Genomic DNA, 72,089 nt, shown 5'->3' with positions numbered 1-72,089 from the left:
AGGGGCTAACTCTAAACAGCTGGCCAGTATTGCTTGTGCCTGTACAGGGTCCATATTGTTCTGAGAAAACAGTGGGAGGCTGGAGTTCTGTGAAGCTCTGAGACAGAAATAAAAGAGCTGCTTTTAAAGCTCCAGTATCAAACTATTAGTGTCAGTTAAGGTAGTAAGTATATCTCATGCACGTGTGCCCCTGCTAAGAGGCTAAGAGGTAAATCCCTGCTATAAGGGGCTTGTGACGTGGCATAGCTTTGCTGCTATAAGCTATAAGGCCTAGTGTTTCCCAAAGTGTTCTGTGCTGGGCTTATGTGCACCTTTTGGCAAGCAACCCAGTTTGGATCAGCAGCAAAGACAAGAATGCTCAACTAGTTTGCTGTCACAGGTTGGGCCATCTTTACTTTATACACCAAGGTGCTGCAGTTAACAGGGGTGTTCACCTTTGAGTTAACTTTTAGTATGATGTAGAGAGTGATATTTTGAGACAATTGGCTTTATTTTTTCTTATATGTGGTTTTTGAATTATTTAGCTTTTTATTCAGCAGCTCTTCAGATTGCAGTTTTAGCAGCCAGGTTGCTGGGGTCCAAATTACCCTAGCAACCATGCACCAATCTGGACAAGAAACTGGAATATGAATTGGAGAGGGCCTTAATAGAAAGGAGCAATAAATAATAAAGAGCATTTGTTTTTGTAGATGGGGTCAGTGACCCCCATTTCAAATGGAAAGGGTCAGAAGAAGAAGGCAAATAAAACAATAATTAAAAAAAGTAAATTAAATTAAAAAACTATAAATAATGAAGACCAATTGGAATGTTGCTTAGAATTGGCCACTCTATAACTTACTATCATTTACTTGTAGTATAGTGAATATGTAGTGAATAAGTGTGCTTCTATAAAGAAAAAATTAAACAGGTACTAATTGCATAGAGCTAACACTAGTAGCCAAAGCGGAAGCTCTGTCATATCTAAATTAACTTTTATTATAATGTAGAGAGTAATATTCTAAGACAATATGCAATTGGTTTTAATTTTTTAATTATTTGTGGTTTTTAAGTTATTTTAATCAAATGACCCTAGCAACCAGGCATTGCTTTGAATAAGAGACTGGAATATGAAGAGGAGAGGCCTGAATAGAAAGATGAGTAATAAAAAGAGCAATAACAATAATTTATTTATTTATGCCAAAAACTAGAAAAATTTGAATATAAAATACAAATTTTTAGTGGAAAAAAACTTGATTTTTTTGGAATTTATTAAACCCCGAGGATGTCAAAAGTCCAAATAAAAAAGCACTCCAACTCAGACCTGCAGAGTAGTGATGTGTGGGACGACCCGATACCCGTGGGTTTACTCGGCGGGTCGACCTCGCAGTGCTCCTCGCCACTTTCAAATACCTGCATCCGACTTCCGGTTATATAGTCTCGAGTCTGCTCGCCCCTCCCCTTTTGTGACGTCATTGTGACGCCATCGGCAGGGTGGGTCGACTCGGGTCTATAAAAGGACCTCGGAAGTGCGGGTGCGGGCGCGGGTTGTAGCAGGGCGGGTTAGGGTCGGGTGATGTGCAGGTTGGGAAACCTTGACCCGCACATCACTACTGCAGAGTTCATGTAGAAGTCAATGGGAGAAGTTCCGAAGATATCCTGATCTGTGCTGGGTTTCGTGAAATAATCCAAAGATTTCGTGGTTTTCAGACGAAAGTCTGAAAAATTCATAAGATTCGATTTTTCACATTTTTTTCCAGTTTTTTCCCCCACACAGAAAATATTTGGAAAAATATATTGATAAATAAGGGTAAAAAACCTGTGCAGATTTGGTCGGAGTGGTTTTCCGAAAATACTCAGATATTTTCAGATTTTGGTAAATAACCCCCTAAATGTCTTACGGAGCATCTGTTTTTAGATGAGGTCAGCGACTTCCATTTCAAAGCTGGAAAGAGTCAGAACAAGAAGTCAAATGACTAAATTGAAAACTATACAAAAGAAAACAAGAAGACCAATTGAAAAGTTGCTTAGAATTAGCCATTGTATAACATACTAAAAATTGTATAACATATTAAACATCTGTGATTTTTAAAGCTATAAAGCTGTCATCTCCTCTTCCTTTGATATGAAGAATTCTTGCTTTCAATCAACAGGATAGGATTACAGAGAGAAAATGTTTATTCCTGAAACTGAAATTTGGTTCCAAAGACTATACCTTGATCAATAATTCCCTGGGGAAATTACAGGAAGGACAGGACATTTTGAACTATTTAATAAAAGTCATCAGATCCTCAGCTCTTGCTTTATTCTGATAACAAATATATACATATATATATATATATATATTTATCTATACGCTAGTATGTCTATGCTGCAAAATAGGGATGCACTGATTCCAGGATTCGGTTCGGGATTAGGCCAGGATTTGGCCTTTTTCAGCAGGATCGGATTCGGCCCAATCTTTCTGCCCGGCCGAACCGAATCCGAATTCTAATTTGCATATGCAAATTAAGGGCAGGGAGGGAAATCACGTGACTTTTTGCAACAAAACAAGGAAGTAAAAAATGTTTTGGTATTCGGCCGAATCTTTCAAGAAGGATTCGGGGGTTCGGCCAAATCCAAAATAGTGGATTCGGTGCATCTCTACTGCAAAACACCTCGTCTGTTTTTATTAAAGAAAACAGTTTTTATTAAAGAAAATAGTTTTCATGGGGGATTTATTTCCATGGATTAAGCCCTTGATGTGTATCTGGTTTGCAGCCAAGGGACGCTGAGACATATCCAGTGGTACTGGCAGAAACAAATTAAGCACAGGAATCAATGCCCGGCATTTTACCAGCAGCCATAGCACCACTTGTCAATGCATTTATGTTTAACCCACTTTTTGTGATTTTTAAAGCCATAAAGCTGTCATCTCCTCAGGATACAATAATGCCCTTGCCTTTATATAAATTGCATGGACAATACAGTGATATACATGATAAATAACGAAGGTCCTCTATGTAGGACTGAAACCTCAATTTACACTGTTAACATTTGGAGGACCTAGCGACACGGGGGCCATGAAGTGGCTGCCCAAGTGGGCCGAGCATAACCCAGTCTGACACTGGCTGCTTATTAATATAATAGGAACAATATACTTTTCATAAATATTTCTAATATTTCCTTTTAATCTAGGGGTTTCTCAAAACATGAATTTCGCCCAATCTGAGCCATATCCTCACTTTCCTTATAGCCCTAAGAAAATAAGAGCAGTAGAGGGGAAGAGTTGGGAAAAGTCCAGATTGCCTCTAAGCAGACCCCATTCCTGTCACAGGATCATTATTACAGGGCTTTGTTTATACACTGATCTGGAGCCGGGTCAGTTGCCAAATAGCTAGGGTTGCCATCTGTTCCAGGAAAAAAAACGGCCTTTCTATATATTTATCATTTTTCCCTATTATTAACATTGGGATCAAACATTATTTTTACCAGCCAGGCCGGTAAAATACAGGCCAGGTGGCAACCCTACAAGTAGCAGATATATCTATTATCAGATTCTTGTTTAGGGCAGAGACACACGCTCAGATTCGGGCAGATTAGTCGCCCGGCGACAAATCTCTTTTTTGGGGCGACTAATCTCCCGAACTGCCTTCCCCTGCCTTCCCACCAGCTAGAATGTAAATCACCGGCGGGATGGCACTCGGAGTGCTTCGTTTTCTGAAGTTGCCTCATGAGGAAACTTCAAACGACTTTGGAAAACGAAGAGCTCCGAGTGCCATCCCTCTGGCGATATACATTCTGCGTGTCTCTGCCCTTAAAGCAATGGGACTCGAGCCTCACTATTTATTCACTAGAGGTCTCGCATATCGGAGGCAACAACTGGGGCTCAACCATATCTAATTTCACTGCTGAAATTCCAGTTTAACTTGCAGTCATCTGCAAGTCTGTTATATACATTTTCACATGGCCCTGCCACAAAAAATATCATGATGAGAACCAAACGAATGGAATATTTTGCTCTTTGTTGCTGCTGCTGGTGAAAATACTTACAGTATGAAGTTAGTGAGCAGAGAAGAGTCATCTGACATTTATCTGGTCACTTCTAATCACAAAATGTTCATTTTCTCACAAATGTATTTTGCAGCCGACTAAAATGAACAACAGATTTCCTTATAATTTCCTTATCATTATCGATTTCATTCTACTGGCTGTAGAAAAACGTAAAACTAGAAAACAAAAATATGAATGTCAATTGCAAAAGTGCTTAGAAGCACGCTCAGAGCAATTTTTACAGTATTTTATTTTGAAGGTTTATGTTTACTTTGAACTACAATTCCCAGCATGAACTGGAGGTCTTCTGGCTGAATATTCATAATATACGTAGATACAAATCAAATTTGAAGGGGTGTTTCACCTTTAAGTTAACTTGTAGTATGTTACAGAATGTCCAATCCTAAGCAAGTTTTTAATTGGCCTTAATTTTTTTTTTTTTTTAATAATTTTTAAACTATTTGCATTGACACCATCTTAAAAACAAATACATGTATTGTTTTTGCTACTTTTTATTACTCATCTTTCTATGCAGGCCTCTCCTGTTCATATTCCAGTCTCTTGTTAAAAACAATATGTGGTTGCTAGGGTAATTTGGACCCTGGCAACCAGATTGCTGAAATTGCAAACTGAAGAGCTGCTGAGTAAAAAGTGAAATAACTCAAAACCCACAAATGATATAAAATTAAAACCAATTGCAAATTGTCACAGAATATCACTCGCTACATTATACTTATAGATTACACTTAATAATTTAAAGGTGAACAACCTCTTTAACCTGTGTTATTCAATGCAATATAAAATATCATACTGTATATACATTTTCTATGCTCCTACAAGGGTCTCTCTCGTTTTTTTTTTTTTTAAGGATCCCCAGGGCCTATTTCCTCCATTCTCTACCACAAGCTTGCCCTGGAACTTGCTTGAATGGTTAATAAAACTCATTGTGTTTGGGTTTTGCAACACGTGTAAGGGCAGAGACACACGCTGCTATTAGCCAGCGACAAATCTCCTCTTCTTCGGGCAAATAATCTCCCTGAACTGCCTTCCTGCCAGATAGAATGTAAAGTGCCGGCGGATGGCAGTCAGATAGCTTTGGCTTTCCGAAGTCGCCCAAAGTTTCCTTGTGAGGCAACTTTGGGCGACTTTGGAAAACAAAGGTTCCGAGTGCCATCCCGCCGGCATTTACATTCTAGTCGGCGGGAGGGCAGCTCAGGGAGATTAGTCGCCCGAAGAAGAGGAGATTTGTCGCTGCTCTAGACACTGGGCTGAATGATTAAATACATCTCTGGCACACACAGATATATCTCTTTTCTTTAAGGGCAGAGACACACGCTGCTATTTCGGGAGATTAGTCGCCCAGCGAAAAATCTCCTCTTCTTCGGGCGTCTAATCTCCCTGAACTGCCCTCCCGCCGACTGGAATGTAAATTGCCAGCGGGATGGCACTTGGATAGCTTCGGCTTTCCGAAGTCACCCTGAAGTTTCCTTGTGAGGCAACTTCGGGCGACTTTGGAAAACGAAGGTTGCTAGTGCAACCCCGCTGGCGATTTACATTCTAGTCGGTGGGAGGGCAGTTCAGGGAGATTAGACGCCCAAAGAAGAATCTCCCGAAATAGCAGCATGTGTCTCTGCCCTTAAAGAAAAGAGATATATCTGTGTGTGCCAGAGATGTATTTAATCATTCAGCCCAGTGTCTGGAGCAGCTTATTGGAGATAAACAGGATTCTGAGCCAGCACAGATAATTGTCCAGTAGCCGGGAGTCTATTTTGTCTTAGAATAGACCAACTGTCCCCCCCCACTGCTTAAATATAGTTTGTTTTGTTTTATCTATCCCCATGGGGTGGAGAAATAGCTACAGAAGTGTTGCAAGGTCTGTACTGTCAAAAAAGATACAAAGTTTACACAACAAGGATGTATAATTTGATCTGAACGGTCACCCTATTTGGGAAATAGGCTTTATAGTCCAGCTGTGGTCTATGGCATTGGAGGACTATAAACCCCAGAATGCTCAACCAGCAAGTCATGTTGAAGAACACGGATGGGGGGAAATGGGGCATTTCCTGTGGACATCAGAGGGGGCCCCTTGAAGTCGAAAAATAGAGAAACGTTCATAGAATATATATTGTATTAATTTTTAGATAATTAATAATGCTATGCAAATGTATTCAGACACAGGTATTAACTGGATTGATATCTGGGCTTTGACCTTGCTGGACAGTTACGTGTAGGCATGGCCCTGATCCACTAGATACCAAATGCCAGTGGTGTAACTACATGTTACAGGGACCCCACAGCAAATTCATTTTAGGGGCCACAAAATGTCCAGAGGTGACCTGTTTTACCAATATATATTGCATTTGCAAATTAAAAGTGTTCTTCACCTTTGAAAGTATAACGGAGGGAATAATATTGATTGAAACTATTGAGTGCTGTTCTTAGATCTGCCAGGGAGCTGTTATCTTGTGTTAAGCTGAAGCGGTAATGTCCGTCACTTGAGCAATAAAGGCATTTTAACTTCTATAAGAATTGTGGTGCTGTTCATATCGTACTTTGACTGTATTTGCTGGTGGAAAGTGGCCACTGGAGAACCTGCACCCATCTAAAGAAAGTAAGAAGATTTAACAAGGTTGTGCCGACTATTTTTGACTGTATCTTGTGTTAAGCTGGCCATAGATGTAAAGATCTTTAAAATATCTTTTTATTATCGCGAGATCAAGATTATCTCAAAACGATCATTTAAATGTACGATTTGTCCATCAACTAAAAAGACCATTTCAGGCGATATTGCCAGGAAAACTGAGGGGAGCTGCCCTGCAAACATAGATAGATTGCACTGGGACCAATACATTTTTTTTTAACCTGGCCGATCAATATTCTGACAGATGTCAGACGAAAAACGATCATTCGAATCCCACGATAATTTTAAGGATTGGTCGGATTTTGCTAAAATCGGTCATTCGCCAAAGAAAAATCTTTGCGTCTGTGGGGACCTTAATATTCTGAGACACTTTATTATTTGTGTGTTTGTTTTTGTTTAAGTGTTTCACTTTTTTCAGCAGCTATGCAGTTTGGAATTTCAGCAGCTATCTGGTTGCTAGGGTGCAAATTACCATAGCAACCAGGAAGTCATTTGAGACTGGAATATGAATAGGAGATGGTACGATATGTAATAAAAAGTAACCATAACAATACAATTGTAGCCTCACAGAGCAATTGTATTTTTGGGGGCTGGGATCAGTGACCTCCATTTGAGAGCTGGAAAGAGTCCGAAGAAGGCATGTAATTAAAAAAATATAAAAAAAAAGAAAAAAAGAAGAAAAAAAAAGAAATAATGAAGACCAATTGAAAAGTAGCTCAGAATTGGCCCTTCTACAACATAATAAAAGTTAACTTAAAGGTGACCCTCTCCTCCTTTATGTAGTGGCTCATGGGGCTCCCTATTCCTCCTGGGCCCTTGTGCAGCTGCAGGGTCTGCTTCCTCTGTAGTTACGCCCCTGCCCCATGCCATCAGCAAAATCTCAGGGATCACACTCAGCCTATATAGCACTAACTATATACTTCCCAATTGTCCCATTTTTAGCAGGACAGTCCAGATTTTGACAGCTCAGTCCCGGATTGTTACTGAAATGTCCCAAGTATTTTTTTCATCTCCTGCACTGAACAGCCAGAAAAAGGTATAATGCTTTTAAAACGTAATTGGCGATTGCCAAAGAGCCAAGAATATGTGGCAGGTGCACTTAGATACTTTTGTAACAATTTAAGATAAGCAAAAAACAATAGTAACTATTTAAGATAAGCAGGTCTCTTGGGGAAACTGACTTGCAGCTTAAAGTGCAATTCACCTTCATTAGCAACACTGTAATAACACATAAAACCTGACCCTAAAACCAGCAGAAATGTGTTCAAACATTCCATAACCTGCCAAATTTTGTAAAATGGACGTGGTATTTAGGGGGTGTGGCTATAAATGGGCGTAGTCAAACATTTTTGCCACAATGTGAGTGGCAAAACATTTTGTCCCCCTATCTATTTTCAAAATGTTGGAAGGTATGTAACTAGGAGACAGTTTTATTACTGTAATTAAAATAGCAACTCAATAGTAAATAAGAATATATATAAAGTATCCCTTAAAGGGCATGTAAAGGCAAAAAAATTAAATCCCATTTTTACTTTCTCCAATAAAAAAGAAACCTATCTCCAATATACTTTAATTAAAAAATGTGTACCGTTTTTATAAGATACCTGACTGTATGCAGTGAAATTCTCCCTTCATTTACTGCTGTGGATATGAATTGTCAGATGTTCCTTAACTGCTGAGCAGGGAAACAATCATACTTATGAACAGCAGGGGGAGCCCCCGCCTTACTTCCCAGCCATGCAGAACTCAAGCAGCTTTGTTTATGACGATCCCTAAGCAGCCCAGACCACACTGAGCATGTGCACAGTCTTAGTCTTGCAAAGATGTATAACAAAGTTACAAGATGGTGACCCCCTATAGCCAACTTTGAAAGCATAAATTATTTGTTTGATTAGGTTTGTGTTGCAGTGAGTTCATGTTTATATTTAGTATACAAAATACAGCATTTCTAGCCTTATTCTATTTTAGACGTTACATGCCCTTTAACTTATGTCTGTGCTGAAAGTGGCTCTGAACATGTCAACTCTCTCAACCCTATGTGATGGGGCTGCATTTAGTCCTTCTGCAGTTTGTCTTAACCAAAACTGTTGATATAGACTGACCTCTAGTGGCTGTATGATGTTATTACATGCTTTACCTGCAGAACTACTATTTATTTATATGGCACACAAACAGTGGTATATTTATTATAAATCAGACTCTGAAATTAAATACAAGAAGTGCAAGAAGTATGAATACACAGATGGAACGAGGTCCCTTGCCTGAAAAGCTTACAATCAAAGTTGCTTACAATATACAATATGTGGATAGCACCAGCCTGTATCTATTCCAATACATGCTTGCAAAACATGGCACTGGCTCCAGTCGGCAGAAAATTAATTTTAGTCAATGGGATGTTGCACCGCTTAGAACTGACCTGACTCTTTACTGCTCACTACCTTTATTTTCTGAGCAGAATAACAGAGCAAGACTTTACTTAGCTAATCAAATACATTTTCAACCAACTATAGCCAGTCAGTTGAAATGAACAATCGAGTGGCCCTGTTGATTCCCCCAGTTGTTTCTTTTAAAGCTTTGCTTTAAAAAAAAAAAAAAAAAAATGGTTTGATTGTATAATACAGCACTAATGGATAATATTACATTATGTAACACCATATAATTACTTTAACTGTTGGTAATCCTCTCTGATCTACCTCATAAAGCATCTGTTTGTCTTCCTTCGCCTCAGCTATTAGTGTGCCCTGCCTACCCCGCCCTCAGACTGGAAACCTGGCAATTCCCTGTGCTCTTGCTTTATAAATAAGTAGATAATCACAGTGTTTCCCTAATGGCAGTTTCCCTGCTAATAAACAAACCCAGCTCAGTTAAATGGGGAAAGGCCTTTTAGTTTTAGCCTTAGCAGTGCAACTTACAAGAGCAGAAACTCAATCTTTTGAGATTTATTATGCTCCAAAACTGCTAAAAATCTGAAAATACTCCAGCCAAAACCTATCGAAGTCATGTAGAAGTCAATGGCAGATGTCCATTATACAATTTGAAGATGTTTCTTGCCTTCATGATCTTCGAGGGTTCCAGGCTGGTTTTCAATCGACAGTCCGAAAAAGTTGTTTTTTTCGGGGCGTCAAATCGGAAAAATCGCACGATTCACACTATTTTGTTGCAACTTTTCCGATCTGATTTTTGATAAATTAGTTGAATTCATAGATGGCTGTTAGGTTAACTTTGTTTTAATAAAAAATGGGACAAACGTGAGTTTTAGTAAATAGTCCGTTAAAGTAATACCGTTAAAGGAGAAACAAACCCTTAATAAAAAAAACCCTACCCACCTAACCTACATAGACCCCCCTCCCTCCTCCCCTCCAGCCTAGCTGCTACTCCGGGCAAATGCCCCTAACTCTTTACTTACCCCTCTGTGCAGATTCTGTCCAGCAGAGTTCACGGGTGTCATCTTCTTCTCTTCGGTAATCTTCAGAATGAGACCAACAAAGTGGCGCATGCGCAGTTGAAGAAATTTTCAACTGCACATGTGCCGAAACTCACAAAAATTGCTGAAGCGCCGGTCTCATTCCGAAAATTACTGAAGAGAAGATGACGCCCATGAACTCCACTGGACAGAATCTGCACGGAGGGGTAAGTAAATACTTAGGGGCATTTGCCCGGGGAAGCAGCTAGGCTGGGGGAGGGGGTCTATGTAGGGTAGGTTTTTTTTATTAAGGGTTTGTTTCTCCTTTAAAGTTTGCATTCATTGTCCTAAGGATCCTAGTACAAATAATGGAGAACAACTCATGATTCCTCCTGTACGGTCTATATTACGCATTCAGGTAAGTGAAAAGCAGAAAGTAGTGTTCTGGATATTATGTTAGACATCCACTCACTCCAGCCTTTATACATTACATTTTTGGCTAACCAACTATATTAGAAACATTTTGCACTAGTTTTTACTTTTACACTGAACTGTTCCTATGGGCGAGTAGAGGCAAACAAGTGCAGTTCCTACCCTACGTGCAATGCCAAGAAGTGGTGTAAAGGTCACCACCAATGGACTCCTTTCCTCAGGGGTGCAAGATGGCATTTCACGGTCTGATAGAAACATCTGGGTTTGGCAGATGCCAGGAGAGAATTTCTGCCAATACCTACATGGTGCCACCAAGGTGTTACCAACAAACCTGAAGCAGATAGAGCTGCACTACAACAATGTGGAATATTTGAAATATGCCTCGGGTTAAGCCACATTAGGGCCATGAATTAGCAATAATGGAGCAGCTTAGTCAAAAGCTTTCCTATGGTTAGGCAACACTTCAACAGAAGCAACAGAATGACCGTACCATAGTAAGCCCAGTTTAAGTATCTGCTACTCAGGATTCCCCATTTTCTTGGAAAGTACATTCATTAAAGTCCTAATAGGGTGGGGTTTTTGGGATCTCACTTTATTGCCCCATACTAAGGCTATTTTCCCAGTGGAAATTTGTGCAACTCATTCAACATCTTTGCATAATGCAGTGACATAACTAGTTACTGGGCCCCCTAGCAAAATAACATGAGGGGCCCCATAACTCTCCAGAGCTTGTCCAGTTATACCTATATATTAAAATTACTCATTAATTAGGCCTCATGGGGCTCCTATAACTCCTGCAGCCACAGAGTCTGCTTCCTCTGTAGTTACACCCCTGGCACAATGGTCCCACCCGACCCCATAGAGCCAGAGGATCCCAAAATATCGGCATTGCACAGTGTAGTGAGCACAAGGAAACATTTTGAGACAAAAGAATATTTTATTATGAAATACAACTATACAAAGAAAAAAAAAAAAAAAAAACATCATGAGCATCAAACAAAAAGCATTACACGTTCAGTAGTGACACATTTTGACAGTTATTATGAAGGCCTTACATTTTATTTTCAAGCAACATGCACATTCATAGTATCAGTAATTAGTCTGTTCCTGCGGCACAGAAAGTTACAAAGCTTAGGCAATAAACCATTTGGCTTCTGCTGGGCCCAAGGCAAAAATAACAGTAATAAAAATAAGGGGGTGTTTATACCGGGCACATACCCCAAAAAGTTATGAAAAGTGAATTTTGTCTCCACCATATTATTCCTTTTCCTTGGAGTTAAGGTCAATACAGTCTCTGGCATGCCAGCCCTTGGCTATTTAGCTGAAATAAGACAATTTAGGAATTACTCAAAGATTTTATTTTCAAGGATAAAAACACTATTTGCCTGCGAGCCATTTGGTTTGCATGGTTAAACTGTGCTCATACGACATTCCTCATTAATGTGAATGATGAAAGTCCTACAGATCTCATCTTGGAAGACAAAACAAATAGAAGTCCTACCCAACCTGTAGGAAGTCTTTTAGACCAGGAACATGGGAACCAACACAGAAATACAGACTGGTTTGTCTTTTAGGGAAGAGTATGTTGTATAATGGACTTGGGAAATCCTTAATCAAAAAGATGCCCTCGCACTGCATGTAGCAAATACATTTAAGGGAGGCTGTAGATGTCCAGCTCTCCAGACTCCTCATGGAGTTCAAGTCCCTATTCACAACCAAGGGATTCTGGGATCTGTAGCATGAAGAAAAAAGGCTGCCACTGGCAAGGTTTAAAAGGAATATTGCCTGGCATGAGACTAATGCAAAAAGTATTGTTCTTGTTCCCTTTAGCTGTGAGGCCTTCAACAATGGGAGTCTACAGACTGGGCATAGGATAGTTGTCCATGTAAAGGGTTTCAATTCTGAAAGAGAGACTTCAAGTGAATTATTAAAATAAAAATGGGAATGAAAAGAAAGTTCCAGGTATAAAGAGTGACTTTGGGGTCCTGCTAATAATTGATGAGGGTAGTAGGACAAATAGCAAATTCTGTATTCAGGATTTAGTTTTACATTATATAAATGGCATTGTCACGTGCACAGCAGGACAGAAGGGAAGGTTGCCCTATGGCTACAACAAACAATCAATCAATGTGGCTTATATTGCAATTGGGAATGTTCCACAAATGTCTGGTTCATTTCTCAGCAGTTTAATTTTCTATTTCATCAGTCTTAAGTCATATACAGCACAATATACAGGCACATATAGGACACACAGGATATTTTGGGCTGTGCCAGAGGCTCTATATGTAACTGTTCATTGAGTCAAGCCACCAAAGAGCAAACCTGTACCCCTCACACCATTGAACTACACTTCCCAGCATCCTCCAGCAACAAGGCTTGGGTTAAGACAAGGTTGACTGGCCATTGCCGATATAAGGGAACACAGAAAAGGTCTATGCAGTGACACATAAAACATTGAGAAAATACAAGTTATGTAATATGGGAGTCTGAAAGGCAATATAAACCCACAAACAAAGCACTCTTCTTCCATTACGTTTTTTTCCCCCAGTAAACTGCTGCTAATATATAATACATTTGAAACAGTGACACCTGCTGGTCATTGCGAACTGCCGCCTATAGTTGGCTGAAAATGAGTTGTGAGAAAGAGAACGTCATGTGATGTTGCTCTTATTACACCAGACTAGAGATGTGGAATGATTTTTTTTTCAATGCATCATCAGGTTTCCTTTTCTTGCTAAAGCAATTACCAGTTGACCAGCAGGTGGCGCGGTTTGAAATTCATTATATTAACAGTTAAACTGCTGATATCTGGAAAACTAGAAACAAAATGCTTAGGAAAAAAAGGGCAATTTTAAGTTTGATTTGAGGGTTTACCCCACACATACATGTCCTAATAAAGATTTTTTACTTTAATAATTATTTTGGCTACTGCATTACTATTACTGGGTGTCTTCTAATCTATATTGTAATGTTTTGAATTTTGGTTACCCCACCCAGACAGCATTATTTCGTGGGAAATTACACAACTGGAAGAGGCTATATTGTTTCCACGTGGTTATACCTACACTGTGGTTTTGGCATGGAGCCCAAAGAAAATTAGGAGCAAGATATCTCAGAAATCAAGCAATATGGCAGCTTCCTTTCACAAGGGCAAGTATACAGAGCAAGAAGACCTGTGTGTACGGTTAGTTGTGCTTATGCAGAGAAAGTGGAAAATAATAAAGGCTACTTATACGGAGGATTATCCATACAAGCGTAACAATTCGAGAACATTATCTTGTCAGTTACAGCGCCAATGAGCAGACGGGTTAAACGCGGATTCCTGATTACAACAGAAGTCTCAATGTAAAAGAGCTCAGCAGTCTGTTAAACGGAAGGATCAGTGAATCAGTTCCAAACATTTCTTTCTAATAAGGCACAGAAATAAAGGCGCATTTTCAGAACACAAACATTTACAACCTTATATCAAAATGTATATACACTTTCTCGCTTTTTTTTTTTTTTTAAATCTCATTTTATTGCAAGATTTTGCAGGATTTTCATTCCTACAATAGAGGCACATCATGTCATCAGTAAAGCACAAATATCAAGTACTGTTCCCTTTTCAAAATCAAGTGCTTTAAACAAAGACCATGAAATACCTGGTTACTTAAAGCCAAAACTGTAGGTTCTTTAACCTTTGCGTTAGAAAGTAACAAAACAAACATTATTACACAGTTAACATCAACTACAATAGGGTTGCTAAGCCTTTGACCTGCCAACTGCTGTACTACAATTCCCAGAATCCTCCCCAGAAAATGAATGCTGGTAGACGTAGCTCGACAACAGGTGGAGAGTGGCAACTTTGATATTTCTATGGTAGATTGCAACAAAAATCAGCGGAATCTCTTGCTTGCAATAGATATCCTTAGTCGTACCAGGCAAGTACCAAAGATCTAAACTCATCAGGAGGTGGCATTTAGTAAATACATCTCTTAGCACATGAGGATAATGTAACAAGCGGATGTGCAGCACAAAAGCAGATGTTAAGAGTACATAAGCAGTTCAGCCGAACCTGCTACAAGGGGTGTAACCAGCAAATTAAAAAAAAAAAAAACAGAGAAATAGGAAGGATCAGTTTTATTTTGAGCAACTTCTTGAGTAAAAAAAAAAAATCTTACAAAAAAAATACAGACCCAGGAAGGGTCCAAAAAATTTAATGTTTAAGCAGAAAATAAATTGGCATCTAAAAATTTTTTTTATTTTTGCTCCAGCAGAAAAATGTTTAAACAGTAGTTCTAAAATAAATGCTATATTTTTTAAATATTTATATATTTTATTTCATATTTAGTTTTTTTTTTTTTTTTTTTTTTTTTTTTCTGTTACTGCTGCTGCTAAGCTTTCTCCAGCAAATGGAAAGTGTACCTCTCCAACGGAAGGCACATTTGCCGCAAGTCTATTGTTTAAATAGAAAGTCTCTTGGATTCCCTTAGAAGGCTTTAGGCTAGGATGGATGTTCTTTGACTTGGTTTTGGCAAGGGAGATACCAGAGTAAGGTGTGCGACTAGCTTGCTAGCATCCGGTCAAGCCCATTCCAAGGGCTGTTGGACCAATCAAAGTTCACCTGTAGTTTCAGGCAGAGAGCGATATTGAAGGTGCCGATCAGGTGAGGAGTTTGCAGTGCTCGTTTGGCTGATTGAATAATCATGGATGGGACCAAAGCATCCCGGTTTGGCAAGCAATACATATGTATCCAGAATTCATAAGCCTGTTATATTGAAAGAAAAAAACAAAACAGACTTACTATTTGCTATGACACAACCCTGCTACATTGCATTTAGAAATATGACAAAGAAGGGAAAGTTGTGCTCGCCACTTATTATTAAACAGGGGTGCGCTTAATGGTTTTGTGAACACAAAATTCATACAGACAAATACAAAAGATCCTCAGCACTCAAAATATTGATAATGGGTTAAGTGCAGAGGACCCCTTGTAAAATACACGTATTTACACACTCACCCGAACTTAATTTCTTATAAATCTTTACACATAGGGTATGTTGACTGTATATGGCTGCCATCTAACTGCATTAAGTAAACATATGAAATAAATAGTGATTAAAGTACCCCCTCTAAAATAAGGATATAAGTTACCGAGGAGTTCCATGACTATATAAAAACATGAGGCCGAAGGCATGGGCTATATTTGTGCAAGTTTAATAAATGAGTGTGTTTATACAGGTCATGGAACTCAGAGGAGACTTCCAGTATCCTCATATTTTGCAACAGGGGGTACTTTATTATAATACTCAAGTTTCAGGGAGTCATGTGACAGAAATGACATCAGTAAGCTGCAGCTATAATCGATGACATCACTAAGCACCGTTTATAAGGATATAATTTACAGGATATTCATGGCTCTTGTGTAGCCTGACAATTATCTGCATAAGGTACTATTAAAAAAACACTAAAATTTACACTCCGTTGATACCCAGACCAACCAATTTTTTTCTAAAGAGACAAATGTAAACCTGTGGATTCTGGGTAACAAAAAGCCACACAGACAGATTTTTTTTGTGTTAATTATGATAAAATTATCAAATTTTTATTTAGACACCCTTATAGTATTAGCTCCAAGGTCCCTAAAAAAAGCCTATTTGTACCTTACCTTCTCTTCAAACACTGGCACGCTGGGCTCCTCTAAATACAAACCCATTCTTTGGGGTGAGTAAGCAACGCCCGTGCCTGATCATTCACTGGCAGAAGTCCATCTTCTGGAGAGTACTAGAAAGTAAGAGAAGAACGTATAAGTAGGGCGTCCCACCAGCTCCAGAACACATACTGTATTGGTTCTCAGGGATAAACAATAACATGGCAGACTCTGGAAGCCAGCAGGTTAAATGGCACAATGCGGAGAGGCTAGAGGCAAGAACTAATGATAAACTTGACTGTCTAGGGACAGTTGCTCATTGAAGAGCACTCTTAGGATTCTGGAATTTAGATCACTTTTGCCGTTTAATTTCCTACTCTGTCTTCTATAGACCTTGCAGGGAGAGGTACAGTCCTTTTCATATCTACATAATACAGTGCCGGAGACACCCCCGTGGGACATTACATTACTATTACAAACTGCAGCCATTCTATAGCCTAGTAAACAATTAATAATATTAATACTGCCAAGCATTTTGTTAAGTGATGCACCGAATCCACTATTTTGCATTCGGCCGAACCCCCGAATCCTTTGCGAAAGATTCAGCCGAATGCCGAACCAAATCCAAATCTGAATATGCAAATGAGGGATGGGAAGGGGAAACATTTTTCACTTCCTTGTTTTGACAAAAAGTAACGCAATTTCCCTCCCCATCCCTAATTTGCATATTTGATTCGGTTCGGCCAAGCAGAAGGATTTGGCTAAATCCGAATCCTGCTGAAAAAGGCTGAATCCCGAACCGAAAACTGGATTCGGTGCATCGGTTCATAAAATACATTATGCTTATTAGACAACACAATGTGAGGCCAGGAAGCCAGATGTACAGAGAAAGTATGCCCTAAATGAAAACAGAACAATCATTAGGATGGACATATTGCTGTCAAATGCATAGACTAAGATAAAAGCAGGAAAGCTCCAGCCACACTGATTCTGGGTCTAATGCATGGACCCCTCAGCTTGCTCTGCTTTTGGTCCACCAAGCAATATAATGAACAGTACACAAAGTAACTTACCTGATAGCCTTGGAAGAAATTGAGAATATCCTTTACACCAGAATTGTATGCCAGCCCCTGCATGCGTACCATTGCACCTGTATTATGAGGGGGCATTGTGCTGACACCGGCAGATGCTGGGAAGAACCCAAGACTGCTTGGAGATCCTGGAGGGCTAAATAGGAAACAGTATGAAGAATAATAAGAGGAAGGGAACAAAAATTATGGCAGTTTTTCTTAGCAAGATGCACATTATGTAGGCACATTGCCTATAAGCAAAAAACATTGTTACAATATCCTCATATGTATTCATTTCATTAGCCTTTCAGTTCTTTCAGGGTAAAGGGAATGTCAACAACGCCAGGACAATTATAAAAACACATTACCAGGAAGCAGTTTACCATTCCCACCCCATTAATTATTTCTTTCTTAGGAAGACACAGAACTAGCAAACATGTAGATACGTGATCACACAGCCAAGGGGTCCTGTGTGTACAAAACTAATTTGGAGTGGAGAACTTATGCCCTAGAGCGATGTAGCCAGCTGCAAACATAGAAAGCTCCTATGTGCATTAAAGAATGCAGAGGGTCACATACAGTCTTAACAGCTAGAAAAATACACAGTGGAGTGTAGTGGCACCAGTGTGCTCAGTTTATGGGAATGGGATATATACTGTAGCATACAAAGAGTATTAGAACTAAAGAAACATTCTTTACAGCTGCCACTACTAGAATTTGTTTTTAAAGCAGAATTGAACCACTCCACCTTTCAAGGGGTGGCTCTCCTTTAAGTTAACTTTTAGTATGTTATAGAATGGCTATTTCTAAGCAACTTTTCAATTGACCTTCATTATTTAATTTTTTTTAGTTTTTTTAATTATTTGCCTTCTTCTGACTCTTTCCAGCTTTCAAATGGGGGTCACTGACCCCCATCTAAAAACAAATGCTCTGAAGGCTATACATATATTGTTATTGCTTTTATTACTGATCTTTATATCCAGGCCTTTTCCTATTCATAATCCAGTCTCTTATTCAAATCAATGTGTGGTTGGACCCTAGCAACCAGATTTCTGAAATTGCCAACTAGAGAGCTGCTGAATAAAAAGCTAAATAACTCAAAAACCACAAATGATATAAAACAATTGCAAATCATCTCAGAATATCACTCTCGTCATAATAAAAGTTAAGTTAAATCTTAATAGCGGTCGACTTATTCGATTTTCTAGATTTTTTTCAAGTATAAACATCAAATTCGCTTGCTTTCCATAAGTCTAAATGGAAACTGGGTGATATGGTAACCAACACAGAACACAGGGGCTGCACAGTGTAGCCTCTAGTAAGCCTATTTGTCTCCTAAATGTGGGTAAATATTTCGATTTTGCGGGTATATGCTCCTGGCACTAAAATAAACTATAATATGTATTGCTTGGGGGCAAACTACAGCGCCATTGGGCAATGCCTGGCACAAACAATCCAAACTGAACGGTGGATTATTTTAAGGTTGTTGGGTGGCTACAATTCTGAGGAAGAAACTTGACCTTGCACACAGTTATTTTAACTGGAGGGCAACTATTTGGCAGGTCGGAGCATTTCTGCTCATTTAATGGGAAGATTTACTGTTAATCACTCAGCCTAAACAGCTTATTGCCATTCCATGATTTTGAATTTAAATCTACTCTTTAAAACGAAATAACATGCCTGTGTTTTCCATGGAACCGTGGCTCCCTCATTTACTTCTTGTACAGCTGCTCCCTGCTATGGTTTACCTGTTAGTGCTCATTAAAACAGAGTTTCCAGTTGTAAGGATTCCCAGAAGGCCAGATATGTGGGCTAGCCCAGCCTAAATACAAGAAAGTTAACCAGTCATCGAAACTGTGTCGACCAATGTATCATGGCTGGCATAGTCTTAAAGGAGAAGGAAAGCTACCGAAGCAATTTATTGCCAATAGATTAACTACAATAGTGCAAGCTATAAGACTATTTATTCTGCAGAATGCTTTACCATACCTGAGTAAACAGCTCTAGAAGATCTCTCTGTTTGTTTAGGATAGCAACTGCCATATTAGCTTGGTGTGACATCACTTCCTGCCTGAGTCTCTCCTTGCTCACTCATAGTTCTGGGCTTCGATTAAATCAGGGAGGGGAAGAGAGGGTCAAACCGAGCATGCTCAAGCCCTAGGCCCTGGAGTTTTATGCGGAAAACAGGAAGTCTGATACAGAAGCCCATGAGTACACAATAGAAGAAATGCTGTGTTTCTTTTGAGGTCTCAGATCAGGATTACTTTGAGGGTTTACTGGTGTATTCATATAGACCTTTCTGATAAAGCTTACTTAATTTAAGCCTTTCCTTCTCCTTTAAATATATTGTCACTAAATCAAAGTGTGAATTCTATTGACCAAATACATTCTCTTTAAGGAAATGGGTGGATAAATGAGATTAACTTTTCCAGTCTCTTTTCATACTCGACTGTCCCAAACGGAACCAGGCACAGGATTACAGAAAATGTTAATGAGATGGCCATTATCCTTTTTCCCTTTCTGTGTTGTTACTGAACTTTCATAGATATGTAAAAGTGTGCATGTGTAAAACTCCAGAATGACTAGAACACACTTCCATACACCTGCACTTTAAACTGGGTCTGTGGGGTACAGTTGTGTACCGGAAAAATCTGAGCTGGGCCCTACAGGGCCTCCAGAGCTTTCCAGCACTAAAAGGTCCCTGACACACAATTATAAGGTTGACATACAAAGTCTTCTTTTGATTAGCAAGCAAAACTGTACACAGCAAGGTAATTTTAGTTCCTTGTCTTTTTTTCCTGGTCCCTGCACATTTGAGGATATATGCCCAGGCCCAAACTTACCTGGGATAATATGCTGTGTAGTTCATGAAGAGTTGAGCACCTGCGGGATAGTAGGCGGCAGCAGATGGTTGCAAACTGCGAGGGTTCAGGAGCAGCGAGGGCTGATAGAGAGCTGCAGCTTCTGTAGGAATAACGGCTGCCTGGGCTGGGAATGTGTAAGATGGTGGAGAAAGACCTAAGAGAGAGAGAGAAAGAAATCCATGATACAACCCTTAGGCACACAATACAATGCACTATAGCTAAGCTGGGGAGAGGTGGGGAGGTTTTTTGTAGTGGTGCCTTCCATAAGTTGTTGTCCTTTAAATCTAGTTGGTGGAACACTGGAGTTGTAGTCCAGTGATTGAGCATGCCTGCTGTAATGTTCCAAGAACAACTTTAGCTCCAGTTGTTTCAGAACATACCACTAGTTCTGCAACTTGTAGAACAGCGATCTCCAACCTGTGGCTCGTGAGCATCATGTTGCTCACCAAACCCTGGGGATGTTGCGCTCAATGGCCTCAGAGCAGGTGCTTATTTTTGGATTTTTGGTTTGGAGGCAAGTTTTTGTTGCAGAACAACAAGATGTACTGTATAACAAAGCCTCCCGTAGGCTACTTGGGGCTTCCAAGTAGACAATCACAGCTCTTATTTGGCACCCCAGGATCTTTTTTCATGCTTGTGTTGCTCCCCAACTCTTTTTACATTTGAATGTGGCTCACTGGTATAAAAGGTTGGGGACCCCTGCTCTAGAGCCAACCATAGTTTTATAATGGACACCTAATCCCACCATTCTTGATTTGCAGATACTGATGGAGCAAACAAGACTGCTCCATCTGACTGCTTGTTTTACTATGCCTCACTAAACAGAAATGGAAACATTCTTTATTCATTCTTCAGTTTAGGTATCACTATGATTTATAATGTAATTTAATACAGCACATTTCCACTAAATGGTTCCTAGTAAACCCCCCAGGTGCTGGAGGTTTGGCTCCCTCAGGCCATGTTCATTGTCCAGTGTTACTAAGGACTCGGCAAATCCTAGATAACGGCAGCCAAACCTCTTATTGTTTCCTTTACATACAATACAGGGTGAAGCTCAAGAGAACAACTCACAAAACAGCACATGTGCTGCCTTCTTGTTGGCCGACACCAAGGGACGTTTTGCTCATGTTTTTTATTTTTTTATTTAAGAGGCACCTTCAGATTTTTATTGGGGCTTTTGAGGGTTCTGGAATGAAGTAAAAGCTAGTAATGAATGCAAAGATGCAAATGTGCAAACTGCTCTTTTACCAAGGACAGCACTGAACCCAAACTGCTCTGCAATTGACTTTATTGGGACTTAAAATCTGGGTGCTAAATGAACGTTAAACTGGCAGCCCACGCAGGTTTCAGCTAATGCAATAGCAAAACACAACACGCTATAATCCATATGAAACTCTGCTTGCATTGGATAGCTACTCAGGAACTCTGAATATACAGCAGATCTTTTCCAGAGCAGAGCTAGAGACAGCTAAAATGTATATTGTAAAAAACAACATTATGGTTATGACAAGATATAACTTCTATGAAAGAAGCTTATTCCCTGCTGTTTATTTCCCATCAGAACTTACAATCAAGTTCCTACCATGCGTGCACACACAAGAACAATGTGATCAACGCATAAGGCAAACACAGGGAATAATGCAAACACAGGGAGTACATAAAACTCCATATACACAGACATAGTGCCTTGTTTGAATCAAACTCAAGACAATGGTTTGTTTTGGTTTTCTATATCTACTGCTGCTCCTACTAAGATCGTATGGTACGTTACTTCCAAAAGGATAAAAGGGAAAATGAAATATGTTCAATACAATCCTTTTATTTGGCTTATATAAGTTACGTATCTGGCAAAGCAACACAGCTCCCAGTGCAGGCCAAGCTGCCAATGAATGGTCACCTTTAAAATACACTGCAGTCACAAGCAAATATCAAGGTTGAGTCTATGATTAAGTGTCAGACAGACACGAAATGAGTACGGTTTGAGAGGCTTGTTCAATAAAGTATCTTCCATTTTTTTACTTTTTGGTCTGACTTGGCGTTGTTTCCAGTGGGTCCTACGTCCTTCATTTGTTGTTGCTATACAGTTTATGTCCGTTCCCTTGAGCGGAGAGTCTGGGGCTGGAGCACCTGGGTCATCCCTTTACTTGTGAGTTTTCATTAGCTTGTGTATTTATACAAACAATTTATTTTTTTGTTTGTTTGATCCCTGACTTCAAGCACATGCTCTCCTTTCTAAACAGACAGACACTTCTTATAGTGCTAAGCTGCACCCAAAATGTGCTTTTGGCGAGTTAATGAGACCCCATAATCTTGGGTGGCACACCATAGATTAAACATTTGACATGTTTGTGGCCTTTAAGGCATAGAGCCATACACCTTCTCTGAAACGACAACAGAGAGCTTGATGATAATGATGAGGAGTCCTGCTAAGAGTATATAAGCAATGGCTATGAAGCTAGTGCAGACCCACAGATCACAGAAGAGCAGTCTTCACATTCCAAAGGAAAAGCTTCTATAAAACAAAGCTACAGCAGCCTTCTGTATTTTGCATGATCCCTAAATGCTTTTATGCGCTCTTTCATTCAAGTGTCAGGGGCGCGCTGTCAATGAGGCGGCAACGCCGGAGAGGTTTCCAGGGGTGGCAAAAAGCCGCTCCCGCACCTTTAAAAGCCGAACCAGAAATTCTGCTTTACTAATGCGAGAGAGTGCAATTTCGCTCTCCGCATTAGTATTCCTGCCTCCCCTCCCGACAGGTAAGTCGGCGAGGGGGGGCGGCATTGCAGGAGGTTCCTCAGGCGGCCCTTAGGTAAGGATCAGCACTGTCAAGTGTCAATATATAGTGAATAAAGTTCCCCCTCTTGTAAAATAGAAGGATATTATAAGTTACCGAGGAGTTTCATGACAATATAAAAAGCACAAGGCCGAGGGCACAGAGTTTTTATACAGGTCATGAAACTCAGAGCTGACTTCCAATATCCTCATATTTTGTGACAGGATGTACTTTATTAGAATACACACCTTTCAGTGAGTCATGTGACAGAAATTACATCACCAAGCTGCGATTATTACTGGACATCACTAAGAACCTCAGGTGTCTGCACTCTAATTGGTTTTACTTATTAGTGAATGCAGGATTAAATTTTCAATTTACACTTGATCAGAAGAACCTGCACAGTAAGCCATGCAGTCTCTATTTTGTACAATTTGTTACACTACAACTCAACACCATCCTGTATTATCCTACCGTATATTATATTATTTCTACTACTGCTTTTTAAAACTGATGTAATGGATGTTTATTCCTTTCATACATGTAATGAATTGCTTGATAACGCATTTTACACTCATTGAAGGGTAAGGCTTTCAATTTTATTGCATTAAAGGGTACTCTTGTCTCTACACATCTGCTTTTATTCAAGTGGAAGCGGCTATTTGTCTACTCCACTAATACAGCAACATATTAAGCAAGAGCTGATACACAGATCATTTGTGACATCCTATTCTATGCTTGGCCTGAACAGGCTTTGCCACAACACATAAAGCACAAAACAAGAGGCAGGTAAAGCCACTTCCAAAAGATAAATCACCAGTAAATGCAAATACAAACATGTATCTCCATATCAATATAACAAGAACCTCGAGTCTTGGCTTATAATGAATGTACACATTTGTTCAATTTTCCAAACTATATCACTTGTACTTTTCACTCTCTCTTTAAATGGCCCATTCCACATCGAAAGAAGAATTAAAGTAGAAATGATATTCACTGCCGTTAAAAATTGAGAGAGGCAAAAAACTGCTTCCCTCCAGGGTCTCACCTTGATTAAGCCTCTGCCGGATATTCCTCAAAAATCTCAAACTTTGGGCGACTTTTCATGGATTTTAACATAGCCTCAGATTGCAAGCTTTTGTGTGCCACTTCCTCCATTGATTACTAAATCTCTGTGGGATAGTCGCAATATCCATTTAAAACGGATTACGAGATGTGCTATGTTCCCAACATACCACAGGCCAGATACTACCAGTGCCCCCCACACAGTATGTATGCCAAAGTTTGAGTGTCTCCTCATTAGTGTGAGTGATTGCATGCACCTCATCTACATTTCAGCCAGCCCAAAGCTCAAGAACCTTTGTCTTCCGTACTCAACCACCATGACAGTGCTGTTTACACCCTAATGTAATGAAATTACTAGGACATTGGTTGGCATGTAAGACTCTACATATTAAAATAAGTGTGGATACAACATGGAATACGCTGCATACGAACACAGGATTGCTGCGCAAAAACAGTAATCATGTGCAAGCTGTAAGGTGCAGTCCCAAATATCCATAAAGAACTGGATGAGCCAGCCATTTCTAAGCTGCAACTCCCAATTGCCTAGGTATTTGCAGTTCAGCAACAGCTGGTGTTTCAGCACTTAGAAATCCCTGCTCTAGAACTAAAATGGCTTCTTAGTTTTCTGTGGGGGGCCTACCAGCTAAGCCACACTTGTAATGGCTTGTGCTTCAAAGATATCCAAAATGGCCACAGAATAGGCTTCCCTTATATGGAAAGAGGAGATACACGAGTATAAGGGGTAGGTTAACAACATCCCATTTTACTCAGTCATTGCATCTCCATTGAGTAAAATATTAAACCACGCCCCTTGGAACGCAGATGTTTGGAGAGTGGGACTGCACCGCCAACTGTATCTGGCCGCAGTGCTCATTTAAGAAATTATAAGTGTAATCAGCCAACCAGAAGAAATCACGGATGGGGTCTCTACCACTTACATTATATGAAGTCCAGCAACCACCCTGCCCAGGAAAATCTGTTTGATGCACGTCTAATTTTCACCCCAAATATCACCAACCAAAAAATAAATTGTATTTGTTGTTGATTTGTGAAGTTGCTCATAACCAGTGAATCTGTGGAGTAAATTTAAAGCCCAGTACCCAAGAGAGAAAGCCGTTCCAGCACCTACCAGCAACAAGCGAAGAGAAGCGGCAAGACCCAAAGCCCAGACTTACATGGTAACTTACATGGCGGCGGGGACAAGCCATTGCGATTTAAAGTTCCCCCCATTAAGACAAAGTTCATTTCCTCTGCTGAACATTGAAACACCTCCACATATCTGTCCTTCATGGTCTTCTTGTGGCACTTCTGTGCTGCCAGGTATGCCCGGTCTGCCGATTTCATCTGTATAAACGAGTCCCCGGATGGGCGGCCCTGGTGACAAACACATGAATGAGATGTTTTTCCCATAAACAGACAACGTGATTTCCAACCAACAGTACCTTAGTAGTCACATAGGGATTATAGGTAGTCGTATTATTGATGTTTTCACATTTATATAAGATTTCCCAAGATGCATGCAATCAGATGGCAGCATGTGCACCCTCCTTGTGTCTATGGTAATAGAGCTCTTTGAAAAGCCTCGTACACCGTGCCATGCATAAAACAATACTATATTAGAAAAGTTAATTCAACAATAGTTATGTAATTTTGCTGTGGTGTGTAGTTCTAATTTTACAACAGGAAAATCATAAATCCAATTTAAGTCAAAAAATTATACACAGTGGTCTCATCCCAGAAAACTGCCAGACCAAAGGGGAATCCATTGTTTAGCAGAGTAAAAAAAACAAAAAAAACAAAAAACAAAGATGAGCTGAGACCCACTAAGTAAAAAAGTAGCCCAAATAATATTTAAAATGAAAAAAATCTTTTATTAGGACATGCATTAGCCTAATGAGTTTCACGCCAAGGTGGGCACTCATAGGCTGCCGGTCTCCCCTCCACTAAATATTTTTAAGGACCAATAAAATTTACATACATGACATCACACGCCTTGTCCAATAAAGGAGAAGCTCGTTACATGGTTGTGAATCAGTAAAAGTGTTATATCTACCGTTCAACCACCACCACTTCACTTTCCTGCAATGGTGGTGCTGGTTCTCCGTATGGCAAGGCCCCTCAACAGTAGCAGCAAAATCACGGGTCCGCAAACTCTATGTATCTGCAGTCGGGGACGTAGTCCCTTTTTATTAATGTATCACTACAACTGCAAGGATCAACGTTTCAGGGGTTCAACCTCCCTTCATTAAATAAAAAGAGGGGCTACGTCCCCGACTGCAGATACATAGTGTGTGCGCGGAGCCGTGATTTTGCTGCTTCAATAAAACTGTGTTACATAAATTACAGCACGCAAAGGGTCCAATCATTAAACAGGCACATTTACACAAAGCTTGAACCAATAGAAAAAGTGGGTGGGTTATAGAATACATTAATGCAACAATAGGTGCAAAGCAATGACCGTGCCTACAATTTTCCCTACACTATATAAGGGTCAAAGACCTGGTATAGGGAGACAACCCCTGGTACTGTAATTGGCCACATAAAATGTATCATTACGTGCAAAGTATTGTATTTTTAAACATCTGTTGAAATACTGTAGCTGTAACAAACACCCGTGTAACTACACCCCTCTCCCAAGCGAACTGCATCAGTAACATACTGGACTTTCATTTGTTCATTTTATTCAGGCCAATCCAATCAATCACTCTGCACTGTTAAAACGTTAAGAGAAGCCTGCAGTTTGAAGCATTTTATTCAGCAAGTTTTCTGAGAGCGAAGATGGCTTCAGTCATACCTCCCAACATTTGGAAAATAAAGAGAAGGGACAAAAAGAACACACCCCCTAAATAGCACATGCATTTTACAGAATTAGGTAGGCTATGGAAAGTTTGAAATATTTAAAACTTAGGGTCAGGTTTTAGGTGTTATTACAGTTTTGCTAATGAAGGTTAATTGCCCTTTAAACTGCAAGAGGCCTGCTTATCTTAAATTGTTACAATTGTATCTTTGCTTATCTTGATTTTTACAAATGTATCCAAGTGCAGCTGCTGAGTATTCTGGGCTATCGCTGCCAAATATTTAATTACATTTCAGGAACATTGTATCTTTTTCTGGCTGTTTAGTGCAGGAGATCAAAGAGAAACTTAGGACATTTCAGTAACAATCTGGGACTGTGGGCTGAGCTGTCAAAATTGGGACTGTCCCACCAGGAGAATTGGGAGGTGTGGCTTCAGTGACGTTCCGGAGATTAGAAGCAGGAATATGCGAAAGGGGGAGATGGTGCTGCAGAGAAGGAGCGGCAGCAGAAGGAAAAGCGTTAGACCCAGCATTGAGAGTTAGTAGAAGAGAGTCATTACTGGTAGAAAAAACAAAGTTTAAGAAGAGTTAAATTTGCAAAGGAAGAAGGATTTTAAAATTTGGGGGGAGAAGGAAAGGGGAGCAGAAGCACAGAAGGGAAGGGGGAGATAAGGTAGACAAGGAAAGAGGGGAAGTATTGCAGGTACTGGGAATTTTGCTGTAATGGATGGGCTCTTAAACTGACTGGTGCCTAGACCACTATCTGGTTGGGGCTCAGCCAGATAAGAATCACTGTCAAAGGGGTGGTTTACCTTTAGGTTAACTTTTAGAAGGTTATAGAATAGCTAATTCTAAGCAACTTTTCAATTGGCCTTCATTTTTTCTTTTATTTATTTAATTATTTAATTATTTGCCGTCCTATGACTTGTTCACGTTTTTAAGTGGAGGTCACTGGCCCCATCTAAAAACAAATGCTATGTTAAGGCTACAAATGTATTGTTGTTGCTACTTTTTATTACTCGTCTTTCTATGCAGGCCCTTTCCTATCCATATTCCAGTCTCTTATTCAAATCAATGCATGGTTGCTAGGGTCATTTGGACCCTAGCAACAAGATTGCCGAAATTTCAAACTGCTGAACAAAAAGCTAAATAACCACAAATAATAAAAAATGAAAACTAATCTCAGAATATCACTCTCTGCGTCATGCTAAAAGTTAACAAACCCTTTAAATCCAAATGGGTGAGGCCATGGATGTAGCTCTCTCCTATATCTGCACAGGGGTCTGGGTCACTTCTGGCAAAAGATTTGATACATTGACCAGATTGCCAACCAAGCTGAATTGTCAGCGCAGAAAAGCAAAGAGCTGCTATGAATGACTACACTACATGTGCTGATGTTTGCTAATGAACCCATTGCCTCATGGGACTAGATAAGACTCTCACCATGGCCCAAACCACAGAGGGGTGTAATCATCAATGCAATGATTAATATACTTCACAAAGAAGTGTTGTAATTTTACCTACACGTGACCAGCTTGGGAACATCCGGTATAAGCAGACTCCTTCTCCCAGTCATTGCGTCTGAACTTTTACTACAATAGTGCAATGCAGTACAGCTCAGCTATCTAGAGTAAAGAGTAAGGTAACAGTGCCGGATACTGATAAGACTCCACTTTATTGCCATAAAATAAAGGGGACGTGCTTAGTTGTAACAACCGTTTCCCTGTGACCTTGACTGAGCCATCCTCTCCCAGCCCGTCACAGGTATTGCTGTGAGAATGTAAATACTATGAGCAACGCATTGCTGGGAGAGTGGCCTGGGAATGCTCTACTGCAGGGGTGCCCAAAAGGTAGATCCAGCAGTAGATCTCAAGACACTGTCAGCAAACAGCTTGTCGCCCTCCTGTTTCCTGCTTTTTATTAAGATATGTATTCCATTAAGGTTATATAACAAATTGTTGTTTATTTAATATTGCAATATACATTTTCTCATAAATCAATATTTAAGAAAAATTTTCCATGGAATGCTAACAATGCTTTTATGGATGTAGACTATAAATGGGCCAACATGACTAAGGGGTAGACTTATCAGGGTTGAATTGAAAATTTTTTTTATGGCAATTCAAGTTTTTAAAAAAAAAATTTGAATTTGATTTTCGAGATTTATCTCTTAAGAACTTGAATTTGACTATTTGCCACCCTAAACCTGCCGAATTGCTGTTTAAGTCAATGGGAGATGTCCAGGGATCAATTTGGAGTTGTTTGTAGAGTTTTTTAAAATTCAAATCGAGTTTGATGCGAGTTTTTGGGTCGATTCCATTCATCCAAGTTTTAAAAAAAAAAAAATTTTTTAAATAAATTTCGATTGGTTGAATTTCGAATTTATGGGAGTTTTTTTAGAAACTTACATGAATTTGAAATTTGACTTTTCATAAATGTGCCACTAAAAGTAGACCTCGCTTTAGTAAAGTATGGGCACTCCTGCTCTGTGCGGTTATCCCAAACTCAAATTATTATTATTAGACTACTGTGCATACAGAATACTGCAAATCCTTGTACATTATCCCAACAGCTCCCCGTCAGCAACAGCTAAACAAGCTATTCATTTATACAAGCTCTAAAGAAAGCCAACATATTTGAGCTAGCTTTAGCCATTCCAAACAGAGAAAACTATATTCCCAGGTTATCATTTGTTTTGCATGATTTTCTGCAGAGTTAAGGTATGGAAATCCAAGTAAATAATTAACCCTTATCCGGAAACCCCAGGTTTTGAGCATTCTGGTTAACGGGTCCCATACCTGTACTATATTTCTCAGAATACAATTCTGCTGCTAGCCTAAATTTACAAGACTGCTGAAAAACCCTGCTGGATAAAACATTCTGTATATAGATCTCAAGTCAGTAGTCACACCTTTTAATAAATACTGTACATTATGGATGTACAAAACCCTCTTGCAGAGAAGCAGCTGGCACATCTTTACATACTCCTATATTAATGCCAAAATTGGTAAATAGGCTAAAGCAAAGGCTAGTAACTCTGCAGAGGCCTCACCAGTGCTGCATGTTGGTGGAAACACCCACAGCGAATTAAAATCTGCAGGTTGGGTGGCAATTCTATATGGGTATCCACAAATATACACCTTTAGCAAAGCCAGCCGAATGGCTGGAGAACCAATAACCTAATAATGCAAATTGTTTAATAGCACTGATCAGAAACAGAGGAGCAGGAAAGGGAGTAAGATAAGAGAAAGTAAGCAGCAGAATATCAATATTTATAGGGTAGAGCTTACTTTCTATAATTGGTAGCAACTTGTACATAAAGACAAAGTTTGTTGTATGTTTTGTGATATACCCTTATATTCTTCTAGTAAAGGGAAACAAAGAAAAGAAAAAAAAAGTGAAAAATCAGCCCCAGTGTATGGGTGATATCAGGTAAACAATCGTATTGTAATGGTTGCCAATGCAAGTTGTTGGGAGAAGACCGCATCAATTTGTCCATGCAGTCATCACCTTCATGGGAAATATAAAATATGCCCTACATATATTTTGACAAATTCCATACTCAGAAGTGCCTTGTATTATCCTCATTTTGCACAGCATGGAGCGTGCAGTTAAATATTACCAGTGATTTTGAGTGTTATCGTTTCCTTTACAATATCAGTATTCCTTCATTCCTAGGCCATACACTGTGGGTAATGTTTTATACTATGTCATAAAAAAAAAAAAAAAAAAAAAAAAAAAAAGCGTTCCATACCTTAATACTATATTTGAGTACAGGACTAAATTCTCTCATGGAAAGCTCCATTTAGACTGATAAATCTCCCCATAAGTTGATTCAATTAGTTCATATGATGCAATGATAACCAGGTTTATAATGTAAACTAAGCAATATAGAATTCCTTCCACTTACTTGGTGATTGAGTACCATGTGGACCCCATGTGTCCTGATATCTGCAGAGAACTCTCCCAAAAACTCCAAGATATCCTCAATAGTAGCAGCATAAGGAAGCCCCCGGAGGCGTATGCAATCCCTCACATTTACTGGAGGAATGAACGGCTGAGGTAGTACAGGAATGATGGGAGGGGTGGGAAGTGGGATTAGAGGCGCAGAGGAATATCTGTTCAGGACCTGTTGAATTAAAGAGGTATGTAACTATGAGTAGCACCCTACTGTTTCCCTAAAGTTTGCAGCTACTACCCATCATTCTCCCCTAACTGAAGTGCTTACTATTCAGTGTATCTGAGCTGGTTCATGAAGTTCAGCATTCATTCTGATTGTCTTATCCAAATGACATTGCATTTGCACAGGGCATACTGTGAATGGAGTATTCAAATATTCAGGGGCAATCTTAAAGGAATTGTTCAGTGTAAAAATAAAAATTGAGTAAATAGATAGGCTGTGCAAAATAAAAAATGTTTCTAATATAGTTAGTTAGCCAAAAATGTAATGTATAAAGGCTGGAGTGACTGGATGTGTAACATAACAGCCAGAACACTTCTTCCTGCTTTGCAGTTCTCTTGGTTTCCACAGATTGTTTACCAGGCAGTAACCAATCACCGACTTGAGGGTGGGAGGGGGACATGGGTCAGAACTGTTTGCTTTTGAATCTGAGCTGCATGCAAAGGATCAATTGCAAACTCACGGAACAGTTATGCCCCATGTGGCCCCCCTTAAAAGTCAGTGTAACTCAGCGTTGGAGAGCTGAAAAGCAGGAAGTTGTGTTCTGTTCTATTAGACATCCAGTCACTCCAGCCTTTATACATTACATTTTTGGCTAACAACTATATTATAAAAATGTTTTATTTTGCACAGCCTATTGCCCAGTTTTTATTTTTACACTGAACTGTTCCTTTAAATAAATCCTACTGCTACTGGAGTTAAAGTGTAATTTCACTGAATACTAAGCACTTCAAGTTGCAGGACATGCTCTGCGGGAGCAGAATTCTCATCATTTATATACTGAACCTTGAAGAATTCTGTAAATTACTGACCTGCTGCACCTCTGCGGCAGTGCTCCTGAAGAGCTCAATATAGCGCTTTCCAAGCAATTCTTTGTGCTTTTTCAGTGCATTCTGTGCATACTCCTCACAGGCAAAGAGCACAAAAGCATCTCCTGTTGGCCTGTTATCTGGATAGGTGACGAAGAGTATTCCTTCCTTTCCTCCAGTAACTGGGCACTGCTGGCCAAAAAATGCAAGTACTTCTTCTGCAGTGGCAGTAAAAGGCAATCCTCTCATACGCACAATCACCTGATTCTCCTTGGACAAAAACTGTGCCACTTCATTGGAGGTACCTGAAAATGACCACATCAAATTAATGAAAAACCATTAACAAAAAAATAAAAAAGTTGGTAGAAATGACCCATTAAAAATAGGTCAAAATAGGCAACATTGCTGGCGACTTGTAGCAACTACAAATTCTACATTTCAGCATCCCTTATTCAAGAAAACACAATTCTAAGACAAAAAGGCTACAGAACAGTTGTGTGTCCTGGCATTCAAGGGTTAAAGTGTATCACGCCAATCGCAGCTAACGCAAACAGGTACATCTGACACAGTATCTCTTACATCAGGCTGTTAAAGTCAGATTTGTTCCTTAAATGTTATCAGAATAGATTGAGAGGGACTGGCATCATGCCACTCTGCAGCTGCCATTGAAATACAACTCCCACTATAAAGAGGTATTAGTGCAGCTAGAGATTCACAAATGCTGCGAAGGAATATTATACATAGATCTATAAAAAAAAATTCTTAAAATTACCTCCTGCAATTTTCAGAAAATCTTCTCCAGTTGCTTTATATACCTGAAAAATAAACACAGCAATGTATGCACTCAATGCAACATACGGATATGGCTGCCTATAATAAACATGATTTTAGAACAGAGCCAGCCAACTGGAAATCTCCAAGGGGGTTTTATGGGCCGTAGTCTGCTCACAGGGTCCATGGATTTTTTTAGTATTTTGCCATATTCTAACCAAGCCCTTGAACTTGTGGAATGACACACACTAGGAATAGAACATGTAAAAACAGTCCCACAGGTATAAATCCATCACGGTTCCAAAAACAAATATGTTTTTGAAATGGTGATGGTTTATAACCTTACTAGGTTACTGTGCCTGCTACTGCTACTGTGCCAGCAACTACTGAATAACCAATGCAAAGGTGAATGGTACATGCATGCTGAGAACTTTATAGCATGTTAATCCAAGAATACTTGAAACAAGTGATCAGAAAGCAGTCCTTGCCGATGGTTGTTATGGGTTACTGGACCTGGCACAAAATGTTTTGTTTCACCCCCTCAATAGATGAGTTAACCATTGAATTGGTAACACTTGATCAACCATGACTGATCTTATATCATTCTGTTAATTTAAAGCCCCAGAATTCCACTCAAATGCAAGGAGTTGTAGTTCAACAAATGAAGGGCTGCTGGTACCTACCATACTCAAATCAGTATTTACTCCAATAAGGACTTACCTCAATGTATCTATTCCCCATATGATGCTTGTGCCTCTGCAATGCCAGGTCTCTGTGCTCTTCGCTTACAAACCTCACAAGGGCTTCACCATTTCTTCGACCCTGAGCATTGAGACAAAGGGCAGCTCCACCCCTACATGTGTGAAAAGAAAAATTACAGGGCTTACATTTTTACAATACACTTTTAGGAGCCATATAACAATTGAGCTGCGACAAACTAGTTGGCTGGCTGGATCAGGAACATAATGGTTGAATTCTAGTTCCTAAAACTATTATCCCCTTTAACGATTAAAGAAACAAAGCATAAAGGTGGGAGAGATCACCAGAGTTTATATGCCACATGAGTTGCAGGTAGGGTTGCCACCTTTTCTGGAAAAAAATGCCGGCACGTAATGCTTCCACTGACAAGGCGGCATAACAAGAAAAGCTTATAACCTGTCTATGTCGGTCTCAAATGACTTTCATAGATCAAAGTAAAAAGGTGCCGATGTTTACATGACACAGTTGCTCTGCTGTGCTCTCATGATACATTCAGGCATACCCCATGCACCAACGTTCTTTTGTTCTGGGTTTTAAGCATTCCATGAGATAGAAAATAGTAGACTCACTTCGCAATGTTCAGGCCTTTGAAAAATCGTGCAATATCCTGGTCCGACGACTGCCACGGTAATCCTCTTGCTCTGATAATGGTGTTATCATCAATCATCTCCAATTTGCTGCTATGAAAGAAACATTTACAGTGAAACCTCGACTTTAAGTACCCTAATTTTAAGTTTTCGTGCATTTTACTTTTTACTTGTGGTACCGCCAATTTATAATGCATTAAAATGGGCGCATTTCCCTGAATTAAGTCATATTTTCCTGGATTTTACATCAAAATCTTGCCCAAATCTTCCCAAAAACTTTTTTCCCCCCCTCTATGAATGTTATTTGTGAAATAAAGAGGTTTAAAATACTAACCAGATGTATATTTTGCCTGTAAATGGTCAATATAACAATATAACATATAAGCAATGCTGATAAGTAAGCTCAAGACGTCTTATTTTCTTAATTTACATGGGTGATTTTATAGAGCATTACTACTGTTCCCTGGAACCAACCACAAGCATATATCCCTCCCAATAAATAGTTGGCCCTTGGAGAAAAAGCAAATATAAACTAGAACATTTATCTGTACAGGCACAAAATGTTGGGTGGACATAACTAGTTCTAACGGATATACAGGTATATTATTATTGCCGCAAACGCATCTACCCTATGATAGAAAAAGCCTTCCTTAAAATACAAGTTCAAACATCCCAATGTACCTCTTATATAGCACCACTTTCACATTAGGCCCTGCCCTGGTGTAGCTCACAATCTAAAGGTCCCTACAATGCACAAATACAAGCACTATGCAGGGACATAATTACCAGGAGAACAAGGGCAGACTGAACCTGACCCTGTTCTTCTGGTTTGGCCAATCAAAAGAACTGCATTACTGTGGCCAGAATTCACTGAAACCCAGCGTGCCCTGCAGCAAGGCAAGTGGAGAGGTTTCTGGAGAAAGGTAGAGCCCGCAGTTCAAATTTTGCTCCACGGCACATGAACCTTTTGTTTTGCCACTGGCACTATGTTCATATAATTAAGATCCAATTCACCTGCGTGAATGTTTCTAGAGTATGTTATCAAACAGTCGAAAAGTGCTTTGGTTAGAATTGAACTTAGGACTCCAATGCCAACAGCTAAGCAAGCCTTTTGGTTAACATGAAAGCACATTAGCATAGCAGATTGCCCCAAAACTCTGTGTTGCTTTGCAGGCTCTAGCCAGTGACACCCAACTCAAGCCACAAGACATACATAACTGGCATAGGACACATAATAGGGTGATTTAAATTTGCAAACGTTAGTGATTATCCAGTTTTGCTTACCAGGTACCAGATTCAAATTTGTAGTTTACTCTTTCGGGGTCTGAAAACTTGTAATCTGCAAATAAATCAAGGCATAATATTTACTACTATTTTATTGCTACGTTCTTCATCTCTTAACATAGAAAATTTAGACTATCCACGTAAAATTATGGATGATTATTTTTCCCCAGAAATCCCAGGGTCAGCACTTCATCTATACCTTTGCCTCCATACTACAGCAAGGTCTGTCCTTTATAAACTCCCTTTCCGATTTCCAGTTTCAAGCACCTAGCATTTTCAGTATATATACGGATTTAAAAAAAAAAAAAAAAAAAAAAAATGGAAGTGTTTGCTTTACTTTATTCTATTTAGATCACCCCCTTTTAAAAGTAGGGGGTCATATGAACAGAAGCAGTTCAATACTATTAGGATGTTAGCTTTGCAGACCATACTTCTAGTAATAATGCTGCTGTCCTTTGTCAGATCTGCTCCAAACTGACCTGAGATCGGTCCCTAAATTAGCCCAACAGACCAAAATATATTTATTTGGATTTTTATTCACTGGATGATCTAAATGGTGAAATGTAATCACTGGAAATTCATGCTTCCTGGATGCTCAATGATGCAAAACTTCCAAAAATCTAGATATGTGCATGTAGCAGCTAATTTGGTCCTCTAAGTGTGGGCACATTTGGGCAATTATTTGACCATTCAGTGACCAAATTAAAGAACCAAATCATTGCAACAAGCCAGTTCACCTTACATTCTGCCGGGTCTGGCACTCAGGAGCTAAACTAAACAGTTCTGGGGCCATAGTGGTCAACATTGAATATTCCATGGCTGGTTCTTTAGTATTTGCAATTCTCCAACAAGTTTTAATTATGAAACCTCCAACAAGGTTTAATTATGAAACCTCCCTGGTATAAATAACAGTTCACTTATATCTTTAGCTGAGGATATCTTAAATGTATGCAATGCAGCTCAAGAAAAAGGAAGGCAGATGTTTCTGTGGGTACTTACTGTAGGGTTCTGAAATCAACGTTACAATTATATCTCCCATATCATCGACTTCTGAGGCTCCATATCTGTAGTGTGTATTTTTCTTTTCAAACCCCAAGACTAGGACAATTGGTTAAGGAACTTTGAACAATAAAAGTTACATAAAGAAGAAAACTGAACACATTCGATCAACTATCACCATCTGCCCATCACCATCATCCATGCTTATTGACAGATGTGATGACTATACACATTTAATACCTTCTGTTTGGTTTCCGCCTCACAGTTAGACAACATAGCAGAGGTTGATGAATTTATATTGTATTTTTAGTTTTGGCCTGGCCTAACATCTGAGCCAAGCAGCCTCGCAACCAACAATAAAAAGTTATTACATTTTATTAAAAAGCCAGAGGACATTGTATGCAACAAGGCCAGTGCTGCAGCCTGATATAGCATGTTCCCTGCATCACTCATGAGCATGTGCACTAACCCAGCCCTTTTTTATTGCATTGGCTTGCTTGTTGCTACTTGTGCTGTTTGTTCACTTCTAAAACAGGGACATCGTCATTTTTGAAGACAGGTATCCTAGGTTAAATGTAGAGAACCAGAAAGTACTGCAAAGCCCAAATCTACAGCAATTTATTTTCATTCTCCTGACAGCTCAGGTATGGTTATTGTTTTTGGCAAGCACAGAAATGGCATTTGGGCTCCAACTCTTGGGGGAGGGGGAAGGAAATCTGGAAATTAATTTAATTATTTGTATTAATCCTTTGGATTTGGGTTGTGCAAGCCTGGTACTGTAGCCATTGTACAGAGCCAATGTTTCTTGTGCATTTCAGAGTGCACATATACCAACACATCATTAAGGTATCCTAGCCAAAAATTAGAGATAAAGCAATGTAACTGAAGCGGGGAATTCACCCTTTTAGAAAACAGATATATCATTATCATCATGCAGGACCATAAAGTAACAAGTTTGGGCACGGCAGTACGAACACCTGGTTTATAATTCACTTCATGTCACTTCTCATAACTTGACTTCCCTGCACCACATTTACATACAGAACCTCTGCACATCATCAGTTAAATCCCATAACAGGAGACGGCTTTTCCATCTGGAATCGGCAGCCGTTTACAAACTCGAGACAGAATTGTTGACTCCCTAGAGACAGAACATTTAATGCTTGATCATACACTAAAGGAGACATACTTGGCACAATTCTGAAAAATGGAGGTGAACAATGCTGTTCCGAAGCAGCACTAAGGTTTTGAAATTTTAAACACTTTACTAAAGTTAAAGCTACAAAAATGTTTTCAAAACCATAACGGATTATAATACTACTATATAATATAATGTATTTGCAACACTAGTTAGCATAGTATGTCAACCCCGCAATTCTGTTCCCTGAGGCAGCTCCTGCAATGCCGCCCCCAACGCTTACCTTCCCTGCGGCGGAGCAGGTCCGGGGAAACTGCATTGCTAGTGCAGAGAGCGAAATTGCGCAAGCTGCACTGGGTTTTTACTATTGACCCACATTCAAGTTTACAAAGTCAGGGAGCAACACAAGTATGAAAATAGTTCCTTGGGGTGCCAAAAAAGGGCTATGATTGGCTATTTGGTAGAATCTAGGTGGACGTGCAGTCAACTGAAGGCTCTGTTTGGCAGTACACCGGGTTTTTTGCAAACCAAAACGTGCCTCCAAGCCAACAACTCAAAATTAAGCACCTGCTTCAAGGCCACTGGGAGCAAAATCCAATGTGTTGGTAAGTCTCCAGTAAAGGATTACATTTATATTATCTGCACATTTTGATATTTATGGAGGCCTCTGTAAGGGAGGCGGACATTAGCATTATGGGTGGTGCTTATTATTCATTCTACTACTGGAAATATAGTAGGTATTTACAATATGTGGCCCCACAAATTATCCAACAAGTGGGTACAGCCAGCACCAGTGCCCAACAATTAACTCTCTGCATTAAACACTGTGTATTAAAAAAAAATTAAAACGTGGCTCGCCACAGCAAATAAAGCCGGCCATACACCAACAGATCTGCCCCTTTGGCAAGGTCACCAAATGGGCTGACCTGGGTCTCATTTGGCCACCCACATGCTGGGCCAAATTGGGATAATCAAACAGAGCAGCCCATGGAGATCTACTGGAAGAGGACCACAACAACATGCCAATGCGATTCTTGTCCAATGGGATTTTCAAATCTGCTCAATGGACAGTCAGTGGGCCCCAAATACTGACCAATAAATTTAGTTGCTATAGAACATAAAGACGGGACTGCTACCTCCAAATATTTGAGTGACTACTTGTTACCTGTTGGAACTAGTCTTGCACTTCACATCTGGAAGGTTATTTGTAGCATCCTACCAAGCAAGTATAGAGCTAGTCAGACCATTAAGAGGCCAGCAGGTCAAATGTAGCTCACTAGGTTTTTTATGACCCTAGATTGTCCCAGTGCTCAGACCCTAGCCTAGATGATATAGCAATGACCCTTTTCAGTATCAAATCTTTGTACCTTTGGTGTGTTAACCAGTTCTGTAGACTTAAAGTATCCTCTTCCAATATTCATGGAACCAAAGTGCTTGGATAATACAGACTTCTGCCCTTACCAGATTATGGGTGAATTCTATTATTTTTGGAAGGGTCACAACTATATCTGGATATGCTGGAACAACATTAGCATTACATAGATAGTTACCCTTGTATTCACTTTTATATTTTTGCATTATGTGAAATTATGAAGTATGTTGCTCATCGAAGTCAGACTGAAAGGGTTGTACAATTGTGACATTTTAAAGTGATTAAGTCGAGGCAGCTGATAAAGATCGCATTAAAAAACAAAGAAAGTTTGAAATTATTTTCACACCATTTACTGAGAAGGAAAGGAATCGGGAGGGTGAAAAAACAGCAATTATGCACTCAAATGACATTTTGTCTCCAGGGAAAGGCGGCAGTGAGTTATGTACAGTGATTCATGCAGAAATAGTCAAACACGGAATATCCACCACCCCTCACAGACACAAGGGATCAGAACAGACAAAACTTGCTCGGCAGGCTTGGCTTAGAGATAGGTGTTGTCATGTTGCTGGTCGCCCTGTGCGTGTAGGAGTCTTCTCATACTTAACCCTTTCTGCATCAGAACAGCACCTGCTGTGTAGTAGGAAATCACAAGGCAACAATTATTCCTTACTATGCCTCATTTATTATAAAGATGCTGCCACCATTTAGAGCTGTACCGGTCTAACAGGGGCAGAAATAATATATAATATGCCCCTGCACAGCTTTCAATACGTAGCACTGGCTTTACCATCACAATGTGAACCTTTTCCTTAATGTCTTAATTGCGTCACATAACACTCCTCCACAAATTATATTAGTTGGCTTTTACAACACACCTTGCAGAATACCCATGTCATGGGCCCACGTAAGAGGCCAAGTATATAGCTAACAAGTGTGTCACGGCTCCAATGCACCCATACACAAAATCATTGTAATGTGAAGGATTCGTATCGTCCCAGGATAGGCAACATTCAGACATCACCACTATGCTGAACTACAACTCCCAAGCTAGGGATGCCACATGTCCTAGAAAAATCACTGGGCTTATAGGCTGCAACCTTACACCCAACAGCATCATCCACAGGTTGACAACCACAAATAGACAATATGTGGAATAAAATCTAGCCATATGGTAGGCAGTAGCTGAAACCGGCACTTACTATTAAAAATCAAGTCGTACAGGACCAGACGTGCATTTTATATAAGAGCATGAAGCAGAGCTATATTTAGGTAAAGTAAGAGCAGTGGAAATTTTCCAGGACCTGATGTTTTTTAGGGCTCCTTCTGAACAACAGATGCAGTGAGACAGTAAAGCAAGAGGTGTAAGGAATGGGGCTGTATATGTGGAATAATTTGTTCGATACATTGAAAGACCAAAAAGTAATTTGCCTGTGTGGGTCCAGTTGTTCAGATAAAATAAGCAAAATTAAAAAAAAGAGGAACATCCTTTTACGTCAGATCCCGGTCTAAACCCGTTACAGGGGTGCACTGCTAAGGGGGTCTAAAATCAAATCAATGGAGGGGGCTGATGCTTCTTTGTTGCCCTGGAAACCCCATGGAATTACACAATTATAGTCGTAAACGTTATATTTTCAAGTCATCTGGCTTCCCAGCATAGATATACTCAATCTACAGAGCCAGCAATGTAACCGATACAAAGGTTCACCATCCCTTTGGGCAGTTTTTCCAACCAATTTGTCTCGACAAGTCATCAGTTTTCTAGCAACTGGGCCACCAAAGGACACGGTTTCAATATAGAATAAATGACCCAGAGAAAGACAAACCCCTGGGAAATATACCAACAGGTATAGCAAGGGGTCCTCGGCATTCACTCTATAGCACCATTTTACATTACAAGATAAACACAAAAGCATGCACTGGTGCTGAATCTCTAGGAGTGTATTAATAAAGACACAAACTGCCTGACCCCTTTGGAAAGTTAAAATCCCAATTAATAAACACATTTTTACCCAAACCAGCCTGTTTATTTTAATTTTAATTTTTTTTTTAATTTTTGTAATTTTTTTTTTTATTACTTGCTCTCTGAAATCACACAACTGTTGTTATAAACATATTCACATGCCTCAAAAAGGATAAATTATTTTTCATTAGAAGGGATGCCATAATTACAACCTAAGCCTACAATTTTCTTTAGCAGTTAAAAGGGAAAGTTAAAACCATTACACCCCCCAAAGGAGCACTGCTTTACTCTAATCACACGATTAGACATTGACAAATAGGATTGTCCTGAGTCACAAGCACAGAGCTCTAGAGATGGGGCTGATAAGAGTTAAGGAGCAACAATATTGTTTCCCAGCCAAACTATTGATCTCATGTCATGAGGCGAGACAGTTCAGCTCCCCATAGACATGACGATTCTTCTTGCCGAACAACCGATTTTAGGGAAGCCCGACCAATCCTTCGAAATTATCGTGCGGTTAGTGGGAATCTTACGATTTTTCGGCCATCTGTCAGGAAATTGATCGGCCAGGTCAAAAAATCTTTGTTGGTCCCATTGCAATCTATGTTTGCAGGGCCAAGCAGGCAGCTCCCCTTTGTTTTCCTGGCAAATTGGTCTTTTTAGTTGATGGTAAATTGTACGATCGTATGATCGTTCTGAGAAGATCGTGCGCTCACGATAAGGCTCTGATCTTTTAAAAATCTCAACATCTATGGCCATCTTTAGGGGCAGATTTATCAAGGGTCAAATTGAAAAGTTTTTTTATGGTCAAAACTGTCAAATTCGACTAGGGTGTTTTATTTTCAAGATTAAACCACACTCTGGCCCTTTAAGAACTGAACTTTTTTTTGACTATTAACCACCTAAAAACCTGCCGAATTGCTGTTTAAGTCAATGGGAGACGTCCTGGGATCAACTTCGAGTTAAAAACAAAAAAAAAAAAATTTGTAAACAATTTCTGGGTCCTAAAGTCATGGGCCCCAGACAGGTGTTGTTGGGGCGCAATAGAATCAGAGTGATTGTGCTGTAGAAAGTAAAATCAAAGGGACATGGAATAAGAAGGGAAAAGTTCAGTTTAAAAATAGAGGATGAAATCACCCATAAAGTGCGATATAGCAAACACACGGAACTAACAAGGAACAAGTACATCCAGGATGTAGGAACTCCAGAGAAGCTAAATAGGAGGCTGATGAAAACAGGCATTATAGCCAAGGCAGAGAGCAAGCGTTATTAACACTTTCTGGCACGCACTCCGCTTCCCAATGACAAGAGGCGGCACTCAGCACCTAAGCATTTAGAACAGGTGTTAACAGCCGGAATAGAAATTTCTGAACTATGACTTCAAGCATCATTCCAAAAGGCAAACACTATCCGTGGGGGTGTTAGGGTTGTAGTTGGTGCTGCTGGATGCCCATGACTTAGGCTTGTTTGATTAGTATTCTGGCACAGAGCTGCTGTAATGCCTTCTACAGCCATCACACCCTTAGAGGTTTATTGTTCAATCTGTGCAAAAAAAAAAAAAAAAAAAAAAAGCGCTATTTGATTGATACTGGGTAATGGTTTTTAAAATATGAAATATCCGTCTAGTACATGGCATGATAAAATGTTCTAATAAGGTTGCTGGCAAAAAAAAAAAAAAAAGGTTCTGTCTGTGCAGATGGGAAAAAAAAAGCCAAGTGTCTAATTGCCCAAGGGGACATCAGCTCTAAATCTCACTATTTCTAAGATGGGGGATGGCGGGGACTGAAGGAGCTTTTTAAAGCCATTTATCCCCAGGCAATTCAAACAAACGATATAAGAATGTTGGTATTTCCCTGTTACAGGATATTTATGTCTGGGTTATCAGTTTCGCAAAAGTTTTTACGAAGGCCAGAAAAATCAGTCACTTAAAGGGATCCTGTCATCAGAAAACATGTTTTTTTTCAAAAGGCGTCAGTTAATAGTGCTACTCCAGCAGACTTCTGCACTGAAATCCATTTCTCAAAAGAGCAAACAGATTTTTTTATATTCAATTTTGAAATCTGACATGGGGCTAGACATTTTGTCAATTTCCCAGCTGCCCCTGGTCATGTGAGAAATGCTTTCTGGCAGGCTGCTGTTTTTCCTTCTCAACGTAACTGAATGTGTCTAAGTGGGACATGGGTTTTTACTATTGAGTGTTGTTCTTAGATCTACCAGGCAGCTGTTATCTTGTATTAGGGAGCTGTTATCTGGTTACCTTCCCATTGTTCTTTTGTTTGGCTGCTGGGGGGGGGGTGGAAGGGGGTGATATCACTCCAACTTGCAGTAAAGAGTGATTGATGGTTATCAGAGCACAAGTCACATGACTTGAGGCAGCTGGAAAATTGACAATATGTCTAGCCCCATGTCAGATTTCAAAATTGAATATAAAAAATATCTGTTTGCTCTTTTGAGAAATGGATTTCAGTGCAGAATTCTGCTGGAGCAGCACTATTAACTGATTCATATTGAAAAAGTGTTTTTTTCCCCCCCATGACAGTATACCTTTAAACAGTATATACTATTTCATACATTATCACATTCAATGTGTGATTGCCTAGCATCTGGATAGCTGTTAGCTATGGTCTTGTAGCTGACTACAAGGCGTTATTACCCACAAGTTGATGATGAACAATATATATCCGCCTAAAAAAAAAACACCACCACAACACTCTAGTGGCCCTTTGAAGGCACATTCCTGATCAAAAAGGCACTAGGTGAGCAATCTGTGTGGGCAGTGTAACTCAACAGACAAACCTATAGGAATAAGGAGTGTAAAAATGTAAAATGAACCCATTACTAAATTTCTAGATTAGATTTATGAATACATAACATAGTTGTAGGTATGGGACCTGTTACCCAGAATATGCCGGACCTAAGGTTATTTTCCTTAATTTGGATCACCATATAAGAAGTCTTCTAAAAATGATTTAAGCAATAAGATAGAATTATTTCTTTTTGGAGGCAAAAAACATTCCTCTCAGTTAGGTTCACGTACAAGGTACGGTTTCATTATTATTATTATTACAAAGGAAAATTAAATCATTTTTAAAGATTTTAATTATTTGATTAAAATAGAGTCTATGGAGTTGGCTCTCTGGATAACTATTTCCCAGATAACAGATCCAATACACACTTGTTTTAAACAGTCCTAGTGAACACTTCAAAGTGAACTAATACACATAGTGCAAAATCTTATGTTTAAGGACATTTACATCTCACAAAGGTCACAGTTAATCCCTGTATTATCCGCCATAAGAAAGGACATGGCTAGGGGTGTGTAGCAGCAGCATCACCCTAGGGCACAACCATACCATGACACCTGAAACACTCCAAAGCTTTAAAGGGGTTGTTCACCAACACTTTTTTCAGTTCAATGGTTTTCAGATGGTTCACCAGAAAGAGAGACTTTCAGTTACTTTTCATTTTTTATAGTTTTTCCAAAATCTAAGTTTAAAGGGGTTGTTCACGTTTAAGATAACTTTTAGTATGATGTAGAGAGTGATATTCTGAGATAATTTGCAAGTTGTTTTAATTTCTGATTATTGAAGGTTTTTGAGTTAGCTTTTTATTCAGCAGCTCTTCAATTGGCATTTTAAGCAATCTGGTAACTAGGGCACAAATTACCCTAGCAACCATGATTTGAATAAGAGACTGGAATACGAATAGATCAGTAGAAGGATCAGCAATAAAAACTAGCAATAACAATACATTTGTAGCCTTACAGAGCATTGTTTTTTTGTTTGTTTTTTTTTAGAAAGGGACAGCGATGCCCATTTGAAAGCTGCAAAGAATCTGAAGAAAAAAAACAAAAAACTAAAAAAAAAATGAAAACCAATTGAAAAGTTGTTTAGAATTGGTTGTCCTAGAACATACTAAAACTTACTTTAAATCACCCCTTTAGAGTTTAATGTTCCCATCTCTGGTGTTTGAGTCTGGCAGCTCAGAAATTCAGGTGCAGACGGTTACAATTTTGCAACATTAAGTTGATCCATTTCTCATCAGCATCTCTGGAGTATTAGCAACTATTGTATCAATTCTAACAGCAGCCGTTAATGAAACCCAGAGATTCTGCTCAGCAGGGACAAAGATAAGAAATGTAGGCAACTAAATATCAAATTAGAACAGTTAACAGGGTCAACGACCCCCACCCCCTGCCAGAGCTGCTTTAGAAAATGAAAAATGACACTTCAATATTAAACAAAAACAAAATTAGAAAAGAAAATAATTGGAAAAAGTCTCTGTGGAACTAAACCAATTGAACTTAAAAAAAAAAAAAAAAAAAAAAAAAAATATAATGGCACCTTTATGATCATTGCTGAACTGCTCCAGCAATAATGATCCATAGAAAATAGTTAACATAGAAAATTTGCATAAAACTGCTCCAGTATTAAATACATTAGAGACAATTGTAGTCATCACAGGTTACACAAGAGTAGTGGAGTCAAAGATATGTTTATTTGTGAAGTTCTGCATGAACCTGTAGAAATGTATAGAGACCAAAATCTCCAGAATATGTTGTTTATGCTATGCCTGTTGCTGATTGCCGGCTGTCCACTACCCTCTTCTGGCAAGTTGAACACTTTCTGCTTTAATGTGGATGGGTATTTTTGGCCAGCCCATTAGAGACCCCAGTAGCTACTGTAATGGCACTTGTTTTGCATATACTGCCTCTCCGTTATAGAACTATTCCTAGCAAGTTCATAAAAAAAAAAAAAACTTTCCTTATCTGCCATTAGCTTCTAACTGTATGTAAATTATAGAAAGACATCTTGCATGAAATCAGTGGAGTAAACAAGCGTTCCACTGTAGAGCAAAATATAAGTAAACTCAATGGCAAATATGGCAGTTTCCCACCAGAATACTGGTAGCAAAATACAAAAAAAATAGTCTTGTTTTTTCAATTAATTGAAGTTAATATGAGTTAATATGAGCTAATATTGCACTCGAATTTATTCTGAAACAGAAAATACTGTTGGAATGATCAATAAGCACAGGCTGTATAATACAAACATAACCGACAGGTGAAAGTTTTTTTTCCTCTCTCTAGTAAGTGAAATATGTCATGCGGAATAAAGACCTTTATGCCAGTTTGTTCTTTGGAACTATGTAGGGAGGCAGTGAAAGAAAGGAGGATATAAGATCCAGGATAGGTCAACATAAGGCAAGAATCAACAGAGGAGTGGCAGGGCAGGACTCGTGCTGCAGGTGCACAAAGGAAAACAGCTCTCAGCCAAAGCTACTGATATTTTTTTTTCCAAGAAACAAATGTCAAGTCAAACACATTGCTCTTGGTGGGTAGCAATTGTCCTAAAAAGGCAAAGATATTGTGGCTGAATTTATCTACAAGTCCTAAATTACTGGCGAAACTTTCTGTCTTGGTTTTATTAACGAACAGCATAAATCAGTTCCCAAGGCTTATTTCAGGCTATAAAGTGGTGTTTAAACCAGCAAGTCCCTTCCCCAAAGAACTTACTATTTAGTTCTAATTACATGACACAGTCAGCATAAATACTTATTCAACAAGGCATTCCTGCTATATCTTTCTGGCTGTAGCTTTTACATTCACTTAATGAGATAAAATAATTTCTTCCATCAAACTAATAAAATAGTATACCTTCACCAATAAAGCTTCCAGTACACTCAGTACCTTATGTTCACTCTACATAAATAGTGGTTACTCTTTACCTGCAATCCACAACATCCCCAGTATCCCTTAAAGCTCACAGTGTTTGTGCATGAAAGAAGCACAATAAGACTGTACATGAAAGTTCCATGTATCGGCATAATGAGATTTTCCATTTTCTTATGTGCAGGAGTGAACTCTGCACAGTGACTGCCACATGGTATTGTGGGTCATAAATGACATAAAAACTGTGTGTTCTAAATGCCATCAAGAGAGCTGTAGCCTGCCACTTGGGGATTTATACCAAACAAAGACTAAAAAGCAACAAGGAATGGATCAATGGGACCAGACAAGCAACATGGTTAATGGACACCTCCAAATAAGGGTCTTAAGGAGTTCATCAGACCAGCATGTCCATTTACATGCCATTAAGCAGGCCAAACACACAAATTAGTTCAGTAACTAGCAACATTGCTTTGGTATTGTAGACATGTGACCATGTTAGCATAGTAGTGCCCCCTCCCCATAAATACATTTTTTTGGAAAAAAAAAAGAAATGTACATTTTAAAAATGAATGTGTATTTGGGTCTTTCCAACCTCCCGTGATTATTAGTTAAACCCAATGTAACAAACTAGTAATTTAGAAAGTTACAGATCTGGCTTTTTGAGCTAATACTGGGGAAAGGAGTAGAAATAAACATATTTTTATTAAAACTGTAAAAAAAAAAAAAAAAAAAAGATAGAAAAGCAATTCTAGTTATTTGTGGTATACCGTTTCAAAATGTTTTTTTTTAGTGAGGTGAATAAGCTGACTAGGGCACAGACAAATCAGAAATTTAGATTTAAAATGGGGGTTGTACTGTAACATATAAGCAGTGCTGATAAGTAAGCTCAAGACGTCTTATTTTCTTAATTTACACAGGTGCTTATATAGAGCATTACTGCTGTTCCCTGGAACCAACCACAAGCACAGAAAATAGAAGTTAATGAAAAGTCGTTATTTCTGGTGAACTACCTGAAACCAAGTGAACTGAAAAAAAAGTGTTGGAAGAAAAACAACCCCTTTAAAGCACTTAACCTGAAGCCTCCAGTCTTAAGCAGCCAAAACATAAATGCAGCACCTCTTAAAAGGATACAGCTCGCCATTGCATGTACATCCAACTCATTTATATCGCTCGATCCAGGGCAGCACTTCATGAATTCTTTTCGCAGATCAAAAAAGGAGTAGAAGCATTCTGGGAGCAATATATTCTGTTGAGTAAAACAAAGAAACCGTTACACCACATTATACAGAGAAATTCAATTTATGGACATAGCAAAAAAAAAAAAAAAAGGGGTGAGAAATCTCCTCCTGCACGGGGGAGATTTTTTATAAAATTTAATAAACATCACACCATAAGTAAACAGACACATTAGCCTAGTTCACAGCCTCAAGAATATTATGCAGGGCCGGATTTACATAGCAAACGTCCCTAGGCTCACTGTTGTTCGTTGCTCATCCCCTCCCTTTTATTCAATCAAATTTTATCTCCTGCGCCTCCCCAGTGTTCCTGAACCAATGTGGGTGTGGTTGGGCAGCATGCGCCCCCTAAAATACTGCCGCCCACGGCTTGGGCCTTGGTGGCGTCTCCAAAAATCCGGGCTGGAGATGTACATATTAGAGGGGTCTTGGTTAATTCTTTCCAGTCAACAACACTGGTTTGCCTTAAGTAAAGACAACAGATGTAAGTGATGCATACTCTTGTTTAGTTTTTGCATTTAGGCAAGTGTTTGTACACTGTTCAGAGGGATTACATTCCCTGTATTGCTACTAAATGCTAGATGATGGGTGGCATGTAATCCTCCCAACACACACTGCTTAAGAGGGCTCACCAACAAAATGGGCTAATCATTCACTAAAGACCTGTGCACTGACAGCATGTATGCTGCTCTCTTAGAAAGCCCCACGATTCACCAGCCAAAGGTTTACTGGAATGGCATTAGGTATATTCCAGCCAGAGAAGTGCCTTGTTTGCACACACCAGGGTCCTTATAAACCATTACTGTAACCAGAGGTAATAGGCACCTTGGGTACAGCCACATACTAACTAGTAGGATACAAGGGTGTAAAGTTGCTGTAGCAGCAAGTTGAGATGGCACCACCACGTAGAGGAGTAATTCTGACAAATCCACATTTGAAAAGTTATGGAACTGGGGGGGTAGGGAGTAAAAAAAAAAAAAAAAAAAAAAAAAAAAAAAAATCACAGGGTTGGAAACAAGCTTTTGTCTTGTCCTTTAACATGCTTTTGCTTAAATCCATTTTTTTTAGCTTCAACACCTGCACAATTTATATTTACTGCACCAGAGAGTATTGTATAAAACATACAACAGATTATTGCACTCATTACAGGGACACTATGTGAAAGACAAACAAATAGGAATGGGATACCTATTAAAGGGGTGGTTCATCTTTAAATTAACTGTTTGATAAAGTATGATGTAGAGAGTATATTTGCAATTGGTTTTCATTTTTTATTATTTGTGGCTTTTGAGAAATTTAGCTTTTTATTCAGCAGCTCTCCAGTCTGCTATTTCAGCAATCTGGTTGCTAGTGTCCAAATTACCCAAGCAAACATGCATTTATTTGAATAAGAGACTGGAATATGAATACGAGAGGGACTGAACAGAAAGATTAGTAAAAACAATGTAGCAAGAACAATAAATGTTTAGCCTTACAGAGCATTTGTTTTAGATTTGAAAGCTGGAAAGAGTCAGAAGAAAAAGGCAAATAATTAAAAAACGATACAAAATTAAAAATGAAGACCAATTGAAAACCCGTTTCGAATTAGTCATTCTAGAACATACTTAATGTTAGTTTGAAGGTGAACCACCCCTTTAAGAGCAGTGGTACAAGGTGTTCTCTCTAAGGTAGAATCATATTAAGAACAGTATGTATAGACAGATTACAGCAGATGATTGACAGACATGGTTGTAAAGGAAAATGAGCTGGTCATTTTCCACATGCTGTGATCCTTGGTGCTTTTGTATGTACAGGTGCAGAGACAGCCAGGTGTTAAGGAGCATGGTGCAGCTGGTGGGCATTAAGAACATGAGAAAGGAAGGCGGGTGGGGTGCTCACCTTTAAAGTGTATTTAAATAAAAACATAAGTTATTTTATGAACCGGCCCTTTTTTAAAGCCCGCCCCCCAGCATTCAAACCTGAATGCCAATTAATCAGTGTTTAACTTCTATTGATTTATTCGCCAGAATAATTAAAGCAAAAATGTGATTGGTTGCCATAAGTGGTCAGGCTTGTCAATCTGTGTGTTACTTTATAAGTCCCATGGTCATGTAACCCATGGCCTTCCACGTCTCTATAGGTCTATGACCAAGAACAGAGGTCATTCAGTTGGTTAGACTTTAATCAGTCATACCATTACAGTTGACTTCTTTAAAAATGGTAACATGGTCTGCGAACATGCAGATATTACAGCTATGCCGCTCACCCAGAATATGGCTGCCTACGGTTAACTATTGCTCTGTCATGTCAACACATCATTTGAAAAAAAAAAAAAAAAATACATTTAAAAAAAATTAAAAAAAAAACACACTGCAATGATACATTTGGGCTGGGGGCAGAGCAACCTGAATTTGCGCAGCTTTAATTGCCTAGAAAGTTACCTAGATCACTTATCACAGGAATTAGAGTGCTCATTTTAGATAAGGACCCTACCTAGTACAAACAGGGGTCCTCAAGCAGCTTGTGATGGCCAGGGATTGCCGGATCAGAATTCTTGTCTTTCATTTGTATTATTGTGAATTTACTCACTCCACTCACTTTGTTTTAATTATTAGGTCTAAAGCTGGCCATAGACGCAAAGATCCGATCGTACGAATCAACGTACGATCGGACTTTCCCATCTCCCGACCTTCCACTAACCATTCAGATCAAAGTCTTTACCATTCCGATCAAATAAGAACAGATCACCCAATGTTCTGCGCCTGACAGCAATCGTACGATACTTATGTCTGACAACACTAGTGACAGTCTCCCTCTGAAAATCGTACGATCGGCAATACACGCAGAGATATTATCGGCAGGCGACAGAAATTTTCTAACCTGTCCGATCGACCAAACGACCAATCTCCGACGGACGAAAAATGTCGGGACTCTCCACACACGGTCCGAAAATCGTACGAATCCACGATTCGTATGATCGGATCTTTGCGTCTATGGCCAGCTTAAGGCTACAGGCTGTTCCAGAATCCATAGCAACTGTTATTAGCCAACTCATATGTATGTGGTAAAGTTAGTCAAAACGACATTTACAGACAAAAAGATCAAAATAAAAAGTATGCCGAATTATTTCTCTTTTGGGAAACCTTACTCGCTTTGCAAAGCAGGAGCAAAACAAAGTTTGTTGTGCGCACAGAATATCCTTCTGCTCTGTGTTTGCACAGATTCATAGGATAGGGCACTGCTATAATACTAGCAGCCCGAGACACACACACACCACATTCTTTATTCCCAAACTTTGTTATGGCGATTATGCTTTGTTATGCTTTTGTCAGCTGCTACTACAGTCTATGGAGAATAAAATCAGCAAAGGCAAGCGATATGACAGCACATACAACAAGTTATGTCCTAATTTTAAATTACTTGTATCAATACAAATGGAATGTGAACCCGATTAAGACATTCTATACAGGAGACAGGGCCTAACACAGGTGAAAAGGATCAAGGCAGACATTGTCCGAGACATAAACCTTTATCCCCTTCATTCAAAATATATTGAACACACTCAGCAAATGGTCTTTAGGCCAGAGAACCAGCTGCTTTGCACACACATTAACAGTACAATATGGACACTCTGATGCCATACTTTCTACTTACATCAGTACATGACTATCTACGAGCCAACGGCTCAATTATTTAACCTACAGGTTCTTACACACGCAAACCACTGCTTTCTCTTTAAGCAGGTCTCACTCCGTTGCCTGTCTGTTAGGAAAGCGCAGGCCATCATTGGAGTGTGACAGTCATATAACAGAAAAACATTCCTGCCGCAGAGTGCCATATTTCATAGGGAGAACCTCTGTAACCTACATTAAGAAATGGCCGAATAAAACAAGAGAAGAAAAACAAGCGCACAGGAACAGAAAACAGGTTCTACTTGTTATTATGTTATTCTGTAGTTTTCTTATTTGTAGCATTTGCTTGCACAGCAGTTGTAAAAGACCCATTATGTTCATTTTACAAGGTTCACCTAAAAATAAACAGTTGTATGCAACAGTAATCTAGTACTGTGGCACGGGTGGAGAATTTTGTTAACTGGAGTGGGATTGCAAACCACCTGCTGCAACCTCAAAGTTACATGCAAAGTTATTTAGGCTGCTATTGTTTATCAGTGTGGTTGTTGGGTCTTTGTTTATATAGCAATATGCAACAGGTCAAACCCACGGCACTTATTAAACAGCCAACCAGAAACAGATAATCTATGGTGAAGGCACTATGGCAATTTATAGCATATGGCATTTAAAGGGTTAAAAGTTACAGCTTGAGAGTTTCTGCTGAGTTTATCCATACATGCCACACAAAAGCCAAGATTATACAATTTTAATAAAGCTCTCGTTATTTCTCTCGCTCTCATATCTATTAATATCATCCATGTGATTGTGGTTTGCATTAGGGTTAACACCCTAAAAAGAGCCTTATAAATGCTTTTAAGTGCTAATTAAATAGCCACGAGAATAATGGACTAAACAAACCAAGCCCTTCACTTTTAGGTCTTGCATAAGAATACATTTTTAAATGAAAGGTCTGAATATCCATGCAAGACCCCAGATTTGTTTCCTTTAACATAATCATCAAGCTGAGACGCTCAAGGGGAAAAAATCCCTGTAGCAATGCAAACAATGTTTTTCAGACACAATATTGGGCCGCTGTGGTGTGGTCTGAACATTGACAATAGTCAAGTTATCGTTATTAAAGGAACAGTAACACTAAAACAAGTAAGTGTTTTAAAGGAATGACAATTTAATGTACTGTTGCCCTGCACTGGTAAAAGTGGTGTGCTTGCTTCAGAAACACAACTATAGTTTATATAAACAAGCTGCTGTGTAGTCATGGGGGCAGCCATTCAAGCATATGGTACTCCATAGATAACAGATAAGTTCGGAAATCCCATTGTATACTACAGAGCTGATCTGTTATCTGCTGTGTATCCTGTGCCTTTTCTCCTTTTTCAGCCTTGAATGGCTGCCCCCATGGCTACACAGCAGCTTGTTTATATAAACTCTAGTAGTCTTTGTGAAGAAAACACACCAGTTTTACTAGTGCAGGGCAACACTACATTATATTGTCATTCCTTTAAAACCTTTTTCGCATTACTGTTCCTTTAACAGTAAAGCACATAAGCATTTTATTACAAATGTGGCAAAACAGGTAATTATGTCAGCTCTGTGCTGGCCTGTCACAAGGTCACTGATGGTGCAGTTACAATGTCACATAGTTGAGATACAATGACTGAACAACAAGTACCGGTAAATGGATGAGGTGTAGCACAATTTGAACTATGGTCTATTACAATTCTCTCGGTGGGTCTAGGCCTTATTGTGAGTACTCTACCCAGGACCGCCATCAGAAATCACAGGGCCCCATATGACAAAATTTCCTGGGCCCCCTGGGCTGTGCCCACCGCAAGCCCCACCTACAGGTCCGCCCACCCCACAGGTCTGCCCCCCACCACACAGAAAAAAAAAAAAAAAATATTGGTGGTAGGGTTCCCACATGTTAATAAAAAGATATTGGTGGTCAAAGCCCCCATAAAAAAAAACATTTGTGGCCAGGGCCCCCCCATTAAAAAATATTGGTGGCTAGGACCCCACATGAGAAAAAAAAATTGGTAGCCTGCCCCCCCCTACATTATAAGAAAATTGGTGGCCAGGGCCCCTTAAACGTCCATGCCTTCCCGAAGTCAGCAGCTCTCAGAAAGATGGGGGGCCCGGCTAATCAAGTAAGTGTGGTGTGGCCGGGCCCCCCTTACCCTCGGGCCCCCTACAACTCTCCCCCCTGTCCCCCCCTGATGGCGTACCCTATACAGAGTCTTATACACACAGTAAAGGAACAGAAACAATGCTTACTAGGACAATGGAAAGATTTGTGCTTACATTCCCCCTACATCAATTTTTAATTTGCAACCAGCTGAGTGTCGCCGAACTACAACTCTGACGCTGGGATAAGAATTTTAGTTCAGCAACAGCTGGAAATATACTGGTTGAAAAATCATAACTTATGGTTACAGTATTGATCAGTGAACAATGCCTTTTAAAACCCGACTTGGTTCAGTTTTTTCCCCCAGGAAAACGGTTGGATATAAATTCTAAGCACAACAGTATTCTAAAAAGTAATTTATTCTGTCCCGGTCCATGCAAAACCACTTTTACGAAGTCAATCCAAAAAGGAACAAGCCCTAACCTGCAATAATTACTAATCTGCATCTTTCCAACCAACTTGTTTCACGCAGCCCAAAGTCGCCTTTCAAGCTCTTCTACTTTTATAAAAGGAAAGGGTGGGCATGAAGCAGAGGGATGGAAAGTGAGAGGAAGCCCTTACTGTCATTTGGGGATTAGGTTCCTCTGCAAGGCTTTAGAATGTAGATTAGCACAATTTTCTATTTTTTGACATTTTGGGGTCACATACATAATAATCCTACATTTGGTTCAGACTGAACAAACAAATAGGTTGCTTCTTTTGAAATACCTGATCATTGAAAATACAGTGCGTGGCATTGCCCACTAGGCTCCTGTTCAGCGATCAGTTAATATAAAGGAATATTAGGATATGGATATCTGTTTGTTCATTGCTCATGTAGCACAAATAAAGAAATCTTTATTGTATTACGGAGGAATTTCTTTTGTTTGATGCACTGCTAGGTTGAACTCTTTTTAATTATATTAGACAAAGATGCACAACTTGGTGCATTATTATTTCCAAAGGTCAGGAATTCATAGCCCAAATATCATCAAATGATGTGAAAATCCTGGTTCTGTCTGCCAATGTTCTACTGGCCTGAACACTGGACTGTTCTAGAGGGGCAATTAAAAGCAAAAATTTATCTTTTTTTTACACCATCCACTTACTGATCCATCTGTACTGCTGTCTGATTTCAAGTCCCAGAGTATATTTTGTTTGACTATGAATTCTGCTACAAACTGTTTTAGCTCAGACACCCAGCAAATCATTCCAGGATATAACTATTCTGTGCATGGAAATATTCACAGAAAAACAGATCAGCAAAGTCACCTGGTAACATGGTTTTTACTCGTACATTTCCAATAGGAGTTTCTGTAAATTCAAGTTTAGGTGGTGCCATATAGCTTTGCCACATCAGACTGTTTGCCTAGGGCACTCTGTTATCCTCTGACCTGAACCAAGGGTGGGGCAAGGTGCAGCTAGCACAAGTTATTAGTCCCAAGCAACTTAAGATAGTAGATCTACAGATAATAGTTTAGAAAAGGATTTAAAAACAAAAGACGTGGGAGCAGGTTTTATACAATTCTGTAGCATTGTTTGCATCCCACACCCTTGTTATAAGAATTAAACATTTAAAACATATATTTTATATTCCACATGGCTGAAGGTGTTACCCAAGAGCAATAAATAGCAATGTCTGTAAGGATAGAATATACAGGATAAGTGATGTCATCAGTTAAAATGGGTGCTTAGTGATGTAATTACTGCCACATGACTCACTGAAACTTGTGTATTAAAATGTATCCCCTACTGTAAAATATGTGGTTATGGAATTGGAAAGTCACTTTGAACAGGGCCGGTTTCAGATTGAGGCACCTCTAGGCCACGTGGCCCTATCCGCCAACACACACTGGAGCGATGGGGAGTTGCGCGTCCCCAGCGCTCCTCAGCAAGCGCCAGGACGGCATGCCGCCCCAAATAATTTGCCGCCATAGGCCTAGGTATTTGTGGCCTCGCCACAAATCCAGGCCTGACTTTGGAGTTCCATGACCTGTTTCAAAGCTTCAACACTTTATATGATCACTCCTTGGTGCCTTATAATATTCTTATATCTTTAAAAGAAGTTGCATTATTTACTATAGAATAGTTATGTTATAAAAAATAAACTAGGTATACAAGACATCAGTATTAAAACATTCAGCTTGCTCATCATAGGATAGGTGACCTTGCACCATGAAATAAAGTCCCTCTGCACCCCCAAAAAATGCAAATTTCCCTAGCATCTTTGGCTAGGCTACTGCGGCCTTATTTACTGGTTAAACCTTTCCCTGCAAATAAAAGGTAGATATTTAGTTATTGTAAAAATTATTGGGATTACAAAAGTTTTAAAATTATCCATGAGAGAAGTTTCAATCCAAAAAGTAATGCAAAAAAGTGACTTGCTGGAACCCCTTGGAGTGCAGGTCACTTGTCCAAATAAATACATATCAGTTTGTGATAAGAAAGAATTCTTTCTTGTTCCAGCTGAGTGTTTAGGGCAGCTCAGGTAATTTTAACACTACACTGGGCAGGGAAAGCAATCATGCTTGGCAAACATGGTGTAAGCATTTCACTTTCCTCTATCCCTGCACAACAAGGACACTACTGCAAAAAATAAAAGTTTCCCAGATCATTCCTTCACAGCACAAGGGAAATAGGCAGTCAACATTTAGTTGTGAGGCTTGAAGTATGAAAAAAGTACTTATCTCTTTAAGAAAGTGTTTAATTTTAGACAGGGGTGCCTAAATCTTTTAACCTGTGAGCAATATTCAGATGTAAAAAGAGAGTTAGGGAGCAACACAAGCAGGAAAAATATCCCTGGGTGGTGCAAAATAAGTGCAGTGATTGCCATTTGTTAGTCCCTATGTGGACTGGCAGCCTACAGGAGGCTCTGATTGGCAGTACATAGTTTCTTTGCAACCAAAACTTGCCTCCAAGCCAGGAATTCAAAATAAGCACCTGCTTTGAGGCCACTGGGAGCAATATCCAAGGGGTTGGTGAGCAACATGTTGCTCGTGAGCCACTGGTTTGGGATCACTACTTTAAGAGCCACACACCTTGTCTTGGTATGTCTCATACAACAGATTATAGAGGCGGTTCACAAGCAGGCTAGTTAAATACATGATACATTACCATGTGCTACATTTGGAATCCTGGGTTTGTGTACCCCAAACAAATTAATTAGTAGAAGGGCTGAGGCACACAGTATTAGGGTTATTTTATGCCTATCCATGCTCTCCATTACCTTATTGTCCCTTGTGTGCGCACATTGGCAAAACACTTAGATTGATGTCCACAACTCTTCACTGGATCGGTGCAAGAGGGCAAACTTAGGGCTGCTAACACAGGCAAGCAAGCCTAACATACAGGTCAACTTAGTTTTAATGTCAGAAATGTTTGAGGCACTCCTAATGAATTCAACAGATGGGAGTTCCTGCAAAGATCAAAGATTTGCAATAACAAAAGCATAATAACCTGTCAACACTGGAGTATTAACAGATTTTGCTTTTGTCCCCTCCAAACTGTCAATTCCTTGAATTACACAAAAACATAAAACATGATAGAATGATAAACAGATACATTCACTCCAGGCTTTATTTGCTTGGATCTATCTGATCTATCTGATATTGTCTCGTAAAAGATGGGGACAAACAAAACCAGGGACCTTACACTAGCAGCCCCAAATTTAACATATTAAAATGAAGCCAGGTGTTCTTTGCTACAACAAAAGGCAGGCAGTTGACTACTCATTTCTACTCTAAGTAAACAAATATTTCCATCTATGTTGGCCATGGGCAGGTTGAACAGTAAAACTTAGTTTAAACTTCTAAAATAAATTAGATTGTCTGCAGGGCTCTCGTGCTACCCCCAACACCCCCAGGGGGCATAACGATCACCAAGAGCAAATATAAATTAATAAGCCATTTCTTTATGTACCTGGCTACAGCCCACATTCATTGCCTTTTGTAAGGATATGGGGGGGGGGGCATGAGGTACAAACATTTATATCCATTGTTTAGGTACTAACTTCCACCAACAGAGTGAGATTTCACTTCTACACAAATATATTTTGAATTACAGCCAACCTTCTGCTATCCAAACAAGTTCATATAACTGACAACCTGATCCTTCTAGCAAGGTGACCCCTGTGCCAAATACAATACTTGATGGAAATATTAAATATAATGTAGGCTTTCATTTAAATTGTTGGCATCAAATTAGACACCTTGCCAGGATGGTCAATACATGCTCCCATCCAAATTCTTGGCATGGCAAAGAAAAACACATTGGCAAAAACATTGGCTTTAAAATGGTTGTTCTTATGAAACTTCTTACATCATGCAAAACTCACCTTGTATTTCTAGGTTGTTTATATGTGCTACACCCTTTGACAAATAACTCCAGCAAAGACTGTATTGGAAGTTTCAATGGTTTCAACACTAGGAATCATGTATTATCTATGGAAATACACTGCAATGCTACAGCCACTGAATATAGCACTACAAGACAGGGCTCTGGCTTTGACACAGACAAAGGACTTTAAGGGAAGGCAATGAGATGCTTGAAAATTAAAAGCACTTGTTTCATTAAAAAAAAAAAATGACTACTTGGCTTATAGGCTATGGCATGTGTATACTGTAAATTAATTCCATATAAAAAGCACATTTAGAACACACTTAATTAAAGAGATATAAAAACACACTTAATTAAAGAGATATAAAAACAAGCTATGAGTGCCCGTAAGTTACATAGTTACATAGTTAAATTGGGTTGAAAAAAGACAAAGTCCATCAAGTTCAACCCCTCCAAATGAAAACCCAGCATCCATACACACACCCCTCCCTACTTTTAATTAAAATTCTATATACCTATACTAACTATAGAGTTTAGTATCACAATAGCCTTTGATATTATGTCTGTCCAAAAAATCATCCAAGCCATTCTTAAAGGCATTAACTGAATCAGCATCACAACATCACCCGGCAGTGTATTCCACAACCTCACTGTCCTGACTGTGAAGAACCCCCTACGTTGCTTCAAATGAAAGTTCTTTTCTTCTAGTCTAAAGGGGTGGCCTCTGGTATGGTGATCCACTTTATGGGTAAAAAGGTCCCCTGCTATTTGTCTATAATGTCCTCTAATGTACTTGTAAAGTGTAATCATGTCCCCTCGCAAGCGCCTTTTTTCCAGAGAAAACAACCCCAACCTTGACAGTCTACCCTCATAATTTAAGTCTTCCGTCCCTCTAACCAATTTTGTTGCACTTAGTCTCTGCACTCTCTCCAGCTCATTTATATCCCTCTTAAGGACTGGAGTCCAAAACTGAACTGCATACTCCAGATGAGGCCTTACCAGGGACCTATAAAGAGGCATAATTATGTTTTCATCCCTTGAGTTAATGCCCTTTTTTATGCAAGACAGAACTTTATTTGCTTTAGTAGCCACAGAATGAAACTGCCCAGAATTAGACAACGTGTTATCTACAAAGACCCCTAGATCCTTTTCATTTAAGGAAACTCCCAACACATTGCCATTTAGTGTATAACTTGCATTTATATTATTTTTGCCAAAGTGCATAACCTTGCATTTATCAACATTGAACCTCATTTTCCAGTTTGCTGCCCAGTTTTCCAGTTTAGACAAATCACTTTGCAAAGTGGCAGCATCCTGCATGGAACCTATAGTTCTGCACAATTTAGTATCATCTGCAAAAATAGAAACAGTACTTTCAATGCCCACCTCCAGGTCATTAATAAACAAGTTGAAAAGCAAGGGACCTAGTACAGAGCCTTGCGGTACTCCACTAACAACACTGGTCCAATTAGAAAATGTTCCATTTACCACCACTCTTTGTAGTCTATCTTTTAGCCAGTTCTCTATCCAGGTACAAATACTATGTTCCAGGCCAACATTCCTTAATTTAACCAGTAACCTTTTGTGTGGCACTGTATCAAATGCTTTAGCAAAGTCTAAGTAAATCACATCCACTGCCATCCCAGAATCGAGGTCTCTACTTACATTCTCGTAAAAAGAAATTAAGTTAGTCTGGCAAGATCTATTACGCATAAAACCATGCTGGCACAAACTCATAGTATTATGATTTGCTATGAAGTCCAGTATCTTATCCTTTATTAACCCTTCGAAAAGCTTTCCTACCACTGACGTCAGACTAACTGGCCTATAGTTTTGAGGCTGAGAACGGGATACTTTTTTGAATAGAGGCACCACATTAGCAATTCGCCAGTCTCTCGGCACTATGCCAGATCTCAATGAATCCTGAAAAATTAAGTAAAGAGGTTGGGCAATCACAGAGCTAAGCTCGCTAATTACCCTGGGATGAATACCATCTGGCCCTGGCCCTAGTCACAAACTATAGTCATACTCTTAGAGCACGAGAATAGATAATCTAATTGTGCTTTAACAGCACATCCATGTTGCTCCCTTCAGTTTTACTATCTGCCCCAAGGACTTCTGACAGCTTTATAAATCACAGTAGGGGGTGGGGGTTCAAGAAAACACAGTAGTAGTAGGCAATAGAGTTACCTTTTTGGATGCTTCAGGGTGAAGAACTTGTCTTACATGGAGTTGCCCATCGGTGCATATACAGAATGAAGTACCCACGCCAATATTCAGTTCATTGCCTACGGATTGGTTAAACTGGAAAAAAAAAGACAAACAGATGTTAGGACATTTAATGAAGGAAAAATAAATATTCCCGGTGGAAAAGTAATGTTTTATGATGTCACTCAAAACAAAAGTTATAGACATTGTCAGCACTATGTCCAGGAACTTGTATTCACTAAAGATAATTCAAAGAATTGATGGAAGACAAACCATACACCAGCCAGACTTATGTACAAGTCAAAATGAGAATTATAGCAGTTAGGCTTCCAATCTCCTTATGGCTAATTTTTATTTAATATTTCTAGCATGTACAAGACTCAAACGGCATGCAGCAATTTTGCCATGTGCTCTTGTAAGTGACTAAAAGGAAAAGACAAAGTTCTAACCATACAGCACTAGATATTGACTAGATGGTTTCCATTTGCAATACATTTTTAGCCAGAAGCATTTGGAAAATGGTATCTTAAAAACAGAATTTTACAACATTACAAAGTACAGGCATGGGATATATTATCCGGAAAAACCCTGGTCCCGAGCATTCTGGAGAACGGATCTTTCCGTAATTTGGATCTTCATATCAAGTCTACTAGGAAATCATGAAAACATTAAATAACCCCAATAGGCTGAGTATGCTTCCAATAAGGATTAATTATATCTTAGTTTGGATTGAATACAAACTACTGTTTTATTATTACAGAGAAAAAGGAAATCATTTTTAAAAATGTGGATTACTTTGACATAATGGAGTCTACGAGAGACATCCTCTCTGTAATTTGGATAACGGGTTTCCAGGTAACAGATCCCATACCTGTACATAAAAAAGGTCACCATCTGTTTAAATGTTCTTAATTCTAGGGTTCAGCTCTCTCTCTGGAGGAGAGGCTTAAGCAAAATATCCCTTGTTACAGAAGCTGCATTTGCGGCTCCTCCCCAGCATATCTTGTGTTGTATGAAAAATTAAAAGTTTAAAAGAAAGAACCATGAATATCATGTAAATGAAATCCTTATAAACAGTTCTTAATGATGTCCTCGGTTATAATTGGTGCTGTGATGTAAATCGCATCACATGACTCGCTGAAACTCATTGTCATTGTACTCGCTGTTGGAATTCTATATTAGAATATATATTCAGTCTCTAAAAGGACAAAGATTTGTCCTAGTCGACCAAAAAGTTGTTTGTTACAAAAGTGTATGATGAAACACTCATAGGAATGTGAACAAACAGGAAGCGGCTTTACATTCAACATAATTAACAGCTCTACATTTAGGCCTTCACCTAGAATGTATCTGGATTTGCTGCTCCGCACCCCTATCTGGACTCTCTGAAGAACGCTCTGTATACAGGGGGCTGCAGAACTTTAAGCAAGCTGCACACAATAAAAGCAGCACAAAGGAACACATATGACAAGCCTTCCAGAAGAAAGTGGAAAAAGAAGAATGTGAATGCTCATATTGTACTAATAAAGCAGATTTTGTGTGAAGTGAAAGGATTTCCTCTAATACCAAAGTTCGTTGTAAATGCGACAGCCCAACAGGGAGTTTCTTGAATAATTTCATGTATTTATCTTACACTAGTAGATGCTCCTCATATCTAGTGGCAAGTGATGTAGAAAACATTCCTAAACATTTTTGGAATCTGTAACACAAAGTGATGTGATGTAGTCCATACATGGGCAGATATTAGCTGCCAACTTTTAGACCAATATAGACCTGTATAGTGCACTGCCTGTCCACTAAAATTGGGCCAGGGATTTGAAAATGACATCCCGTAAGGACCACATTGGGCTGCCGAGTGGTTATAGCCATTATGATCCAATACAGGTATGGGATCAGTTATCCGGAAACCCGCTATGCAGAAAGCTTATAATTATTTCATTTTCATCTGTAATAAAACTGTACCTTGTACTTGATCCCAACTAAGATATAATTAATCCTTATTGGAAGCAAAACCAGCCTATTGGGTTTATTTAATGTTTACTTGATTTTCTAGTAGACTTAAGGTATGAAGATCCAAACCATAGGCTTTTTAATATGGACAGATTTGTGCACATTAAGCTTAGAAACACTGCAGATAAATATACTTTTATTTAAAATGTGTGAAAATGTACGTGTGTTTTGAAGGGGTAAGGGGGCAATATATAATTATTACATTATCTCCATTGGTTTCTTACAGCTTTGCCATGCATAACTTCACTTAATATTAATCGTGTAGCATAATGATTTTACAAGTGATATGTTTTAACAAGGCTGAATTGAAGCGTCAACTTGACACACACACACAAGGCTGATTGAGAGCTACTGTAGTTCAGCTGCATGCCAGGAAGCTGCAGACAGAAAAAGTATCCAACTAAAAAAAAATAAAAAAATGATTGTATTGTTTCATGGGAAGGCAGACTGTGGTACAATTTATAGACCATGTGGCTTGTTCCATAGAAATTAATGAAACCAATTTTGCCTCCTAGAAGCAATTGTAAGTCACGCACATGACTTACACCTAAAAAAGGGTCACCCATAAAAAGCTTCTCTTCTGCCAGCATTGAATTAGAGATGCCTTGCAACACCTGCTTTCTGTGACATTTGGTTACATGGGGTGGCATTTTAATGGTCTCCAATATTGTCAGAAAGCTCAATTTATTAATTACTCTGCTGGGAGCACAACGTCCCAACATAAAAACCAAACTCCCTATACATCAGTCTCAACAGGTCAAGTTTATATCAGAACCCTTAGAAATCCATGCTTTAAAGTAGCAATTAGAGGAATGGGATCTGTTATCTGGAAACTAGTAATTTATCCAAGTCTATTTATCCAAGTAATCCAATTTATTATTTCTCTGTAATAAAACAGTAGCTTGTACTTGATCCAAACGAACATATAATTACTCCTTATTAAATAAACCCAATAGGCTTGTTTTGCATTCAATATTTACATCATTTCCCAGTAGACTTATGGTATGAAGATCCAAAATACAGATAGATCCCTTATACAGGTCCAAGCATTCTGGATAACAGGTCCCACACCTGTATTTGAAAAGCAGCAATGCGTGCCCCACAACAAAAACTCCTGTGCAGCCAAGTTAGAGACACTGGGGTGTAAAATAAATATTTACTGTAACAGGCAATGACATCAGTCCATCCTATCTGCCTGATTTTTAAAGGAAGTATAAAGAATAAGAAAATCGTTCAGTCCTGATACTGTTCAGATATGCGTTGCATGGCTGAATAGAAACCAGTGCAGCCAGTATGCATCACTGCTGCTTAGTTATTTTCCCTGCAGCAAGGGGGTATTATTCTGTATGTGTTTGCCTCTGCATTGACAAGCAGCCAGAGTCAGCCTTTCCAGCTTTATCAAGTTTGCCATCTTGATTAGTACTGGCTAAAACACTCTTTGCTAGTTGGAATTAAAAGTTACGACAGCTGTAAGATCACTATTGCTCATTTTATTGTGCTGGATCTTTGCTGCTTTACATATATTTTGTGTTCGCCACATCACGTGGTCAGAACTTCCAGTGCTGTGATCACTAGCCAGGAGTATGTGCCCTGTAAGCCAGGGTGTAGTTGGCTTTTAATATGTACATCAGTAGGAGGGACCAGGAAGAGACCCTTTTGTCCAAAATAGGCTTTAATTCTCCTTTAAATAAATGGCATTTGTTTTTGTCTTACTGTACCAGCTCATACCCAGAAGAACTACATAAAGGGGTGGTTCAAGTTTACATTTTTTTTTTTTTTAGTATGTTATCGAATGGCTAATTCTTAAAGTTTTCAGATGATCGTTTTTTTATAGTTGAATTATTTTCTTTCTTCTGACTCTTTCCAGCTTTCAAGTGCTCTGTAAGGCTACAATTGTTTTGTTATTGCTACTTTTTATAACTCCTCTTTCTATTCAGGCCCTCTCTTGTTCACATGCCAGTCTCTTATTCAATCAATGCATGGTTGCTGGGGTAATTTGGAATTTAGCAAGCAGATTGCTGAAATTGCAAATTTGAGAGATGAGGAATAAAAGCTAAATAACTCAAAAACCACAATTAAATAAAAAAAAAAACGAATTGCAAATTGTCCCAGAATATCACTCTCTACAACATACTAAAATACATCTCAAAAGGTGAACATCCCCTTTAAAATATAGCAGCCCACAACCCACGTAAAAATCACCTAGGACTGAGAGCAGGAATGGAGAATTAAAGCATAGACCCCACTACTGGATGTCCACCCCTACAGCACAGACATACCTAGATTTTTTTCTTAAAAGGCAGGAGGTGTGGGGGGAGGGGATGAGGTGTTTACAATTAAAAGGTGAAAGAAAGAATTTCCCCTGATTAGGTGCCTGTCATGATATAACAGTATTTTTATGCAGATATACAGCACATCTTTGGGTCACAATATATTAAAGGATGACGCATTCCACCCGGAGCCTTAGTTATAATATTATATAATAACATGATGGCAGAGGGAAATGCCATTATAGTGAACTTTGTATTTAGCAGCATTATATTCCCATGGGAGCAGTCAACAAAGAAAAACGATGGTGCCACATATCAGTTTGCTGGAGGAGCAGTGGCAGGGAATGGGTTAACACGACACACTCGTTCCCTACATATCATTAGCAGGACTGGAGCTTTGCACCACCGGGGACTGCACTTCCCAAAGAAGTGGCCAAAGAATGAGCAGTCTGGTCCCTCCTCCAGGAAGAGCGGCACCCGGATCTGAGCTCCTGTGTGATTAGCAGCAGCCACATTATGGGAGGGTAGCTACACAGCTGTGCGCCTCAACCACCTGTTCCATTAATGACTGTCTGTCTGTCTGTCTGTCTGTGTATGTGTCTGTGAGAGGAAGAGAACAAGCCTGGTTCTATAAGGGATGATATGGAAAGTGTATGTTCTGATTAAACATCATACTGTATATAGATATATATCCTAATACTGACACATCATTGTCTACATACCTTGCTCATACACCTCTCTAACCCCTCCCTCAGACAGACAAAGGCTGCTGGGAATTCTAGTGCAACTACAACAGTAACCCCGTTACCTTTACGACCCGTTTAAAGGAAACTATAAAAGGCCCCAGTTAGTGGTTTATAGCATCCAGGTGAGCTGAAATATGATTAACACCACCTGAACACCCTCGACCCCCCAGTTTGTAGGCTAAACCATCTCATTGAGGGCCAAACCAAAGCACCGGCATCAACAATTAACAAGAAAAATCACCTGTTGCAGAGCTTGTTCCAACTGTGCGGCCACATAGAGGTCGTCGGTTTCAATCTGTGTGATTTCTTTACATTCTTCCGTCAGCTCCAGGTGGTCAGGTCTGACTGTAACCTCATGCAGCTCCCCCACCTGTAACACAGAGCCACACACATGAATAAGGCAAACTAGTCTCTTCCCTTTAGATATCTTGTGTATGCCCCGAGATGCCACCTTTTCTGGGAAAAAAAATACCGGCCTTCCTGTATATTTATCTTTTTTCCCTATTAACAACATTGGGATCAAACATCATTTTTACCGGCCAGGCCAGTAAAATACCAGCCAGGTGGCAACCCTACCCGAGATACATCACCACGTCCCCCACATTCTCTAGCAGTGATGTCTAAACTACAACCCCGCTACTATATGCTGCGTTACTTCTGCCAACACCTGGGACTTGTAGTTCCGCAACAACAGAAAAGCCTGCTAACCAAACACTCTTGTTACTCCTTTTTGTCATATGGGGTCCTGAAAGAGTTAATGTCAGCATAAAGCTACTTGAGACTGGGATTCTACCACCTGCGGTACAACTATAACTCTCAGCAGGTCATGCTGGAAAAAGAAAAATTGTGTTGGCTCAGTAGTAGCTGCAAACACAAAGGTTGGGAATTTCTGTTTTAAAGGGTCCGCACTGGTTTGGCTGGTGCCTATATCGCACAACAGCAGGTATCTCACACAAACACCATTAAACTCACCTTTTTATTGGCCAGATTAATGACTTTCCACAGCAGCTGAATCACCTCTTTCTCATCTGAGCCCAATTTACTCCCATTAGCCCCAGCAGTTGTTGTGAATAAAACCACCAGGTAATCCGGGGAAACAGCAGTCATGGTGAAAAGTAACAAAAAAATAAAACAATATGCTACAAAAAAAAAAGAACCCTACCTATATACACAGAAATACTTTCACCTGGGCTCCCCCAAAAATGAAATAGAAGAGCCCAAAAAAAACCACACCACCCTACACCTTGAATCACCTCCACCTATAGAACAGGAGACCCTAGGGGGGACTTGCACGCAGTCTGCAGGAAGGATCCAGGTTGGGGGAAGGGGAGGGAGAGGCAGGTTTTGCCTCTTTTTTTGTTTTGCACTCCTGTGTGACAGCCAATACCATCAAGGCTGCGCCCCTACAAGGCGCTTTACAATGGCTGGTGACTTGTCATTGGGATGTGTCCGTCCCGCCCACTTCCCACGTGGTGTTACAGGTAAGAGATACCTGGCCAGGTTTCTTCGCATGTTTCCGGAAAGACCTTCGCCGTTGATCGTGTGTGTTCTTTAGCTCCCCCTGTAGGAAAAACGTGGCACTGCTGACCTGCTGCCAATGTGTGCCTGACACGTTACCTTGGGCCGGGGTTATTTATTTTATTATGTATTGCAGAGGGCTTAGCGCTGTCCACAGAATATATAGATAGATAGATAAATAGATAGATAGATAGATATACACATATATATTATATATAAATATATATATATATAAATATTTATATTATACACATATATATTTATATAAATATTTATATTATACATACATGTATGGATGTATGTATATATATATATATATATATATATATATATTTATATATAATATATATATGTGTGTGAATATATATATATGTATATAGCGATATAGATATATATAGCTATATACATATATATAATTAGACATATTATATATATATATATATATATATATATATATATATATATATATATATATATATAATTCTAAGTGACTTGCTAAAATACCTGCATTAATAAATGCACTTTAGATATGTGTAACTGCAACTGAAACCAATATGTTTATCTTTATTTTGCACCGACTCTAGGAACAGTGTTGCGGAGGCCACTTGTTTAACAGACTTGGAATAGATTTCTGCTACATTGTTTCAAGTGTCAGAACCAGAGGGACCGGATGGGATAAATACGTTTTCTGTTTTAAAGGGGTGGTTCACTTTTAAGTTAAGTTTTGGTATGTTATAGAATGGCTAATTCTAAGCAAAATTTCAATTGGTCTGCATTCTTTCTTCTTTATAGTTTATTAAATAATTTGCCTATTTTTCTTCTGATTCTTTCCAGCTTTCAAATGGTGGGTCACTGACCCCATCTGAAAACAAATGCTCCCATGCTCCATACGGCTACAAATGTATTGTTATTGCTACTTTTTATTACTCATCTTTCTATTCTATCCTCTCTTAGGGTGGTTGCACACGGGAAATAAGTCACCAAGCGATAAATCTTCGCTACTGCGTGCGGCTAATCTCCCTGAAATGTCTTCCCATCATCAAGAATGCGAATCGCCTGAGGGATTTATCGCTTGGCGACTAATCTCCCATGTGCCACCATCCTAATTCATATTCCAGTCTCTCATTTAAAGCAATACATGGTTGCTAGGGTCATTTGAACCATAGCAACCAGATTGCTGAGATTTCAAAGTGGAGAGCTGCTGAATAAAAATCTAAATCTAGCTTGAAAACCACAAATAATAAAAAATGAAAACCAATTGCAAATTATCTCAGATTATCACTCTCTACAGTATGTCATACCAAAAGGTAATTTAAAGGTGAACAAAAGCTTCTTAGAGTTATGATTTTCTTTTTCATTTTGCCGTTCTTGGGGCAACCCCAAAAATAAAAACATGTAAGTAGTCTTTTACCTTGCACATAAATAAGCTTTAAATACATGTGCTTAAGGGCAGAGACACACGGTCAGATTCGGGGAGATTAGTCGCCCACCGACAAATCTCCTTTTCTTCGGGGGCGACTAATCTCTTCAAACTGCCTTCCCACCGGCTAGAATGTAAATCGCCGGCGGAATGGCACTCAGATTGCTTTGTTTTTCGAAGTCGTCTGAAGTTGCCTCACGAGGTAGTCCCCATCACTACATATAATGAAAATTGGAGGCCTTCCAATCTTCCGAGGAAGATAATGATCCACCCTGACCTTTTTGAGACCTTATGTCTCGTTATCATTTAGTGTGAAGAAGGCAGGTATTAAAAACACCCAGGACTGGATCATTATCTCCCTTGTGACATGGTTGACAGCTCTGTACAATGTATACTGAATACTAAATTCAAGGGTAACAAGTAATGTTTATGGCTTGGTGCATTGTGCAGAAAATCAATAGAAATCTCTGGCTATACATGTTTTTGTAGAGATGTTTTTTTGCCTTTATATATTGCCCATTTTATGAAAAGCTGCCTATACACAGACCAATAAAAGCTGCACATTTATACCCTTGCAGACCATGTCGACAGGAGGGCATTCCCGACCAATATCTGGACACAAATAGGCCAGATATCTATTGGATTTGATTAAAACTTCCCACAGGGTATAATTTAAAAGGCATGTAAAGTCTAAAATAGAATAAGGCTAGAAATGCTGTAGACAATTCCTATCCACAGCAGTAAATGAAGGGAGAATTTCACTGCATACAGTCAGGTTTCTTATAAAAACAGTACACATTTCTTTATTAATTATATTGGAGATAGGTTTCTTTTTCATTAAAGAAAGTAAAAATGGGATTTTATTTTTTTGCCTTTACATGCCCTTTAAACGCATGAGCAGTTTTACACTTTCTGGCTACTTTATATACTTTTCTGGCAGGATATTTTCATGGTATGTACACATGGTGCACGTTGAACATGAGGAAGGAGAGGAAAGGGGACTGTAGTTAAAGAAAAAACACACACATCCTGACATAATTATGACATAGGAACGTGCCAGTGTTACTTTCTGTCCTCCCATTTATAACTTAATTGCCCCATTCTGAACTCTTTCAGGTTAATTTATGCATTTCGGTCACACCAATAAACCTTTTTTTTTAAGTAGCCCATTAGTTTCTACTACTGCCTTTACAGGGTCAGACTTGGCTGACCCTGTTGCCTGGGGTTTGCCCCAGCTCTTGTGGGCCCCTCCAAACTGACCTGCTTCCTCTCCTGAAATCTTGTGCTCAGCCTACTGACCTCCTGTCCACTCCCATTGTGGCTGCAGGAGGAGTAAATAAGGTATGCGTGTGGGGGGGGGGGGGTCTGTTGGGGCAGGGTGGGAGATTTGATAGTTTTCAATGGGTGGGGCTGAAAAATGTTGTTGGGGGGGGTCTCATGTTTATCAAGTGTAGATTCAGTCACCTTATATTTTTCGGTTTATGCAATACAGACAGATAACAGCAATGGAAAAAAACTGCTGAGTTGATTTCAAACTTGTTCTTGGGTCGCAAGGCCTAATCTGGAGAAACAGGGCCTAGCCATGTTTTAAAAAAGCAAAGATTGCCCTAAATATACCTTCCAACATTTGAAAAATAGAAAGAGGGACAAAAAGATCTGTGGTGCGTAGATCTGGTGACAACACCCATTTTATGGCCACATCCCCTAAATACAAACAGGGCTGGATTTACATAGTCGGCGCCCCTTGGTCCACTCCCGTTTGTTGCCCCTGTCCCCTCCCCTTTATCTGTGCAAATTTTCTTCATCTGGACCGGAGCAATTGGGATTTAAAAAATGATTGTATCTCCAGCGCATCCCCAGTGTTTTTAAACCAATGTGGGTGTGGTTGGGCAGCATGCCGCCCCCTAAAATCCTGCCACCCTAGGACCGGGCCTAGGTAGGGTTGCCACCTGGCCGGTATTTTACCGGCCTGACCGGTAAAAATGACGGTTCATCCCAATTTTAATAATAGGGGAAAAAGATAAATACTGTATATAGGAAGGCCGGTATTTTTTTCCAGAAAAGGTGGTAACCCTGGGCCTAGGTGGCCTTTCCACAAATCCGGGCCTGAATACAAAATTTGTCAGGTTGTGGAAAGTTTGAATACATTTCTGGGACTGTGGGCTGAACTGCACCAACTGGCTTTTTCTAGTCTAAATACCTTCTTCCTTCCTTGTTTAGATGCATTAAACTAGTTTGACATGACCTATTTTTCCATCCTGTTTGAAATTCATTGTTGATGACTCCAGCTAGGATTCATACAGAGGCACAAACAGCTCCCACCAGCCCAATAAATAGTGACTGCCATTTATTGGGCTGGCATTTGCCAGAATCCAAAGTCCGGGCCTGCCTTTAGGGACCTTCCAGCTATAGTTGGCACCAAAATGCTCTGTTGAGTTTTTGGATGCTGAGATCTGTCTCTTTGCTCCATATGGGTCCAATAGGCAGAGAGGGACATTTTGACCACTGTTCTTTACCAGAGGGCAAACACAATCAAAATGCCCCATGGCAGTAACATAACTAAAGCCCTACAGGTCTGGGTGAAATATTTGCCCTCTCAGCTTTACCCATCTGCCCCTGCACCTGTATCTTTTCCCATAGCTGCATCTGCCCTCCACCTAACTAAACCTAAGATTGGGGGAAAATAAATGAATATCAGGATAGAATTGTCCCTTAGCATAGGGATCAGTATTGGTATGTATGAAAAGGAACCTGTTTGTGAGATATGAGTGCAATGAGATTCAGGAAATGATTGTGACAGACTGTGTTCCTATCAGTTACATTCCTCTTCATGGTATTTATTGATTGGGAGCAGGAATCATTGTGGACAGACATTCATAGGCTGAACTTGGCTCAGGTTTCAGTGACCAAGCTATCTAGGGGAGGAATTCTATCTCATAGAGCCAGGGGCACTCACTTTATATTGTACCTGTGGAAAGGCAGAGTCTGTTTATTTTATTTGCGTACACGTATTGAGACTAAATGTAGGAATTTCCCTTACTGCCTGTAAGATAAGTCTCCTTTCAGATTAAAGAGGAGGTTCACCTTTATGTTAACTTTTAGAATGTTAAAGAATGACTAATTCTAAGCAACTTAATTTTTTTAGGAAAATCCAGGATTTGGTTTGGCATTCTGCCTTTTTCAGCAGGATTTGGCCGAATCCTTATGCCTGGCAAAACAGAATCAGAATCCTTAAAGGGGTAGTTCACCTTCAAACAACTGGTTGTTTTCCGATAGATCACCAGAAATAAAGACTTTTTACAATTACGTTCTAATTTCTATGTATCACTATTTTTCTAATATTGAAGTGTAAAGTGTCTTTTTTTACCTTCTAAAGCAGCTCTGGGAGGGGGGTCGCCGACCCTGTAAACTGTTCTAAATTGAAACATTTAGTTGATACATTTCTTAGAACCCTAGTTCCTGCTGAGCAGAATCCCTGAGATTCATTACAGGCAGCTGTTAGAATTGATACAATAGTTGCTAATACTCCATGCTGAGGTGCTGCTGACTGAGAAATGTACCCACTAAATTTTGCAAAATTGTAACAGTTCAGAGTCTGGTATTTTTTTCAGAAAATGTGGCAACCCTAGCCACAAAGTATTAGATAATTTTTAGGGTTGATATTCCCACATCTCACATATTGTAATGAAGGACATTATAAATGAGCGAGAAGATATCTCACGAAGACCTCAGACCTCAGTACCAGTGCAGTAGTCATATGTTTGGTGAAAACCTCTTCTACTGTATAGCAATGTGGATTAATCACAATACTAGCTCCTTTCTTCCTTTCGAAATGCCTTCCCGCAGGCAAGAATGCAAGTCTCTGGTGGGATGGCATATGTGTTGCTTTGGTTTTCCTAAGTTGCCCGAAATTTCCTCGTGAGGCAACTTTGGGCGACTGTCAGAAAACCGAATCGATACATACGCCATCCCGCCGGCAGGAAGGCATTTCTGGAGATAAGTCGCCTGCAGTTGCAAAGATTTATTGCTTGCGACTAATCTCCCCGTGTGCCACCACCCTTACCTGTAAAAATGAAATATTCTTTTTGATGGGAGGTGCACAATGTTGTCTCTGCTGCAAATACAAGCCTTCGTACCATAGAAACAAAATAGAAACAGAGGCACACTCCACTCAAAGCTTCTGCAATAAAATCCAGCTTTTTCTTTTATTAAGTTGAGATGCTGGGATCTCAATTTATTAAAAGATATACCGGGATTTTCTTGCAGAAGCATTGAGCGGGGTGTGCCTCTGTTTCTATTTATTTTCTATAGCACTGTGGAATAAATTGGTACTTTAGCAATGATCATTAGCTGCGTTTTGTTGGGGA

General features: G+C 39.4%; 1 protein-coding gene across 3 annotated transcripts; it reads right to left on the bottom strand.

Annotated features, from left to right (window-relative positions):
- Window positions 1–13,974: 13,974 nt before the first annotated feature.
- Window positions 13,975–66,159, bottom strand: esrp1.L (epithelial splicing regulatory protein 1 L homeolog). Of its 3 annotated transcripts, none has more exons than XM_018266214.2 (16): window positions 65,757–66,159; window positions 65,026–65,154; window positions 59,741–59,854; window positions 47,340–47,454; window positions 36,068–36,166; window positions 35,069–35,123; window positions 33,767–33,877; window positions 33,159–33,291; window positions 32,440–32,482; window positions 31,671–31,972; window positions 30,589–30,807; window positions 25,070–25,256; window positions 20,027–20,201; window positions 17,187–17,340; window positions 16,132–16,247; window positions 13,975–15,231 (listed from the first exon to the last, which is right to left on the bottom strand). In XM_018266214.2, exons 1-15 carry the CDS (start codon window positions 65,889–65,891, stop codon window positions 16,164–16,166), a joined length of 2,055 nt encoding a protein of 684 aa, XP_018121703.1. In that variant the 5' UTR covers window positions 65,892–66,159; the 3' UTR covers window positions 13,975–15,231; window positions 16,132–16,163.
- Window positions 66,160–72,089: the final 5,930 nt, after the last annotated feature.

This window comes from Xenopus laevis, chromosome 6L (assembly GCF_017654675.1).
Source record: "Xenopus laevis strain J_2021 chromosome 6L, Xenopus_laevis_v10.1, whole genome shotgun sequence".
NCBI classification, from domain to species: domain Eukaryota; kingdom Metazoa; phylum Chordata; class Amphibia; order Anura; family Pipidae; genus Xenopus; species Xenopus laevis.
This window is presented reverse-complemented; position numbering and strand designations above follow the sequence as displayed.

Coding starts and splice junctions, on each gene's coding strand:
- esrp1.L (XM_018266213.2), bottom strand. CDS start 65,891: ATGACTGCTGTTTCCCCGGATTACCTGGTGGTTTTATTCACAACAACT. Junction 36,167..47,339: donor TGTACATGCAATGGCGAGCT/GTATCCTTTTAA, acceptor CAATTGTCCTAG/TCTTGGGGTTTGAAAAGAAA. Junction 17,341..20,026: donor TACACAGCATATTATCCCAG/GTAAGTTTGGGC, acceptor TTTCCTATTTAG/CCCTCCAGGATCTCCAAGCA.